The sequence below is a fragment of the Protobothrops mucrosquamatus genome, unplaced genomic scaffold, assembly GCF_001527695.2.
Source record: "Protobothrops mucrosquamatus isolate PMUCROS unplaced genomic scaffold, P.Mucros_1.0 scaffold_37, whole genome shotgun sequence".
In the NCBI taxonomy this organism is placed as follows: Eukaryota; Metazoa; Chordata; class Lepidosauria; order Squamata; family Viperidae; genus Protobothrops; species Protobothrops mucrosquamatus.
Window position 1 is genome coordinate 33792 of NW_015386113.1, and position 60894 is coordinate 94685.

General features: G+C 42.3%; 1 protein-coding gene across 1 annotated transcript; it reads right to left on the reverse strand.

Moving 5' to 3' along the window:
- Positions 1–1196: 1196 nt before the first annotated feature.
- PCF11 (PCF11 cleavage and polyadenylation factor subunit) lies at positions 1197–27218 on the reverse strand. Its single transcript, XM_015810446.1, has 16 exons — positions 27000–27218; positions 21932–22057; positions 20397–20585; positions 19960–20169; positions 16980–18046; positions 16629–16818; positions 16095–16539; positions 14223–15940; positions 13176–13278; positions 11326–11445; positions 10503–10611; positions 8901–9084; positions 5109–5264; positions 3277–3369; positions 2881–2916; positions 1197–1891 (listed from the first exon to the last, which is right to left on the reverse strand). Exons 1-16 carry the CDS (start codon positions 27216–27218, stop codon positions 1676–1678), a joined length of 5181 nt encoding a protein of 1726 aa, XP_015665932.1. The 3' UTR covers positions 1197–1675.
- Positions 27219–60894: the final 33676 nt, after the last annotated feature.

The window sequence follows — 60894 nt, forward strand, 5'->3', positions numbered from 1 at the left end:
GGGAGTTGAAGTCCACGAGTCATAAAAGAGCCATAGTTCCCCCATGCTGACCCAGGAATTCTGGGAGTTGAAGTCCACGAGTCATGAAGAGACCATAGTTCCTCCATGCTGTCTCAGGAATTCTGGGAGTCGAAGTCTACAAGTCATGAAGAGGCCATAGTTCCTCCATGCTGGCTCAGGAATTCTGGGAGTTGAAGTCCACAAGTCATGAAGGGGCCATAGTTCCCCCATGCTGGCTCAGGAATTCTGGGAGTTGAAGTCACGAGTCATAAAAGAGCCAAGATGGCCTACCTCTGGGTTAGGGGGTGACGTGATACGACCTTCCAGTACTTGAGGGACTGTCCCAGAGAAGAGAGGGTCAACTTATTCTCCATAGCATCCAAGCGCAGGTCAAGAAGCAATGGGTGGAAGCTCCTCAGAGGGAGATCCAGACTGGAAATTAGGAAGAATTTCCTGAAAATTAGAATGATTCATCATCAATGGAACAGCTTGCCTCGTGAAGTTGTGCGTGCTCCACCACTGGAGGTCTTCAAGAAAAGATTGGTCAGCCCTAAGGTCCTGAATTGAACCTTAAAACCCCTAGAAACGGGTCTTTTGTGCCATCGGTTGAAAAGGGTATAGTTTTATTTAGGGGTTGAAGTTGTGGCAGGTCTGACCCCACCTGCTTTGGGTGGGGGGTTGGTCTAAACCTCTGAGGTCCCTTCCAGCCGATTCTATGAATAACATTCAACAAACACACAAACAAATGCACCTCCATCCAATTCACTTAACTTCAAGGCCCAAGTTGTTATTCGTATGCTAGGTAGCGAGATGTCCACAAACCCACCCATGAAATAAAGACTCCAAACAGGTATATGCTTCATTCTAATTTATTACACGAAATAAATATTAACATTTCTTGGTAATCTCTTCTACTATTTAGATTCAATAAACCAACAAAAAAAGTTAACCATGTTGCAAACGAGCAATCTTACATTTGTTCCTCTAAAATGGAAGGGGGAAAAAAAGACTTAAGCTTTTTGTGTACTGAGTAGTTGAAATTATGAAAATCTAGATCTGATGTAAGGTGTAGATAAGTATCCAAAGGGAACTAGGTTAAATTTGTTATGTAAACCTACTTTTCTTTTTAAACAACTAATGTGAATGCTTAAGAAAAGCAATTCAAGATTTGAAAAAGAACTTCCTTCAGACAGTAATTTTCTCATCAAATTTTACAGCAAAAGAATCTTCCTTGTTATGTCTGAAAGAATCCTAGTTAAGCACAAGCCTTATATAGAAGCCTGAATTCTGTTGCCTTTAAAACACCCCCAAGACTAAGTGTGGTGTTGTTGTTTAATTGGATGGTGTGGATAAACATTACACTCCGTAGATAGCAAAAATATCTTTTATTTATAATTTACATTTCCACAAATGAAAAAAAATGTACAATTTTTTTCTTACATATACAGTCTATTCCTGTTAAATTTGTACACCATCTACAGAACTTCCACACGATAAGACACCTGACACGGTGCAGGCAATAAGAAATTCAAATACAAAAATGTATTTATTAACCAAGTCAGTAGCTGGGGCCCTGCCCCAGGCAAACGTTTTATTCATATAAAAATTATTTGCATTCGAGAATCAGTAGGACACAATAAGTATTTCTCTGTAATTAAAAAAAAAAACCCACAGTTTAAACCGATTCAACCTTTTCAGGCTCTGTTTTAATTTCAGCAGATTCAGGTGTATTCCCCTCAGTGCAATCACTAGCTTTCTCTTCCGGTTCTTCTTTGACTTTGGGGCTGTTACAGGAGTCCTGTCCTTCTTGTTTGACAATATTTAACATAATATTTAGTGGGTTCTCCACAGGAGTTTTGCTTGGAGATGGGGTGGAATCAAACGATGAAGTCTGCAAGTCAAAATTAACACGTCACATGTGGGATGGAGGGTGAAGGGGTTTTTTTTTCTCCTTTAATGTGAAAAGCAAAACATAATCTGGACGGATTCCTTCATTATCTCTTCATAAGCAGGGTAAAACACTTCTATTTTGTTAGAATTCTAGAGGTTTTGGCTTTCGTGCAGAAAAGGTCAACACTGGTTCACAAGATGGCAAGGATTTAAAAGCCACTTAAAATAAAATTCATTCTTACATTTTTGTGATTTTTAAGAATCACTCTAAAACAGTGGTTTTCAACCTTTTTAATGCCGCAACCCCCAACCGGTCGTAAGTCGAGGACTAAACCGGTCGTAAGTCGAGGACTAAACTGGTCGTAAGTCGAGGACTAAACCGGTCGTAAGGACTAAACCGGTCGTAAGTCGAGGACTACCCAACCGGTCGTAAGTCGAGGACTTTCCCTGCCCGGGAGCGCCGTGCATGCGTGGTTCCGCCCCCTGCGCTGGCCGAGGCGTAGCTGGCAAGCGGCAGAGACGGAGCAGGCCGACCACCAGCTGGCCCAGCCCAAGGGAGGTAAGGCACCCGCCGGAAAAGGGGGGAAAAAATGGCGAACAAAAAAAATGGCGGACAGCCTTGCTTGGCGACCCCCGTGAAATGGTTGATTGACCCCAAATGGGGTCGCGACCCATAGGTTGAGAACCGCTGCTCTAAAATCATCTTCAAAAGGTGGGTCAGAGTTTTTTGTACTTAGGATTTTCACATGAGAGTGTGCCTACGGTCAACCAGCAGTCTTTATGGTTAATTCAGCACACGTAAAATCCAGATATTATTCGGATATTCTCTAATGTCAACCAGCCCTAGATATAATCATCAACAGCAAGAAATATTTAGTCTGATATTGCTACCTCTTACTGCTATAGTCAAATAAGCCCAGTAAGGATTAGTGATTCGAATACCAGCTTTTGCAGCCTCAACACAAAAGATCAAAACAAGTTTTTGTTTACCTTTTGATAATCTTCGTAACACGATGGATGGTAGATCTACAAAAGGAAGGCAAGCTGATCTTAGTTTACAAATATACAAAAAGCCGTGCAAAGTACATTGCAAAACAAATTCTCTTTCTGCAGGGGGACATCTCTCTCTTTGAACTATTTCTATAAAAATAGGAAGTTAACGCTGTCATTCCTCCTCTGCTGATATTTCACTATATTTGATTCAATCTCCTTTGGACCTGTGGCAAATCTCACAGAAGTAGACTGATGGAAGTCAGCGTGGGTATGATTAGAAGGGAATATTTTCAGGGATACCCAATTCCTGAACTTTATAGAAATAACGATAGCATATCAAGCCAAAATAGACATTTTTAAGCATACTGCGTACACAAAGAAATGCAACGTTACCTTTTCCTCTACACGAATTGCATTTTTTAAGTGCCATTCCTCCTCTTCCTCATCCCAATATTGCTCAAACTGCTCCTGGCAGATTTCACAGCTCTAAAAGCAATTAAATATAGTTACAGTATACTTACAAAATGTCATTTGTATTTTCCGATGAGCAGCAGAACAATTTCATTTCCCCCCTAAGTGTACCTGACCCATGACAAAGGCAGAAATTTTGCAGGCTGGCATTATTATTTCTGCAACTAGACAACCCATAACCCGTTGAGTCATTGTTTCAAAGATATTTCCTTATGTAACTCATGCAGCCCCATACCCCCTTTTTGACCTTTACCACAACACCCACACTTGTGCAACCCCCCTTCCCAGCCCGGAATGGGACCATTTGCAACAGCCAACTTGCCATGGGACAATTTGCCACGGACAACTCCATGCGGGATAACTCAACAGAATAAATGCTATCTGCCACTATTTCTTCGACATTTCCATTTTTGTCAATGGAAACAATGACAAAGAAACTGTGGCGGATAATATTTATCGCATTGAGTTATCTTGTGTGGAATTGTCCACTACGAGATGGCCACAACAAAACAACCATGATGAATTCCTGAGATAGCATGGCTGGCTCAGGAATTCTGGGAGTTGAAGTCCACGAGTCATAAAAGAGCCAAGGTTACCTACCCCTGTCCTAGACTATCCCGGCCCACATACCTCCACATATCCCAAATGCACAACACCTCTTGCATATTTCTGATCTATGTGGTGCCCTTTGGCTCCCTGGGAGTGCAGTGTGGGTCAGGCACATAGGTGCGGTGTGGGTTGGGAAGAGGACTATATGGGTGGTGCTATGTGGGTCTGAAGGACACACAGATTGGGAACAGTATGCACGGGTCAGGGAGGATGTGCAGGGATGTGGCACGGGAAGTGTGATGGAGGTAGACAAGAGGGGCTGTGTGGGTCAGGAACCATTTGCGAGATGCTCCACAAGGTCAGGGACGGCACATAGGTCAAGAAGGTTGAACAGGGACAAACACAAACAAATAAAGACAGAGGGACTGGTTGCTTGAATGGGGAGGACTTATTCAAGCAGCTTGTAACCTCCTCTGCTAGCTTCTCCATCGGCGAGCGATGCTCCCTGCTAACTTCCTAGAAGCAGACTTTGCTTCAGCTTCCCACAAGGACGATTACAACTGACTGCGTCAGGAAATGTTGGACATGACAATAATGACTATAGCTGACTGTGGCAGCACTGAAGTAACAGCAGTAGCAGCACAATGGTGCCGAAGCGGCCATAACTTCCCCAAATTTCATTCCCACAGGAGTAATGCGTCCTGGTATTCAGTAAATTAGCCCATTTGAGGTACGCTGTTTCATAAATGGATGCCATATAAACCATTTCGTCCAACTGAAGGTTACAAACAGAGTTTTAATATATATATATAGATAGATAAGATATGACTTGGGAAATTATTTTAAAACCCATTGTCGTCTCCAAATGCTGATCGTGACTTTAAATTACTGCTATCACCAAGGGCTAGAATGTGAAGTCCAAAAGTAAGCAGTAAACGAAATTATTTTAAGAAGACATTTGGGAAAAAAACCCCGTATGTTCTTTTAAACCTTTCTTATTGTAAATATTGTAAACATCTATGCATGTGATTTTTCAGAGTTGGCCTTTTTTAAAAAAAATTGTACAAATGTAAAACCCACATGGCTCTATTTTTATACATTCCAAGCGCTAGTAAAATGTTAAGTGCCAAACTAAGGATTGCCGTACAATTACGCCAACTTAAAAACGTCAAGTTATGTGAAGCCAGTTGCAGAGCAATGCCTACCTCGTCTACTCCAGCTGGGCCTGCAGGGACACTCTGAAACTCCTTCTCCTTAGCAGCTTCTTGAGTTTTTAATACAACTTCTTCGTGTACTTTTTCAAAGAACTGACTCTTTGCGCGTTCCTCTAAATCAGCTATTTCTTCAAACTCTATCCAATCCTAAAGAAGAACATTGAAAGAATGTTTAGCCCGCTTTCCAAATTTTTAAGTGGCAGCATGACTTTATTTCTCTCTTGAATACATCTTTGTCTTTTTTCCCCAGTGACCAGCAGCAGTTAATGATCATTATTTCAGCAACAGGATCAAGTCTGTGGAACACATTGTGGCCAGCGATGTATAGGTAATCCTTGTTTACCGTCTGCTCTTCAGTGACCGTTCAAAGTTATGGCGACACTGAAAAATAGTTTTGAGTTGTCCTCAAAGCTATGTGATTGTGTTTCGGGCCCTTAGCAGCCAGAATGCATTTGCAACATCCACAGCATCTCACATGTTCAACAGTTTCCAACAAGCTAAGAAGCTGTAAGAAACTTGCCAGTTGTGGTCATGAATCATCACGCTTAACGACCATGAGTGATTTGCTTCATGACACAACAACAACAACAATAATAAAGTTGGAAGGGACCTTGGAGGTCATCTAGTCCAACCCCCCTGCTCAGGCAGGAAACCCTATACCATTTCAGACAAATGGCTATCCAGTCTCTTCTTAAAAACTTCCATTCTGTAAGCTGGCACAGCCATGGGATGTTTCATTTAATGATCACATTACTGACTTATCAATGGAGTTAACAGCCCTATTTTTTTTAACATTTATTATTATTAAATTTGTTTGCTGCCCATCTCGTTGCAAGGCGACCAACTGCAGTCGGTAAGTGAGGACCAGCCGTATTGATATAAAGTTTTAATCTTGTTTTTGATCCGTCTACGGAGATTCTCGGTTATCCAAGATCAAGGTTGTCCCAACTGTGGTTTTTCAAAAGGCAACTGGACTTTCTTGTTTTTCCTTGAAGACCTTTCGCTTCTCATCCAAGAAGCTTTTTCAGTTCTGACTGAATGGTGGAGGATGGAAGGATTTATATTCCTTGCAGTCATCTGGTCGTTAGCACAGTCCAGTTGCCTTTTGAAACACCACAGTGGGGACTTGGTTTTCATCCTTCCTTGAATCCTTCTGAAAAGGGGCAAGAGGCAACTGATTTCAAGCCGCTCAGCTCTCCCCTAATCGGTGCTACATGCAAGAAAACTCTATCACCAAACATCTGTAAACAAACGTAAGACCAAGGTCCACAGCACCTAGGAAAATGCTTAGATCAGGCATGCAGGAGAAAAAAAAATGCTTTGACTACCTAATGCCACTAACACCTCAGCTTTCAATTTCTCAGTTTAGAATTGTAACTGCTGCAACTGCATATTATTTTCTTCCAAACGCAGTGGCAAGGCTCTAGGGCAGTGTTTCTCAACCTTGACAATTTTAAGGCATGTGGACTTCAACTCCCAGAATTCCACAGCCAGCATTGCTGGCTGTGGAATTCTGGGAGTTGAAGTCCACATGCCTTAAAATTGTCAAGGTTGAGAAACACTGCTCTAGGGCAGTGGTGGCGAACCTATGGCACGGGTGCCAGATGTGGCACTCCTAGCCCTCTCTGTGGGCACACGTGCTGTTACCCCAGCCTTGCCTCTCTCCGCAACCCCCTCCTCTCCAGCAGTCCCCCTGAAGGAGAGTCACCTCTGAGCGTGGCCCACACGGAGCAGCGCAGCCAAGGACATGGCAGCCAAGTAGCGTAGACAAGACTCTGCCCTCACACCCCATTGTGCACAGTTGATGCTGCAGGGCGTGAGCAGAGGGCGTGACCGCCATAGCGCTGCTGGGCTGCCTGGGTGATCTGCGGCAGGCCCTGGAGGCGGTGAGTGGCCCTGCGGGCAGGCGGCGCAGGGGATGGGGGGGCGGAGCGGGGACATGGCAGGGGGTGGAGCGGGGATGGGGCCAGTTTTTGGGCACTCGGTCTCTAAAAGGTTCGCCATCACTGCTCTAGGGCCTTATTTTTAGAGACAGCGGCTGTGACCAGATGTCACCAGCAGAGAGCACTTTTATGGCAGCGATTACAGAAAGAACGTTGTGGTTCATGTGAATCAATAAGAGAACAAAGTATGTTAAGCCTACAAGCTGGATTACTATCCAAAGACCTGTTAAAACAATAGCAGCAAATGATCTTAGTTGATCCAAGAAGCCATTAAACTGTCACGGATGTAATACTATTAAAAGGCCAGTAGCAAATATTCTCTCTCTGGAGAAAGCTTAGCAGTTAGAATATTCAAGACAAATTCGAAGAATTACACAATTTATTCTAGTGTTTCCTCTTGGTTTCCAAAGTTACCACCATACTATCTATTGGAGAAAACCCAGCAGAACCTTATTATTTTAAAAATAATGCATTAATAGAAATGTCCATCTTCAAACAAAGGAATTACAAAGAGTTGCTTTGTAGAGTGAGATGGGCAGCATATAAATTAAAGAAATAAACAAACATCACATCTCCCTGAAAAACAGCAAACTAGCATTTGTCAGATTTAACAGTATTCCTCATGAATTAAACAAGGACAATTATCTGCATTTATCAACATCATGGAGGAAAGTCTATCTCACATCAATAATTTTTTGTTGCTGTTTAAGTCATTCTCAAGTAATTTTAACGTTTTTGCATGTAGTCCTCGACTTACAGAAGTTCACTTTAGTGACCAGTCAAAGTTACAACAGGACTGAAAAAACTGAGTTATGACCGTTTTTCACACTTACGACCATTGTAGCATCCCCAGGTTCACATGATCAAAATTCAAGACAACTGACTCGTATAATGACGGTTGCAGTATCCCGGGGTCATGTGATCCCCTTTTGCGATCTTCTAACAAGCCAAGTCAATGGGGAAGCCAGATTCACTTAATAACCGTGTTACTAACTTAACAACTGCAGTGATTCACTTAAGAACTGTGGCAAGAAAGGTCATAAAATGGGGCAAAATTCACTCAGCAAATGTCTCATTTAGCAACAGAAATTTTGGGTTCAATTGTGGTCGTTAAGTTGAGGACTACCTGTATTATTATCCCCTTTTCTTCCTTCCCTCTCTCTCTCTCTTGGGACCAGTTTGTGTTAACTGATGAAATGGTCTGTGATCCCCAATTACTGCTTTAAGAGGCTAGAACCGTGGTGGCGAACCTATGGCACGTGTGCCACAGGTGGCACGCAGAGCCCTCTCTGTGGGCACGCGCTCCGTCGCCCCAGTCCTAGGCCTTCAGCTGGGTTTTATAAAACCTTTTCGCTTTAGGCCTCCGCCGCCGTGTGCAAAAAAAAAAAAAAAGGTTCAATCAATCAATTTCAACTGGAAAAAAAGATCTCGCAAAGTTGGAATTGACTGAACTTTTTAATAATAATAATAATAATAATAATAATAATAATAATAATAATAATAATAACAACAACAACTTTATTGTCACTTACCTCGCCTCCTTTTCTTTTTCTGATCTTGTCTCTTCCACTTTTTCCTTAAAGAGGCACCCAGTCTGCCGTTACCACCACAGCCACGCCCACCCAATGGGCCACGCCCACCCAATGGGCCACACCCACCCAGCACCCGACGATACATAAGTGGGTTTTGGGTTGCAGTTTGGGCACTCGGTCTCTAGAAGATTCCTTGTGTTATATACTATATTTTGACGATACCGTTATGATCTCAGTCCTCTGGAAAAGATGAACCAAGAACATTGAATAAATATTCTCTGTGCCAAATAATGTAAATAGCTGCTTACTGTTAAGCTGTAGTACCATCTTCTGTGAGTGACTTTCCTGCTAACATCCTTTTCTGTACGGTTCTGGCGATAGTGCCAATCCAGATGGTCTGCATATACATCTGTCTGTGAAGTTGTGAACCTCATTCCACAAGAGTAACACTGAATGCCAGTGTAGAGCCTGTTTATAACGCTATCGTAACGTCTGAAAACAAGACAGAAATGTCAAGTTAGAAAACTTCGCGTAGAGGATCTTCCATTATAGATTTTCTAATATAGAAATATCTAGCAATATTAGCTATATTTTGGGAATTTATAACATGATACACTCATAGGTTGTATGTTTTATTCAAATTACGAGATTATGATATTATATACTGGTGTTGTTGTTATTTGATTGTTTGGTATGTACATCTTTATATTTTAGTTTTTGATACGTTCGTTCTTTTGTTAAACTAAAACAAGAGTGTATTTTATTATGTAATTGTATCAGTCCTGAAAAGGGTTGGAAGCAACCTTATTTATCTTATTTATTTAATTATTTTGCGGTTTGTTTTTTATGTCACTTTTTCAACTTCAAACTTTCCCTGGTGTTCCCCTCCCCCACCTTTGCTCTTTTGTTATACTTTTTTTTTATTTTAGCATTTTACTTTTGGAAATTTAGTTATATTCTTTTTTAAAGAAAAAGTTAGAAAACTTAGTTATCTGATTTGTGACCACTACCTGAAATGGAAAATTGGGAAGTCCAAATACATATTATAGATGGAAATACAGGTCAATTTTATTTTCAACCATCAAGAAGATGGTTAAACTACAGAGGGATTATTTGTCAAGTGTTCCTGCATAAGGGATTGGCACAATTCTAATTGAAAACATACCAAAGATGCCAATGAATTGTGCAAATCAGACATTTAATCTTCTGCAGATCGATCAGAATTATATGAAAAAATTATATGCATGTTTATTGATGTAAACAAAATCCAAAAGCTTTTAATTATGGTATGTATTTCCCAAATATGCAGTGATAAACACGTTAAGAATGACATACAATGGAAATAAAACCATGTATCACAATAAATGGAGGATTAATAAATGGTTCAGTACCAAACAAGAGGTTAAAAAACTATGTACGATATCTGCTTTGAAGATAAATGCATAAAAAGTGCTTGTAATGTTAAGAGCTGGGTTATTTGGGAATTTCAGTTTATGTATATTTTTGCATGTGCATATTTAGGTCTAATTTTCCAAAAATAGAACAGCTAGATAAATGTCTCTACTTTAGTTCTTGTATAAAAGATGTTAAAGGGGACTTGTTCACTGGCAAGAACATAAACTTCCTCTGGATTTATCACTTTTTTGAGTTCAAACTGATTTTTATAAAGACACCATGTTAAAGAAACCCACCGCAAACCTTGGAATTTCTTAATCTCGAATGATTAATGCTTAATTGAATAAATGTTACGGTATTTAAAATAAATATTGAATTTATACACAACTACCACAAATTTTTACCCTTACGAGTCACCTGATTTTTGTTTTGTTTTTTTACAATTCATTTGGAATTACTTATTTAAACTACACAATTGGATATAATCCCCTCTTCGCCCCATTAAATGCACATACTGTTTTAGTTCTTCTATCACAAAATTAGTTAGGTCTGGAATATCCTCATTCTGATCTTGATCATCCTCTTCTTCCTCTGGAGGTGGTTGAGTTGAAACTTCACTGACTTCTAAATAAATGAGATGTATTTTTAAATACTGGGATGTAACCTTTGCTTCCTCAATTGTAGTAGTGCTAAAAAAAATTAAAGTAACTTTATCTGTAAGATCAGCATTGATCTCAGATACAGTGTTCAGGGGTAGTGATTGTGATCAGTGTCTTTCAATACATCTAACTTTATCTCCTGGTTTAATTTTCTTTATATATACATACAAATATGTATCAGTTGGAAGCACAGTAGACACATTTGTGCATTCATACATATACACACTATTTCCAACTGATAGGCTTAAAAACTAAGTTTTTACAGATCCATTTTCAACTGGTCAATTTCTGCCCAGAAAAAAGAAAACCAAATTATTTCCAATGCTTTATATTGGACTGGTGGCCATAGACATTCATTGGTACAATATGTTCAAAATACCAAGAGTGAGATGGATACTACTTGAGATAGATAGATACTGATGATGGATGGATGGATGGATGGGTAGGTAGGTAGATAGATAGGATGATAGATAGGATGATAGATAGGATGATAGATAGATAGATAGATAGATAGATAGATAGATAGATAGATAGATAGATAGATAGATAGATAGATAGATAGATAGATAGATAGATAGATAGATAGATAGAAAGAAAGAAAGTTGGCAGGCAGACAGGCAGGCAGGATATTTATTAGGATACAAAGGAAATTCTACACTAATGACAAAAAGATACTTACGTGATGAAGATGAATCGGGCTGCAAAGATTTAAGGATTCCTGTAGTGAGCAGTTTTGAAAATAACTCATTCACATCAAGTTGTCCAAGATGATTATCAGGGTAGGAAAGTGGGATATTCCCTAGAAATGAGTGAAAATGTGAAAATGTATAATATATTACTCCAGAAACTCAATTTAGATTTCAAGTATCTTAAGTAGTTATTGTCAAAGGTTAAACAAAGAAATCATCATCCATTTCTCCATCTTCAATATTGGCTCCTCTTAAAAGAACTTGAGGACCATTTTAACTACCTTCCCATTTTAATTTATACAATATCCTTGTATAAATGCAGATAAAAACATTTGAGAATCTATCTCTTTGAGAATCTATCTAACAAATGTTACAGAAGACCATGATAAGGAAATGCTTATGTTTCATGTGTTCAAAAATGCTTAGGACTTATGCTTCCAAAAAGGTGGTCATCGGTACATATGGTTTTATTCTTTGAAACTTGAACTTGAAAAACTAATATTGTATTACAAAACACAATTCTAGAAATTAAAAATAAAAAAATTACAATGGGCACATAAAAAGCTTCATAGTCATAGGTATAATTATGTCTATTATTATTAAAATAGGTAAGATTATATCCCTGGTGGATGAAGCTTTGTATGTGTCCACTGTGATTATTATAAATATATAATATATTTATATTGTTTAAAATGTAGTTTTCTGAATGCCATTTTTACTCAAATTCGTCTTCTGATGTCCTGGAAACTTTAGTTTTTAAATAAATCTCCACCATAATAGATGTAATAAATTGAGACCTAATAATTAATTCCTAGAAATATGAATGTAAATTTTTGTTTATGAGAATTATAAACAAATGTGATTCTGGTCAGACAATAAAAATCTCTGAAAACTATTTTAAAATGTAAAGTTTGTGTACTAAAATCAAATGTATTAGTTATATTCTCAAGAGTGTGGGAGAAATAAGCTATAATTTTAACAAATCATTCTATAGCAGGCATTATTTTTTTTAAAAACAGACTTGGTTCTGCTTGGTAAACATTAGAACAGGCATGTCAAACCTGCGACGTTATGTGACGTCGCACGACGTATCTGGATTTTCCCCCCCATTGCTGGCAATGGGGTGGGCGCGGTTTCGGCGTGAGGCATACGGCCCGTGGGCTGGCAGTTTGACATGCCTGCATTAGAGGTTCTAGAAAATTCAAATCAGATCCTATGCAGCTATTTTTAATTCTTCTCATTTCACCATGCCAGCTCTTATACACAAATTTTGCAATCCAACTAAACTTTGAACAACTAATATCCAGCTGTTTTATATGCCATCTACTTACAAGCATTGTCTATTTATTCCTGCTATCTTCAAAAACTTCAGGAATGGTTAAATTTCCTGTTGCTATCACAGATCATAATCCAGAAAACTAGAGCAAGTTACAACTGTTATGTTCTCAGTCACTGTTGAATGTATGGGGAAGGGGGGGGGGGGGAGATAATGTTGAACAATCAAAATTCCTCAACCCAAATGGCTACAGATCATTTTGTAGGATGCAGTTTAAGAGATTATAATTTGAACTCTGAATTTCATGTTCGTCCTATCTTATGATGGAAAGTATCTGTACATAAACATCTCATCTATAAGCAGACCCTACATACCAATTTTACCTTAATGACCCTATGATACCAAATTGAATTAAATTAAAATTTCAGACAGTTGTACCAAAAGCTTTGCTGCTGAACACATCTTTCAGATTTAATATAGACAAAATATTCCCACCAAGTTTCGAATAATGCAAAATTTTATTAAAACAACCCCCCCCCCCCAAAAAAAAAGGTAAATGCTAACCTGGCTGATTTTGAACAAAACCTCCAGGGTTTTGTGCATGAACCGGCAGTAGTGGCTGCCCTTGATTGAAAGGCTGGCCAGAAGATACTGGCAGAACAGATACCTGTAAAAAAAGAACAATCCAAATGCCTTTTTTTCCTCTTAAGGACAAAAACAAATCAATCTTTATTTCAGTCACATGCAGAATATAAGACCATTTAATGAAATGAAATTAGCAATAATAGCAACAGCACTTAGACTTATATACTGCTTTACAGCACTCTCTGAGCGGTTTATGTCAGCATACTGTCCACAACGTTATAAATATCCAATATTAAACATCAGTCTTAAAATCCTTTTATACTAGCTAGCCACCAATGTGGAAATTTTGCTTTGTTTTTTTTTTCCAAATGAAGACTGATGACCTTATTTTCTTCAACTGATAAGGTCATTATTTATAATCTTCACTTAGCCAATGAAATTATCTACAGTATGAATTCAGGGGATTGTGCTGGTTTTACTGGCGTAATTTTGCAGGTGTGGAAATTAACCATGGCAAAGAAACTGTTTAGGAATACAAATATATATATATATTTTCTGACGAAATCATTTCAAACGTTCTGACATTGTGCCAGAAATTAATATTCAAGATTCAGCCCTTTTCATGGCATCAATCAACGTCAGTGAAAATTTACGATTCACTTAATTATACTATTTTAAGACTTTGTCGATGTTAAGTATTTCTTAATCCATGACCAGTTTGGTGTAAGGCATAAGGCTAGATACCAGCAAATCGTGAGTTCTAGTCCCAACTTGGGCACGAAGCTGGCTGGGTCGCTTTGGGCTGGTCACCCCCTCTCAGCCTTAGGAAGGAGGGAGGCAAAGGCAAGCCACTTCCAAAATCTTGCCAAGAAAACTGCAGGGATTTGTTCAGGCAGTTGCTAGTCAAAGGCATATGCACAAAACAAATCAATCTTAAGAAAAAAAATAATTTGCTGCAACTGAAGATACAAACAGACGAGGTTTTTGAAGAACAGTACAACAAAAGCATCGTTAAAAGACTCTTACCTGTTGTGGTGGCTGAACGTTTCCAACTGTCAGGTTGTTAAAATTTCTGTACTGAGGACCCTGAAGGTTCTTGTCGTCATAAAAAGGTCCCGGGCCCCTGTTAAGTGCATTAGGGAAGTGTTGTGCTCCAGAAACAGGTGGGCCGTTGAAGTTTGGTCCTTGGGGGTTATCAAATATTTGGTCAGGCCTCTGGAACTGCATTCCTTGGGAGGCCCCATTATAAGGTGGCTGATTGGGAGCGTCGTTATAAGGGCCAGTTTGTCCGTACGGTGCCGTCTCTAATCGTGAGCCAGGAAGGTTAGCTACATTTTCAATTCTTGGACCCTGGTGACCCAGGAGGAGGTCATAGCGCGTTGCCGGATGTGGAGGATCGTCAAATCGCTGAAGTATTGTATCAAAACGAGGCTGGACCTGCTGACCAACTGGACTATCAAATCGAGGCGGTGTTTGTTGAGCAGGACCCATTTCAAACCTCGAACCAGGCTGTACGTGTAACCCGTCCAGTCTTTGCAAAATTGATGGCTGGCCATCAAATCTTGACGGACAGCCATCAAACCTTGTCTGGTTCATAGGCCCTTCAAATCTAAGTCCACCTCCAGTCTGAACTGAAGGTGGCTCAAACCTGGGAGAAATTCCCAGCTGCCCATGGGGGCCCAGAGGCTGATTGTGGGGGCCCTCAAACCTAGAGCCAAGGGGTTGCCCATGTGGCCCTACAGGTTGACCATGAGGGCCCTCAAATCTCAGACCACTCGTAGGCTGCATGTGTGGACCAATGGGCTGTCCGTGTGGCGCATCAAATGGCATATTACTTCCGGGTTGTCCCAGGGATCCCACTGGTTGCATATGTGGGGCTTCTAATCTTAAACCAGTTCCTTGTTGGCCATGAGGCCCTACAGGCTGTCCATGTGGTCCCTCAAATCTCATTCCACTTCCTGGTGGACCATGAGGTCCCACTGGCCGGTCATGAGGTCCTTCAAATCTTATGGCATTTGAAGGTTGGCCATGAGGCCCTTCAAATCTCAATCCACCTGAAGGCTGGCCATCAAATCTTATATTATTTGAAGGCTGATCATGCATGCCTTCAAACCTCATTCCAGCAGAAGACTGGCCATGAGGACTCTCGAACCTAATACCAGCCGTTGCATGACCGTGAGGTCCCTCAAACCTCATTCCTCCTGAGGGTTGAGCATGGGTCCCTTCAAATCTCATTCCCCCTACAGATTGACCCGAAGGCCCCTCAAATCGTAAACTTCCCGCTGGTTGCCCTATTGGAGCCTCAAACCGTATAGCACTTCCCGTACTAACTTGTCCTGAGGGTCCATCAAACCTTAAGGGACCAGCTGCAACCTGTGCTGGTGGCCCATCAAACATGTGAGAACCTTTTCCTCCAGCTTGTCCTTGAGGCCCTTCGAACTGAGACGCTGGCTGACCTAGAGTTCCTTCAAACCTTAAACTAGGCTGTGCTTGTGGCCCTTCAATTCGAGGAGCTGGATTAGCTGGCCCTTCAAAATGGCCTGCTTGTCCGTCTCCACTTGCCCTTATGCCAGGATGTCGAGGAGAATCTTCAAAATGAGCTCTGTCCTCAATCAACGAACTAAATCTCTGCTTCCCTTCAGAGACCCCAAATCGTGATCCTGGAAGGTCAGTGAATTGTTTGTCTGTATCTTCGTATCTGGCCCGCTTGAAAATGTCATTGATCCTTTGCTCTTCCCGAAGACCTTTTAAGAAAAATAGATTAAAATTACAAAGTTTATTCACTAAACCCATTACATAAAGCACATCTCTATGAAAAAAAAAATTCAAACATTTCCGTTGTGTAGCCCAATCGTGTACAGTATTGATTCTGCTTTGCTAATGTAAGCATTTTTATACCTTTCGAGGCACTTGGCTCATCATGTCTTCTCCTGACATCGTGTGAAGAATTATCAGAGTATGGTCTGCTACCGCCAATGGGAGAATGTCGTCTTGATCTTTCGCCAAACTGAGCACTGCATTTGGTTTTTGTTTGGTCACACTCCATTGCAGAAAGAAATCCATCGGGTAAGTGATAGTCTAATATTTCTTCAGGATCCATTATATTGAGTCTCGGAAATGAATGTTGAACCTGCGTTCGTTTTAGCTTAGCTTTATGTTCATGATATATTAAATCCGATTCAGATAATAAGGGCTTCTTTTTGGAAATCCCCTTTTCGCCCGTTGTGTTATCCCACTCACATCTATGTTTTCCTTCCTGATACTGGAAAAGCTGGCGAATCTTATGACACAGGACCAGGAAATCGTCCTGGGTTATTTCGCCAGATGAGAGACGTTCATTTGCCTGTGAGTCAAAAGAAAAAAAAAATTAAGAGTTAATCCTCAATGCTTTTAAGAAAAAAGTAATCTGCAGGAACACGTTCATGTATTTACCTTCTTAAGGATCTCTCTCTTGTTTGCCAAGGTCAGTTCTTTGGGTATCTGCAAATTAGCATCTACACTTAATCGATGCTGCTGTTTTGGTGTGCGAGGTGAAGGAACTCCTTTCGTAGTTGCCCAAGTATCCCTGTGCCTCTGATGAGGGGATTTACCAAGTCCTTGATGCTCTTCAGTAAGTTGAGGGCTGAAAGCAATAGAAACGACATGCTATTTTACACAGTGCCTCTATCCATAGCGACTAAAAATGATCTTACTTTGTTTTTATAAAGAAAATGTATTTCAGCAGTAATTTTAGATTTGCACTTATGTGATAAATCAATTGCGGCTCATTAAACATCAACCTACTTTTTATTTTCCTCCCAGCCAGATTTCCACCTTTTGCTCGATTTGGAACTTGGCCAATTCTCCACATTTTCTTTGGGTTCGGAATTTGACTTGGAAGAATGTTGATTCATTCCTTCTTGCGGCCGGTCTTCGTGGATTTTCTTCGCCCTCCTTGAATCCCTCACTTCCTGCTTAATGTTCCTCTTGTTAGAGCTTCGGTCATCCCGTGCTCCTGACCCAAAATCCTCTAGATGCAACTGTTTGGGCCCAGATTGTCGTGGTTTCCCAATCTTAGATCCAGATGGAGAGAGACTCCTAAGCCTCCTTTTAGGTGACCTTCTTTCTCTTCGTTTTGGAGAATGTGCAGAGGGCGATCGAGATCTAGGAGAACGTGACCTTTTCCTAGTACTTGACCTTCCTGGTTTTCCACTCTGTTTTTCTGACTCTTCTGTACTGGGATCTTGTTTTTGTACAATGCCATTAATTACTTTATTTCTACCACCAATTGATCTATGTTCCTCTTTGTCTTTTCTCTCCACGCATCTTCTTTTTTCTTTGATGTCATCATCTTTGCCCTCCGGTTTCTCTAGAAGATGTTTTTTTAACCTGGGATCTCTTTTGTTGATTTCCAACACTCTGGGATTCTCGCATTCTTGATTCCTGGTTTCTTTAGGGTGAAGCAGCTTATTTTGCAAAGGAGAGGGGGATTTCAATTTTGCATCCACCTGATCGAACTCTTTCTTCTGCAGCTTCTCATTCTGTTTTAATTTTTCTGGCTTTGTGGTATTTTGCTTTTCACTTTGTGGAGATTTGCTAGTCTTCGGGTCAGGCTGACTGACTGCATTCATCAGGAAGTCTTTCCTATGACTCTGATCTTTCGAATGAGAAGAGTGCTGACTCATTCTATTGAGACGAGGATCTCTATTGGCTATTTTGGCATCATGGAGTGGAGACAAATGGTTTTTCTCAGGTGGCAGACAGGCTGGATGGGGAGCTTTAACTGGCATGTGAGGGGGCTGCGGCACATGTTGTTTTAAAGGTGCTTGGCCCAGGTTAGATCCACTTTGCTGAACACTAAGGGAAACAGCCTGAAATAAGGAAGAAGGGGGGAAATGTTATCAGACACAAGCACCATTTTATTTCTCGCAGCTGTTCAATATACACGTCTTTCCTTAATGAACTACCCTATTTAACAACACTTCAAAGTTATTGTTAGTGCTGAAAAAGGGTCCTTGCATTTATGACTGTTGGAATATCCCCATGGCCACATGGTCAAGATTTAGGTGTTTTGCAACTGGCAGGTGTCTACGGCCATCAGAGTGATCTACGGTCACACAATCCCCATTTGTATATTCCACTGCCGGCTTCTGACAAGCAGGGTCAATGGAGAAGCCGGCCGTGAAATTGCAAGTTGTAGTCACGTGACGTCTCACTTAATGACCATACTGCCCAGTAATGGAGTTGCCTGTCATAATGGTGGTCATTAAGTGAGGAGTACCTGTAAAACAATTTAAGCTGCATAAAGAAATTACTTTCATGTATCAACCAATTCCAGTATAAATATATACCACAGATCCCATGATAAGCAACTTAAGTTTTGGGTCAATTTTCTTTTCATAGCTGTTAAAATGTTTTCAATATCTAGTTGTGGTAAATGACGTGAAGTACATTCTTATAGCTAGTATTTCAGTAATGGTAATAAAAAGACCACAAATCTGAAACCAGTACAGTAGTACCTTGGTATTCAACTGCTTTGAAACTCATCTAATTTGGTACCCAAACCATTTTGATGCAAAAGTTTGTCCTGGTATTCACTGTTTGGTACTCCATGCACAAGCTAGTACTTGTTGATGTCAGCTACCAGTGTGACACACTAGATCAGTGGTGGCGAACCTATGGCACAGGTGCCAGAGGCGGCACTCAGAGCCCTCTCTGTGGGCACGCGTGCCGTCGCTCCAGTCCTAGGCCTTCAGCTGGGTTTTATAAAATCTTTCGCTTTAGGCCTCTGCCACCGTGTGCAAAAAAAAAAAAAAAAGGTTCAATCAGTCAATTTCAACTTCTCGCAGGAAAAAAAAAGATCTTGCAAAGTTGGAATTGATTGATTGAACTTTTTAGTCCCACCCAGTCTGCCGCTACTACCCCAGCCACGCCCACCCAATTGGCCATACCCACCCGGCACTCGACGATACATAAGTGGGTTTTGGGTTGCAGTTTGAGCACTCGGTCTCTAAAAGGTTCGCCATCACTGCACTAGATTATTCCGTATGGGGAAAATCTGTTTGGTACTCATCATTTTTGGTACTGATTGTGCCTCCTGGAACCAATTAACGATGAGTACCGAGGTACCACTGTATTCATATTACTTTCTTCCAATTATAAGCTCTGCAAAATTTAGAGTAAATGTAGCATATGATACAACAATATGAAAATTAGTCAAAATCTCAAAACCTAAGGCCTATCAACAGCACAGTATAAACCATGTTAGACATTTTTTATTATTATTATTTAGGAAGAGAAATATGCCAAGATTCTGCCTTGTGTGTTTCTTTTCTAATACAATTTACATTCCTCATAGTCAGTCTCTTGTCATGTTAAACCTGCATTTCAAATCTATTATTTCCATTGACAAGTTGAACAGCAGTGATCCCATCTAAAACCCTGGGCTTCACTGATCGTGGAAGATGCTGCAATAGTTCAGTGGCATTTTACATATCAAGTGTGATGTGTACAAGAACACGTTGCTTTCCCAGTATACAGACATTTTATCTACGAGTTCTAATAGTTATACATTCTGATCTTTGTCCACCTGTTGGAAAGACATTGTTATCATCTGCAGTGTAGCAATGATTAACCAATAGAAAAAAAAATACATTTTACTGGAAGTTCTACTAGTTCAAAGAAAAAGAACAGGCTGCAAGGACCACAGAGCTAAACTGACTTTATCAGGAAGCAGAAAAAAATCCCCTCCTGAAACATCAGAGCCGCCAGTCATCTTACTCACCAGCTGTGCTTTTGTCTGTTCTAGTTCAAGTTCTAATTTCTTCTGTTGAAGTTCTAACAACTGTTTTTGTTTTGCCAGCAGCTGTTGTCTTATCAGCTGCTCTTGCGTTAAGTTCTTTTGTATTTCAGGAACAATTGGAGTAGAGGACACAGCAGAACAGGACACAGGAAGAGAACAGACTGTAGAGCTAGGTGCAGCAGGCTCCTCAGGCTACCGAGAAAATGGTAAAATACATGATTCTTACTTGTGAAGAAGGAAAACTGGCCATTATTCATAGTTATGTAATTTCGTTTATTTGTACAAATAAATCAAAATGTGTTTCGGGCATATCATACAATACAAAAGGACACTGTGATAGCTTTTTTGCTTTAACTGTTCAATATCAATTTATGGTGTGCAAAAGTCAAAAACACTGAACATTAGTTTCAGAAACTTACCGATTTACTTAAAAACTTAGGATTCACGTGGATGCTGGAAGTATTCACATTAGGGGGTAACGGCTTAACAGGCCAAGCAGGGTCAACTGAATTCACCCGAACATCAAGAGCATAGAGAATCTTCAGAGGGAAAATTTCATCCCACGTGGAACGCAATTTAAATAAACTTTTCCTAGTATTTTCATCCACCTAAGAACAATAGAACAATTCTACGGCTTGTTAAGTCCATATAACATGTTATCCATCTTTCTAAAATTCAAGATCACATAAGTGTTCTAGAGTTATATCTATTCATTTGTGTAGGCAAGTTCCAGTGAAAACAGTGAAGAACTCAAGTGGGCACAACTGAAACTGCACTTTGCTGATACACTAATTTGCAGACAGTAAAACAAAGATTTGAGCAGTTAAGCGTCTTTCATCTTTCACATATGACTTATAGAGGTATAGCAGTTATATCCTATTTTTAAAATGGATCCATTATCAATCAGAACTGGACATATTTCACAAGCAAGTTCTCAGCATTAATTGATAAAATCTTATTTTTATTATTAAAGTATATTCCGGCAATATAATAAAAATCAAACACAGGCACATCCATCAATTCCTTAGGTTTTTTTTTCCAGATGTTGAGTTCCCATTATCCAGAGACAGCATGTCCGCTGCTGAGTTTGCATGAAGGAAATTGTTGTTCAACACATTTGAAGGGCGCCAGGTTGAAGAGGTTAAGTGCAAAACTTTTTTGTATGTCAATATGCAAAAAAAAAAAAAAAACCCAACTCTGAAAAGCAGTCAAAACATGAAATCTTTTCCATTGCCTAATTTTTTATACGGTCACACAGAAATGTGATTACTGTTGTTTAGAAAGTCGGCAAGGCAAAAGTAAGCTGATTTAAGATTAAACTGATTTAATGTTTGACTAACTCAAATGTTTTAGCCTCTTTCAACCAAACCCTACTGAAATGGAAAAAGGTATTTCAATTTCCTTTAACATTCACAGCAATGTACATTTGTAAAGGAAAATTCTGCCTTTGGTAGTTATCTTTAAAATTTATCAAGCAAACTAATGCTGAAAATACTGTCCATGATCAGTTGTTACAAATTAGGTCAGGTATGCAAAATTGAAATGGCTGGAGATTGGAGAGAAAAGCTGATCAAAATAAGACTTTATGGATCTTAGTACATAGGTTAAATGTTTATTTTTCCCCATGAAATAAAACCCTAAATGATTGTATAGTTAACACAAACAAGAGGATGCCTACCTACACTGTGTTACTCATTCTTCTGTAAAGCTAAAAACACACATAAAAATAATCTAATGGGCTGCATTTTACTGTCCTTTCTACTGAGTGACTCACAGAAAGCATAACACATGACAACGTGATTGCATCTAGCTTGTTCTGTAATGCAATTTTTCTTACGGAGGATACATCCTTTATGTTCCACCCTTAAAACTGGAAAAAATAAGACAATGTGCCATGTCTTTATTTATACAACAGCAATTTTTAAAGCTTTAGGGAAACACATTATATATATACCTTTTCAAACACATTAACAAATGTTGAAACTAGGTTTTTAGTAAATGCAGCAAGATATTCTCGTCCAACATTCTTGACAATGGAGTCCATTAGGTACATAACAGGAAGTTTCTCATTAGAAGGAGCCTGGAGTAATAAGAAGAAAACTGAGACATTTAGTTGTAACAAAAAAAATATGATCTTTTTAAATGAAGGAATTACCAACCCCAAACCACCATATTTTCTGGTAGGTAACAAATCAGATCAAAAAATACAATTTACTAATTTTAGACCTAGCTATTAAAAGAATCAATAGATACCAGTGCAGCTATTATTTGGTACATTGGGTTTTCTTTTTAAGGTGATTGTGAGTGGCAGAAAGTTTTGGCCCATGATGCAAAATTAACTACTGGGGTTTTTAATGAGCCACCTCACATTCTATGACTATACTTTTGAGGGAACACACAGTAGTTTCTGTTGGGATCTCTATAAAATGGGACATGGATCAATTAACTAGATCTCATAAAATAAAGGGGAGAATTCTCAGTGGACAGAAAGTTGAATACCAGTGTTGTTGGTGAGCCATGTTTCACTTGCTGTCATCCAAATGCAAGTAATACCAACTCTAGACAGTTGAAGAAACGCCAAATAGACACTCTCAAAATTATATGCAAGTCATATAGCTGGAACCAAAAAAATATAAATCCACAATGGAGTCATGTTGTTGAACAGACACTTATAAATAACTGGAACCAAAGACTGGCACAGAAGACAATCTTCAATGTCTGGTCACTCCTCAATGGCCAAGGAGTCAAGATGGATTTTTTTCCTCTGCTCGTAAGGCATGCCCCGAGTTCATGTGGTAAGAACTGTTGTTGAAAATGAATTTTCAAAGAAAGTGGAAGCCTTCCCGTTTCTGTTCAAAATGTTTAGTCTCATCCACATTAAGGGCCACAAACTTCCAAAAAGCATCAGCATGTAGAAACTTGTTGAGGGTAATTGTTTCTCTCTCACACATTGATTTTTTACACAGGAATAGTTCAATTCCCATTTAGCACCCATCAATTCTCAAAATTTTACAGGCCGTTTCATATTAAGCAGCTAACAGTGTCTGCACTTATTGCCAAAATCCACTGCTCAAATATGTTTGGCTGTCCTTGTAGCAAGTTTTTCTTGTAATTAGCGTCTTTCACTTTAACATAGTTCAAATTGTTAAGATATTTATAGAAAATGCAAACACATAAGCAGTTTTCAAATCTTGAAAAATCTAAACCACATTTTATCTTCCTTCACTTTTAAATGTGTAGGGTTTTTTTCCTCAAAACAAATAATTTAAACCCTTACATCAAACATTTGTTTGAAATCTGCTGAAGAGGGAAGGACTCTTTAACCATACACGGCTTTTATGGACAGCATTTAAGGAAAAATTAAACGTAGATAAAGGCTTGCCCAAACAGGTAAGTCATGAATATCAGCACTGGTCAATTATCAATTCCCTAATAGTTGGACTTGAAAATAATTTACTAGGTGCAAATCTGCAAACTGTTAGGATTGAATTTAGCTTGTTATAACAGGGCTTGCAAAGTATTCAGCCTCCAGAACATTTCAGTACCCTGCTCTTAAAATCCCATCTGCAGCAGCTCTTAAGACTGTAAAGGACAGCTGTCAAAAATATAGCCAGACTTTACAATCTTATTCCCAAAAAGTATGTGTGAACTTCCCTTTTGAGCCATAAAAATATTTCAAGGATTAGAAAATGTCCTATTATATTCACAAAGCTGTGAAAACTATGTGTGAAATTATGAAATGAGGCAAAGTTGTCCTAGAATCTGTTTTTAGATACTGGAAAGCAATCCCAGCTTTAAATGAGTGGAATGCCACGTTCGGAGAACCAGGATTTACAATTGCAATGGTTAGTTCATGAACAGAAATGTGAAATACTGGAGATCCACCCAAGCTGAGGCAAACCCCAAGTCAGATTTTCAAGAAGTCGTGGAAGGTGAGAAAGACAACTCAAAATCACCAAGAAAGTAGAGATAAAATTTTAAAAGCTTATTTATAGAAAAACCATGTCCAGAGTTCTCAACAGAATGCTTGGTGCACTCCTTCAAACATCAGGTGTTGAGTGTTGAATATGTGTGGGTCTGTGTTTTTCTTAGTATTTCCCTAAAAATTGAACTTCCCTCAGACTTTTTTTTCCTGTATACCACACCAGAGTAGTTAACACTTTAGTAACAGATTCTGCACTGCACCCGGTAAATAAAAAGACAAATACATATTTTATATATTTTATTTACATTTTTAATACCAGTCACACATTTCAAAATCATTTATTAAAAAGGTAGGCAAACCACTCTGCATTACACTAAGTAGAAATTGTCTCCAGACAATATTTTCTTTCAAAAGTGGTTTTCAGAGAACTCAAATCTCTCGTTTCATCCTGGTCACTAAAGACAGCTATGTAAATCCAATTAGAAATACATATTTTACGTATTTTTAAATACACGCAAGGGGATATCTATGTAACCATCCCCATTACCCCAAAGCCAAATAACAGAACTGGAATTTATGTATTATGAACTTCTGGAGAGACGGAAAACATTAAAAGTAAATAGGGAAGGTTTCTAGAGAGCTGAAACTAACTGATTTGCACTGTAAACAATTGCCCTTTATCCTGTGTTTCCATTTTATTATAACTTAATATCCCAGATTAAATTAGCAAAATAAAAACCCAACATACTGGCAGAAGCTGAGGAAAATGGGTGAGGAAGAAGAAACAGCAAGAGAACAGAAATGTTCAATTATAATGGAGATGTGCTACCCCCTTCTGCTACTTAAATGACCAAAATACTACAGGGGAAAAAGAAGATACTGCACCAAAAGCTAGAGTGACTTTTATCAGAAAATTTCTGAGCTGATACAACCCTAGACTTTCTTTTTGCATCATATGCTTCTCGGCGCCATATTGGGATTAGACAGGCTGCTGTGGTTCCTGCAGGCAGGGCTGAACATTTTATTTCCATGCCTTAATGAACGTGCTGCTCTAACAAGGAATGGATCATGCATACACATGCAGACATACATCCCTAGCCTATCATGCATCTATTATTAAAAACATTCCAGGAGCATAAAGATCCTCCTTCACCTATAGAAATTTATTCTACAGAAAATAATGAGGAAATTCCACTCCTCTTAACCAAACTCCCTTTTCAGGTCTTACGAATTAAGGCTAGTGGTCCCGGAAATGATTTTATCCTTTTAAGAATATTTACCAAGCTAATAAGCCATATGTAAGCTAGGAGACTTAAAAACTGCATGTTTCAAGCACGGTAACTGCTGCATAGTCCCTGCCAGGCGGCCATGTTGTATATCCAATTTATGCAGGTTTAAAAATCCTTCACAAAATTCGGAGAAGAATCGGTCCCTTTCCTGAACTGGGTAGAGTATCTCTTCCTTGGAATAATTTCATAGAAAAGAGTAATTCCCCAGTCAAACCTTAAAATTAATTGTAAGTGGTGTTTCTTTTCCTGCCAACTATGGCCTAGTCTCATTTTCCACCTTAACCTTTGCTCATGCTACCATTCTCCATTCCCTTTTTAAAATCTGAAAACTATCTCCCAATACAGCGTTCTCTCAAACATGGTTCCTACCTTTCTGCTTTTAACAGAATAACTTTTTAAAAAAATCCATTGTCTTTACCTCTCTTTTATCTAAATTGGATCCCTTAAAGTTATCTGAAAGGAAGCAGTTAGGACTGGTTTATCTGTTTCTGACACTGCTGGGCTGCCATGTGCCAGGGTGGATGGCAGTGGTAGATTCTTTCCCCCAGCTGTCCCCAGAGCACCTGGAACGACTTTCACAAATTGCCTGCCGCCCTCTTACCCTTGACCATCTACACTGATCATTACACTCCAGACCCCCCCCCCTTCCATCCATGTCTGTCCTCATGGTCCCAGCTGCCTGAAAAATATGCTTTTTATGACTTGGGCTTCACTCTTTCTCAATAACTTGACCTACTTTGATACAGCATTTCTTTCCCAGACATGGCTGGGAAAAGGTTTTACCTGCATTGAGGGCAATTTGGAACCACAGAGAAATCCAAGGAAGAAGATTCAGAGGCTGGCTGGCTGCCTGCCTGGGTTGTGTGTGCCTCCCCCATTTGACATTCCTAAAAAAACTATCAATTTCCCCTTTCACCTCCTTAGAACTTCCTCTTTTCTACCCTTCCTCTGCTTAATAGCAATAGCACTTAAGACTTACACACAGCTTCATTGTGCTTTAGAACCCTCTCCCAAGAATATTTGCCCCCAACAATCCGGGTCCTCTTTTACCGACCTCAGAAGGATTGGAAGGCTGAGCCAACCTTAACTCGGGGGTCCTCTCCTTCCAAAACACAGGTAGTCCTTGACTTACGGCCACAATTGAGCCCAACATTGTTGCTTTGTTTAAGGGAGCGTTGCCCCAATTCTTGGACCTTTCTTGCCACCGTTGTTAAGTGGATCACTGCAGTTGGTTAAGTTAGGAAGTAACCCGGGTTCAGTGAATCTGGCTCCCCCACCGACTTGGCTGGTCAGAAGGTTGCAAGAAAGTAAATCACATCAAGCTGGGACGCTGTTGCCAAACCTCTGGATTCTGGTCACATGACCACGGGGATGCTGCAAACGGTCGTTAAGCGTGGAAAAAATGGTCAGGAGTTGCTTTTTTTTTCCAGTTCAACCTCTGAACGGTCGGCGAACCAAGCGTCGTAAGTCGAGGACTACCTGTACCTAACTGGCTCTATCCTAGGCCTCAATTCTGCCCTTTCCCCCCCCCATGACACCCCCCTCCAGCCTATTTCTCCCCCCCCTTGACACGTGACCTTCTCTGAATTCCCCCACTCACACAACAGATACGTAGGCGGGGCCCCTGTTGTTTCTCCCCCCCCCCACTCACCCCCACTAATCCTATAGCTCAAAAATAAAACACGCGGGTCGGGGGAGGGGGAAGGAGGAGAAAGGCTGGCCCTGAGAGATGGGAAGGAGCAGGCTGGGTTCGGGGAGGGGGGGGGGGTTTATAGAGAGAGCGTATTCGGCGTAGAGTATATAAAAACCTTGGCGATTTGCGCCTCGATCAGCGAGACGATGTCCTTGGCGAAGGGCACGTTCTCCTCAGCCAGGATGGTCAGCATGTTGATGTGCGGCTTGCTGTTGAACGTCAGGTCTTCCAGCGAGGACTGGTAGTCGCGGCAGGCGTCCTCGCTGTTGCCGCCAGCGGTGTTGGCACCGCTGGCGGCCCCTTCGGACGTCGTCGCGGCGCCGCCGCCCGACATTCTCGCCCCCTCAGGCCTGACAGGCCGCGGACACGACCGATTCCCCGCCGAGGAGGCCAGGCTAGACAAAAAGCCTTTCCTCCTGCGCCGCCGCTGTGGTGGTGGTGGTCGCTGCCGCCGCTGCTGATCCCACCCGGCTTCTTCTAGTTCATCCTCCGCTTCGCCGCTGCTTGTTTTCTCCTCAGGTGGTGGTGGTAGTCGGCCACCGCCGCCGCCTCCTCCGCCGCCGTGGCCTCGATCAACCGCCTTTCTTTTTTTTTTTTTCGCCCTCACAAACGCACGCACAAAATGGCGGCGGCGGCGACGACGACGGCTCCTGCGGCTCGCGAACGCCTTCTGTCCTCCGGCTGCAACCGCTGCGTCATCTGAAATGGTTCCGAACAGGAGGGAAGGGGCGGCGCTTGGGGAAAGCGCCTTTTGTTCGCTGGCCGCGTCGCCATTGGCTCGCGCGGGAGGGAGGGCACCTCCGCCGCGCTCTGATAGGGCCGTCCAGACGTTCCTTGAGTCCCACTTGCCATTGGGGGAGGGAGGGAGGCGATCTCCGCTGGGGGAGGGGGGGTTTATTGAACGGCGCCGCTCCTCGCGGCGATTGGTGGACTCGCCTATAGAACCCGCCTTTCTTTATTTCTTCAGCTTGCGGTTGGCTCTTCCGAATATAACCCCGGACTCCTTGTTGTCGCGTGACGTGAGCGGGGGTGGCGGTTGGCTTCCCCCCCCCCCGCTTCTTCGCAACGTCTTTTAAAGTGTTCAAGACTGTCCGCGAGGCCTCGTTTCCCATTGGCCCCGTTCGTTGGCTCAACTGTTGCTATGGGAATACGGGTCTTTCGAGGCCTACCTAAAAGTCACACGGCCAGCCACCGTGTGACTTACATACGTTCTTCTTTTCCACACTATCGATAGCCAAGGGGCAGTAAAATCGCCAATAATACTAATTATAATCCATCATGCCCTACTGTACTGCAAAAGGCTGGCATCTGTTGAGATTTTGCTGGTGCAGCTTGCAAAAAAAAAAAAGCACATGTAAAATCCCTTTGATTTGGACTGTCTCCATTAGAGAGCAACTGGGGAGTGGCTTCCTTTAAAAGTAATTGTGTTGTCCACCGGCAGATATTTCAATTTCTATACTGCAAATAGGCCTAAAATGGGTTTTCCAGAACCGACGAGTCTTTCAGCTCCTTACTGACAGCTTAATTGAAAGAAAAAAGTAATTATGCCACTGATTTATGGCATGGATACTCTGCTCTAAGAGCCTACATCCTAGCACTCTTGAGAAATCTCTTGAAAATACAGAAAAAAGCTTTTTTCCCCCAGGGATAACTTCTCCCCTCTCGCTGGGGCATCTATATAATGAAACCTCTAGGATTATTGGCTGCTAGATACCTATTTAAAATTAAGTCAAAACAAGCTCTAATAACCTTTCAGAAGCCCAGAAGGAATTCTGTTGGAAATAGTCCATGTGACCATTTATTTAGCTGAGGTCTAAATAATGAGATGAATTCCTTTCAGCCCAAGGTTTAAAATAGAAATTTATTTATTAAATTTCTATGCCACACATCTCACAGTTGGAGCAACCCTGGGTGGCTTAAAAATGATTTTAAAAAGTTAAAAACAGTTAAAATTAAGAATTAAATAGTGCAAACCAAGGGGGTGGATGGCATGATTCTTTTGCTATTGTTTTGATTTTCTAACTTGCAAAGTTTTTCAGAAGGCAACTGGACTTTGTTTTTCCTTGAAGGCGTTTCGCTTCTCATACAAGAAGCTTCTTCGGTCAGAACTGAAGAAGCGAAATGTTTTCAAGGAAAAACAAAAGTCCAGTTGCCTTTTGAAAAAGGGTTGACTCAAGTTGGCTAACATTGACGGGAAACTCCCTTGAACCTCAAAACCATAAGAGCAAGCTCATTTTTACACCCAAGCTTCTTTCCTGGAAGGAAAAATTGCATTTCTAAGCCACAATGTTCTATGCATCTGAAAAGAATGAGATTCTTGAACATAGAACATAGAACATTGTGGCTTAGTGGATACTTCCATGTTGTTTTGGTATTGATAAGGAAAGTCATTTGCAACAGCCTCCTTCAAAGCTGCTATTTCAACACCTCTGTCTAGCCTACATTATCGGATTTTAAGCTTCATTATTAGCATTTCAATAAAGGTGATATTCGCATTTTAGCATGGCATCCAGACCTCCTTCTGAACTTTAGGAAACCATGGTTTTCCTTTGAGGCCCGAAACCATTTCCTTTGATGTGCAAAAACTAGCCTATTCAAGGACCATTAATCAAATAACAGGGCTGCATTCTAAAGTCTTTGTGTTTTGTAAGAGTTAAAAGAAACAAACTTGGACAAGAAAAGAGGAGGTGGTATTTTTGAAGGTATTTTTTCTCACAACTTTTATTGTTTGTTGCTTTCCCACGCATCATATATATCAAATGTATGTACCTTTTGTTTCTATACCTTATATAAAGACTTCACCACCACCTGCCTTGATAAAATGCTCTTTGCTTTGCCTAAAAGTACTTGTGATTCATATTGTTGGGGTATCTTTGAATGGTCATTAAACAAATGGTTGTATACTGCTGTTGAAGGAAAAGTCTTCATCATGGTTCAGTCCAAGCAGGGAATAAACCAAATGGCGACTGCTTTAGAAAGAAGGTTGCAGCTTATTGAAGAGGAGAGCCAGACAGAAAGATGGCTCTGGAAGAAAACAGAGAGAGCACATGTAGAGAGTGGGTTTTTATACCCTCCGGAGCCTTTTGTTTGGAGTTGTTCCTGTGGCATGAACTTTGACCTGAGTCTGAGTGTGCCCTTTGGCATTTGTGGTTAATCCTATTATGTCTTGTCTTAAGAGGTTGGGTGGGGTATGTAGATTTTAGGTGTCTTTGTCTTCCTAAACTAGCTGGGGGCCTCCAACCTTCCTGGATTATTTACACCTGCATTTCTACAGAGCTGGTTTCTGCTTGGGGGAGGGCGACTTGGGGTTATTAAGAAAACTGGACATGCTTTTCCGCCTCTTTAAGATCCTTTGAGAAAATATATTTTTCTGCCCTTTTAATATTTCCTTCTCTGGGGGGGCTGACTTCCCACACTACCAACAGCTGGACTCCAATAACTTACAACTTGGTAATTAAACTTGGTTCTCCTTGGGCTGATGCAGCGCATAAGTCCATCCATAAATTCAACAGATGGTTAGAACTGCAGAAAAAACAATTGCAACTAGCCTGCCTTCCATTGAGGACCTGTATACTGCACAAGCCAGAAAGAGGACTGAGAGGTATAGTATAGGGGGTACCTTGCTCAATAGTAGTAACTGTGAGAGGGATCTCGGAGTCCTAGTGAACAATCACTTAGATATGAGCCAGCAGTGTGCTGCAGCTGCCAAAAAAGCCAACACAGTGCTGGGCTGCATTAACAGAGGGATAGAATCAAGATCACGTGAAGTATTAATACCACTTTACAATGCCTTGGTAAGGCCACACTTGGAATACTGCATCCAGTTTTGGTCACCACGATGTAAAAAAGATGCTGAGACTCTAAAAAGAGTGCAGAGAAGAGCAACAAAGATGATTAGGGGACTGGAGGCTAAAACATATAATGAACGGTTGCTGGAATTGGGTATGTCTAGTTTAACGAACAGAAGGACGAGGGGGGACATGATAGCAGTCTTCCAATCTCTCAGGGGCTGCCCCAAAGAAGAGGGAGTCAAGCTATTCTCCAAGGCGCCTGAAGGCAGGACGAGAAGCAACGGGTGGAAACTGATCAAGGAGAGAAGCAACTTAGAACTAAGGAGAAACTTCCTGACAGTTAGAACAATTAACCAATGGAACAACCTGCCTCCAGAAGTGGTGAATGCTCCAACACTGGAAGTTTTTAAGAAGAGACTGGACAGCCGTTTGTCTGAAATGGTGTAGGGTTCCTGCCTGGGCAGGGGGTTGGACTCGATGACCTCCAAGGTCCCTTCCAACTTTTTTATTATTATTATTATTATTATTATTATTATTATTATTATTATTATTATTATTATTATTATTATTATTATTTACAGACTTTCACATCCTGGACATAAACTGTTTCAACTCCTCCCCTAAGGATGCCGCTATAGGGCATTGCATGCCAAAACAATTAAACATGAGGACAGTGTGTCTTTTTTTCCTCATGCCATCACTCTGCTAAACACCTAATTCCCACAGCACTGTCTTCTGCCTAAGGATTTTTACCATTTGTAGGGCTGCTGTATTACTACTATCCTTCTCATCTTTCCTATTACCTTCTTTTATTAGTATCTTATATAATTTTGTTGTCTGTATGTACACCGAGAACTTATGCACTGGAAACAAATTTCTTGTGTGTTCAATCACACTTGGCCAATAAGGACTATTCTGTTCTGTTCTATTCTATTCTATTCTATTCTATTCTATTCTATTCTATTCTATTCTATTCTATTCTATTCTATTCTATTCCATTCCATATTTTCTATTCTATTCTATTCTATTCTATTTGCACCTGAGACAAATTCCTTGTGTGTCCCATCACACACTCCTCTCCTCCCCTCCCTTCTCTTCCTTGCGTTCCTTTCATACATTCAGGACTTTAGAGGAAGGGCTAATATGCACACTTCTGCACCCATGCACTCTGTTTGCTCATTTGATTATAAAGCAATGCCATCATAGATTTGCACGTTCCCTCCGCAGGTAGTTTCTCAAACCCTGAAGTAGCTAATTACTTCTGAGTTCTTTGGGACACAAATCGAAAAGCATAATTTTAATGAAGACGCTGCCTGATCTGACTCTGTATCTTTCTGTACCTCAAATATCTTTGGCACACGTGATCACCCTGTGCAGCTTTTCAGTGAATTCTTTATGCCCGTCCTTTAATTCGATGTGACATTTACCTTAGCTGTGACTGCTCTGCCTTTCTCTGAGGCAAAGATTTGAGGCTGTTAACAAACTTCCTTAATAATAACTCCAGTTTTCCTGACTTCACCCAGATTTCAGAATTGGCCTTCAGTGATGGCGAACCTTTTAGAGACCGAGTGCCCAAACTGCAACTCAAAACCCACTTATGTATTGTTGGGTGCTGGGTGGGTGTGGCCATTGGGTGGGTGTGGCCCATTGGGTGGGCGTAGATTCAATGGTAATGGCAGACTGGATGGGACTAAAAAGTTCAATCAATCAATTCCAACTTTGCAAGATCTTTTTTTTCCCCGCAAGAAGTTGAAATTGACTGATTGATTGAACCTTTTTTTTTTTTTTTTGCACACGGCGGCGGAGGCCTAAAGCGAAAAGGTTTTATAAAACCCAGCTGAAGGCCTAGGACTGGGGCAAGGGCACGCGTGCCCACAGAGAGGGCTCTGCGTGCCACCTGTGGCACGCGTGCCATAGGTTCGCCACCACGGGCCTAGCTGTAAATAATCAACTCCTTCTCAAGTTATCCATTTCNTTTTTTTTTTTTTTTGCACACGGCGGCGGAGGCCTAAAGCGAAAAGGTTTTATAAAACCCAGCTGAAGGCCTAGGACTGGGGCAAGGGCACGCGTGCCCACAGAGAGGGCTCTGCGTGCCACCTGTGGCACGCGTGCCATAGGTTCGCCACCACGGGCCTAGCTGTAAATAATCAACTCCTTCTCAAGTTATCCATTTCTGTGATTTAGGATAAAAGCAGAAAGAAGTTACGTCTGTCATTAAATAAACTCTCCTTCTCTTCACAATGAACACAAACATGATAGCCCATGTTGTCAAGTCCAGGTTTAACAGCTGAGTAGGTCTTTTTGACAAATCCTTTGAGATTGAGAGATTGCAATGCTTTTTAGGATGAGAATCTTTTTTATATATTTACTCATTTGTTTTTGTCCTAATATTACCTTCCAGGCAACTGGTATGTTCAAAGTAGTTCACCCATCAGTTGAAACAAAGCATTGGCTTTTACATCTGTAAGGATGCCTGCAGACAGAAGGCAGAAATTTGTGGGTGTGGTGCAACAGCATAGAAATGTATACTTAATTTCAGCTGAGACTTTTTCCCTTGATGGCGATTCTTGCTTGGACAATAAAAACAATGGAGGAAATGGAGAAAACCAGAAATTGCTGAGTTTTGCTTTTTGTCACAATGTTTTTTCTTAAATGAGTTCAGAAGTTGCTGCTTTTCAGCTCTCCAGACACAGAGCTGTAATGATAGCTTTTGTTTGTTCGTGTGTGCACAATGCGTATATAGAGTTAAATGCTCCATTAAAGACCGTTTTTTAAAAGACAGATCCATTTGGAGCTCTTTCTAATTGCCAATGTAAGCTGTTCCTCCAGCTGTACGCACAAAAAAGGGTAAATGCCATGTATTCTGAAATGTTTGCGTTTCGCAGTTATCGTTTCAAACCGGTGACCATTTCTTTTATGTATTCATTTTCTTTGCAAAATGTAGAGACTGCTTTAGTCTGAAGACATGTCGAACACTATATATTCAAGTAATAATAATGTTACAAAATTATTATTCAATTTTACCCCACCTTTATTACTTTATAAGTAACTCAAAGTGGTGAATATACATAACACTCCTTCCTCCTGTTTTGCCACAACAACCCTGTGAGGTGGGTTTGACTGCGAGGGTGATTGGCCTAAAGTTTCATGCCTAAGGCGGGACTAGAACTCACAGTCTCCTGGTGATTGGCTCAAAGTCACCCAGCCAGCTTTCATTCAATAGGGCGGGACTAGAACTCACGGATGTTCTGCGTTGACAACAGATGGAAATGTAGCCATCTTTTTCCCTTTCACTTTTAGAGTTAGATGATGCTGGGGGGGGATGTGAATGAGAGTCTAGCTAGACATAACAACACTAAACCTAGCGTGAGAATCAAGGTTATTGATCCCAGAGCCGATAAAGAATTGGGCTGGAGAACTGGAGAGGAAGCCTGGGCTTCAAGCTAATTGGGGAATGTGATTTATGACAGTTAATTGGAGGAGGGAATTGTGCTTTGATACTATGTGCCCAGGGGAGGGGAATTCAGTTTTTGGCTTCGATTATGCAGTGCCGAAGTTATGCTACTCGAATAAAAGATTCTTTAAGGTAAACAATGCCTCGAAGTTTTTTGAAGAGTTTCATCTGTCGGAACCATGACAACTGTCCTCATTTTTAGGCCAGCATCCTAACCACTATTAGTACTCCTGAATATATGATGGAGTCTGCCCATTATGGTCGTATGTGGTGACAGTTCTAATTCAGCTCAGTCACACGACTGACTCAATATTAAGATAGTTATCTGCCAGTCTTAAGCAAATCCATTGCTTGCTATTGCACAGTTTTGCTGACTGGAAACAACTTCTGATTTTTGGCAAAAGTATCGTAAAACCCAGTCACATGATTGTGGGCATGCCTACCAGACATTGCAAATAGCTGTAAATACAGCCCATGTTGCTGAATGCCTGAAGCAGTGGTGGGATTCAAATAGGTGAACCACCAGTTTTCTGTGTGGATGCCGCTTCCGGAAGACCATTCTGGGCCTGGGCAACAAAAAATTAGCTACCGGTTCTGCCGAAGTGCTGCAAACTGGCTGAATCCCACCACTGGCCTGAAGTACATGACAGTGGGGGGGGAAGCAGGCTGTTGACCTGGGTGGCTTTGGGCCAGTCCTTTTTTCTCAGCCCAACCATCTCATGGAATTATTGCTCTGGGGAAAAACAGGAGGAACACGGTGTGTTGGATATAGGCATTGTCTTCAGTTATTTGAAAAAATAATAAAGGTGGGATGCTAATTTAAAAATGGTTGAAAATCAAGGACTACCGGTATTCTTCCAGTACACATTTTTTGGCGCCACGTTCCAAAATGGATGGCCAGAAGAGCTCGGAACTGAGGCTTGGTGCCTGTCTGCCCCATTTGCTGAAGTAGGCGGAAAGCTGTGACTTACGGAAGCGTCAGTGATTGATAGATAAGGCAAGAAATACCTGAGTCTTCACGTAGCCATTGACAGGTTGACTGCAGCCCTCAGGAAGAAAAAGGTTACTCACCCTTGATCCAGTCTGAGATGTCAAAGAGGTGAGAATCAAGATTGCTTCTCCCTGGAGTCACTTTGCTGCTACTCATTCTGGGAAAGAGTCTGAGTAGTTGTCGAAATCAAAATCTGTTTTGATCTACTGTTTTTAAGCCAGCAGGCTGGAAACCAGGAGACTGCGAGTTCTATTCCTGCCTTAGGTTTGAAAACTGACTGGGTGATTTTGGGCCAATCTCTAGGAGGCTGTGAGTTCCAGTTCCACCTTGGGCATGAAAACTGGCTGGGTGACGTGGGCCAATGACCTAGAAAAGGTCAGTTATAGTTGTGCCTTAGGCATAAAAGCCAGATAAGTGATTTTGGGCCAATCTCTAGGAGACTGTGAATTCTAGTTCTACCTTGGGCATGAAAACTGGCTGGGTGACTTTGGGACAATGATCTAAAGATGGTGAGTTCTAGTTGTGCCTTAGCATAAAAGCCAGGTAGGTGATTTTGGACCAAGCTCTAGGAGACTGTGAATTCTAGTTCCACCCTGGGCATAAAAACTGGCTGGGTGACTTGGGCCAATGACCTAGAGATGGTGAGTTCTAGTTGTGCCTTAGGTATAAAAGCTGGGTGACTTTGAACCAGTCACCAGGAGATGGCGAGTTCTAGCCCCCCCCCCCTTAACCATGAAAGCTGGCTGTTGACTTTGGGCCAGTCACTCTCTCTCAGCCAGCCCATCTCACAGGGTTCTTCTTGTGAGGAAAATAGGGGGAGGAAGGAATATTAGGTGTTTGCCCCCCTTGAATTACTTATAAAAACAATAAAAGCGGAATATAAATAAATAAAACTGGGTTCTGGTTCCGGTTCACAAAATTCTGTAGAAAAGCTCATTCTGAGAATCCTGTAAATCAGGGGTCTTCAAACCTGGCCCTTTTATGACTTGTGGACTTCAACTCGCAGAATTCCTCAGCCAGGCAGCCCTGCTGTAGATTGAACCTCGGGAACAACAAGAATAAGCAAATAGGGAGCAGGGATAAGAAACTACCTGTCGAGAGCATCTTTTCCAAGGTGAAAATCTGGATCCTTGGTTGACTTGTCCAACCACCTGCCTTCTAATGGCTCATATCCTCCTGCTGACAGCAAGCAGATCACCTCCCTTGGCTCAACCTATAATTTTTCCAAACAGGTTTTGCCTGTCAGCCAGGATTTAGACATTCTTTGCAAATTCTGTCTCATCCACTTTACTCACGGCTGAGAGGCAATCTCTTCTGCTGACATACTTCCTCAATTTTCATTTAATATCCAGCAAAATATTAGAAGTGCTAAAGTTTCCAAGCTTCCGGAGACTCTTTTCCCACACACACACACACACACACACACACACACCAGCTGTTCTGATGTGAAGTCAAGGGCATTCTGGCAAGCCTTTGATCTGCATGGCCACAGCAAGAAGGCAGAAGTAGGAACATTTCGCTTTAAAAGGTTCACCTTTCTGCTTTTGTCATTCACTGCCTCCTATCTTCCGGGGCAGAATAAAGTCCAGTGGTGGTTTCCAGCTTTAAACTCGCTCTGGCAGAAAGGGCATGCCGTGGACGATGTCAGTTAAGGCATTTTGGCTGGTGGGCTCCACAAGAAGAGACTTTTCTGCCATGGCTCCTGGTCTTTGGAACTTTGTGCCCCTCAAGGTGAGATCTGTCCCCACCTTCTCGGCCTTCCGGAAAGGCCTGGAAACCTGGCTCTACCAACTGGCCCCGATGGAGGCGTCCCATCCTGGAAGTAGTTAGTAGGTTGGGAAAGGGGTCTCCAAACTTGGTAACTTTAAGATTTGTGGACTTCAACTCCCAGAATTCCTCAGCCAGCCATGCTTGGAATTCTGGGAGTTGAAGTCCCCAAGTTTTAAAGTTGCCAAAGTTTGGAGAGCCTTGGATTAGGAGAAGATCCCACCTCCCTTGTTTTCACATCAGTCCCTTTTATCTAGTTCTTCGTTAGTTTTCGTGTTTTAACGCTGAAGGTTTTTAATGTCCTCATCATTTTACGTTGCATTTTTGTACCGTTGTAAGGTGCCCCGAAATCGTTGGAAAGCAAGGTGAGTGGCATATAAACTTAATAAATAAAAATAGAGAAAAAATTTATGAGTGACTGTATGTGTGTGTGGTGGGCGGTCTCCTAATACTTGGGAAAGTATGTTGCCCGAAGCTTCTAATACCTGAAAGAAAAAATAAACTTTTCATAAAAATACAAAACAGAACATTTGCAGGAGATAAAAAAACAGAATGGCATGAGAAAAATCTAAGCACTCCACACCCATTTAATCCTGCCTCCAAGTTCTTTTACATCTCCATGTTGGATTTTCGGGTCCCACTGTCCTTGTGCTGATAGGAAATCTGTTAATAAAAGAACAACCAGCCTATTACAATTCTTTATATTAGGTCTCCAAACTTGGCAACTTTAAGACTTGTGGACTTCAACTCCCAGAATGCCTCAGCCAACCATGCTTTTTTCAGGATGCTTGGGGTGAGAAAAGCAGGACAGCAAGCTGGCCTGATATAATCTTGCATTTTACAAAATAGAATAACAGAGTTGGAAGGGACCATGGAGGCCTTCTAGTCCAGCCCCCTGCTCAGGCAGGAAACCCTATACCATTTCACACAAATAGTTGTCCAGTCTCTTCTTAAAAGCCTCCAGTGTTGGAGCATTCACAACTTCTAGAGGCACGTTGTTCCACTGATTAACTGTTCTAATAGTCAGGAAATTTCTCCTTAGTTCTAGGTTGGTCCTCTTCTTGATTAATTTCCATCCATTGCTTCTTGTCCTGCCTTCAACACTTTGGAGAATACGTTGACACCCGCCCCCTTCTTTGTGGTAACCCCTCAAATATTGGAACACTGCTATCATGTCACCCCTAGTCCTTCTTTTCATTAAACCAGTGGTTCCCAACCTTTTCTATACCCCACGCCCCTAGAACATTTCTGATATATTCTTGCACCCCTTACAAAAGTTCGAAATAACAGCAACAAATTATGCATATACACTGTAATTTTGAAAACCCAAGTTTTTGCACCCCCTGGAATATCGTCTCGCACCCCTGGTTGGGAACCCCTGCATTAAACATACCCAATTCCTGCAACCGTTCTTCATCTGTTTTGGCCTCCAGTCCCCTGATCATCTTTGTTGCTCTTCTCTGCACTGTTTCCAGAGTCTCAACATCTTTTTTACATCGTGGCGACCAAAACTGGATGCCGTATTCCAAGTGTGGCCTTACCAAGGCATCGTAAAGTGGTATTAACACTTCATGTGATCTTGTTTCTCTCCCTCTTTAGAAACACCACAAAGCCATTTGTTTCGTATCACCAATATTCCCTAACTGAAGCCACCAGCCAAATATTACTCTTAATTGCACTTTATTTCTATGCCATCATCAACTGCTGGGAACCCTGCTTTCTTTCTCCAGTTCTCTGGGGAGCTCATTAAAGCAGGCACAGGGGCATGCGAGCGTTCCCACCTCAAAGCTTAGGATTCGTTTCTTTGAGAAAGACCTGGAGGAACGCTGGAAAAAATAATGCAGGTAGCCTTTGGCGTACGACCACAATGGAGCCCAAATTTTTTGTTGCTAAGAGAGACAGTTGTTCAGTGAGTTTTGTCCCATTTTAACAATCTTTCTTGCCACGAATCACTGCAGTTGTTTAGTTAGCAACATGGTGAGTTACATGAATCTGGCTTCCCTCATTGACTTTGTTTGTCAGAAGGTCTCAAAAGGGGATCGCGTGACCCCCGGGACACAGCAACCGTCATAAATATGAGTCAGTTGCCAAGCATCCGAATTTTGATCACATGACCATGGGGATGCTGCAATAGTCATAAGTGTGAAAAACGGCCATAACTCACTTCTCAGCACCAGTGTAACTTTGAATGGTCATGTTGTGATTCTCTGCCAGCCTGTGATCCCGGTAGTTGAGTCTGGGGAATCAGAGGAGGAGGAGGGGTCTGAAGAGCCATCAGAGTCGGAGGGAGGCTCTGATGAGCTGCAGGATTTACAAACTAATGAAGAGGCTGGTCCTTCCACTCGTGATCAAGCTGAGAGCCAGCTGTGCTGGGAAGCTGAGTCGGACTCGGAGGAAGCACAGCTGGAAGACTTCAGAGACGCTAGTAGGCGTAGGCAATTCACACGAGTAGGAGAGAGGGAGGCAATGGGGCAACTCCAGGGGAAGATGAGAAAGCAGTGAGAAGTCATGCCTTGGGGGCTGTAACAAAAAGGGAATGTGTGGGCAGGGCTGGTTGCTGGAGGCAACTGTTTGCAAAGAACTTCAGAGTCAAGAGATCATGGTCTATTTATTTTGCCTGTGAGTTATTTCCTGTTTGACTTGTGCTCCGTTTTGCTTTTGGACACAGTCTCCATTGGAAAAGTATTTTGTTGCTTTTGTTTTTCTGGGACAATTATCAGGTCTGTAACTCAAATAAAAATTTTCCAGTCTACTGTTAAAAGAGGGGTTGTCTTTGTGAAGTAAAAAGGACATACATAGGCTGGGACAGAACAAGTCACTAAACAAACTATTGTTAAGTCGACGACTACCTGTATGCCAAAAGCATATTGCTTGTGAAGTTTTGGGTGCACCTGTTATCTCCCCCAGAAAAAAAAAGTTGCAGGTGATTATTACCTTTACATACACTCCTGCAAAACATTTCTATCAAGCTGTTCTCTTAAGGGCAGGCAGAGTTTCATATACCATCATTTTTGCTTCTTTTGACAAATGTTCATTCTTACAACAAAATGCACACTCACCTGTGAGCTTTTTTTGCAGGAGCTGCACATCTTAGTAGTAGAGTAATAAACCTATAAATATTTTTAAAAATAAGAAGGTTAGTATTGTCCTTCTCACAATGTCATATGATCTAACCTTCATGAAAAGCCATTCAGATTTTCAGCACAGCCCCCTCTGCAAACTTAAAAGTAAAACATTCATGTTTGCAGCAAGCATATATCTGCTATCGTCACGTCTCGCCAATTACCATATCTTATGCATTTATCTATAAATATATTCAACCACCAAGGGAGCATCACCCCATCTTATCTTACCCCAGGCTTAATATTAAATAAACCATTTATTCAACATTCAGCTTATTCTCTCAAATGGTTTACTTGGAATTACATTGAACAACTAACCTTCAACTAACCTATGCAAAACACCCCATAATTTAAGCCTCTTCCCTTTAGTTTGATGCTTTCTTTAAGTCAAGAAATGTATAATAAAGTTTGCTTCTCATATTCATATGTTTTTCAGTGATCTGCAGAGGAGCAAAAAGGAACACCTTCCCCAAAATGAACAAACAAATCCCCCCCTCTAGTTTTTCCACTCACATTTACTACTTTTCCTTTTGGATACCACAATAATAGCATTCTTCCTATCTTAGACAGAGATGCAGGTTTCAGACATGCATTAAATACATTGGACAGGACTTCCGGTTTTGCGCAGTAGCGCGGCAGCCAAGGGATCGCGGGGTTCCGCTCCCTACGGCTGATTTCTGCCTGCCAGGGGACCGTAAATGGGCCTGAAGTTGCCCCGTAGAGCAGCGGTTCTCAACCTATGGGTCGCGACCCCATTTGGGGTCGATCAACCATTTCACGGGGGTCGCCAAGCAAGGCTGTCCGCCATTTTTTTCCCCTTTTCCGGCAGGTGCCTTACCTCCCTTGGGCTAGGCCAGCTGGTGGTCGGCCTGCTCCGTCTCTGCCGCTTGCCAGCTACGCCTCGGCCGGCGCAGGGGGCAGAACCACACATGCGCGGTGCTCCCGGGCAGGGAAAGTCCTCAACTTACGACCGGTTGGAGATCACGGCATTAAAAAGGTTGAGAACCACTGCCGTAGAGGCAACACAGAAGGGGGGAAGTCCCGCCAATTGCAGAGAGATGGTGGTCGATCCGATCGGTTTGGGAAAAGCCCTCCAGAAACCAGCAGGAGGCTAGCTCAACTTCTGAGTCTGGCCCAAGCAACAAGCAACCAAAGTCCAAAAGTATTACTTCAGCTGACTGTAAACAACGTGTTTGGAATTGGGTAAGAACAGCAATTTTTTTCTCTTTTATTTGGAAACTGATTTCCTGGGGGGGGGGGAATGCCAAGAAGCAAAAAGCCTCCAAAAGTGAGAAGGCGGCGGACTTTTGCCCAACCCTCCTGCAGATGGAAGCGGTGAATTAAACCTTTCAGGGGGAATAGAAATATATTGAAATAAAAAGAATATAAAACTGAATTTGGATAAGTTTGAAATCGGTGGAATCTGTTAAGATTTTTCTTTTATATCATCAAAACAGAAGTAAATAAGTGTTTATTACTGAAAGAACTAGTGCTGACATCTAGTGGTGGATGAAAATATTACAACAGCTGCTTACTACAGAGGCTGGCAAGGCCCAGGAAAAGATAAATTTGATCTTGGTGACCTTCAATGTCTTAATAACAAAGAACAGATATGACAAAAAAAAAAAAAAGAAAGAAGGAAACATCTTGGGCTTTCTATAAAGTGAGAATTATAAACTCTAAAAAAAAAAAGAATCGACCTTTCTGGATTCCAAATACTAACTCAACTGTGACTCTAAAGCCATCTGCAGAGAAAGGAAAACCCTGATTTTTGGCTATCATGGAAAACCAGAGACTTAACATGAGAAATACAAAAATGTTGGGATGGCTTATATAAAAGAAATGTTTTCTCTGTTTTGTCTCTCCCCCCCCCCTTTTGCTCTTATTTTCTTTTGAGATATGAGAAATGTAAAAATGTGATGGCTTGTACGAGAAAAAAGATTTAAATATTTAAGTGTAATTAATTTTGAGAAAATCTTAACCAGTAAGAATGTTTTGAATACTGGGGGAAAAACAAATTTAAATAAGAATGTAAACAGGATTTATGATGAGGCAATCAAGACAATCAATGAAAAGAAGCTTTATACTGATGTGGTTATTATTTGCAGAACATGAGAAAAATGTTTATATTTAATTGTCATTTATTTAAATAAGAACTGTATTAGTTTAAGGTTGGCTAAAGAGAATATTATTGGAAGAGGAAATCAAGTAAAGTTATTATATGGACCATAGAATTATAGAAATTAATTATTATTATTTAAATATTAACCCAGACAACATGATTACCAAATATTAAGGTGTATGTTAAAAATCAATAAAACATATATATATGTCCCAAAAGAGACAGGGGAAGAGAATGAGTGCTTTTTGAACACCCTGTCAGCCTAAATAGCTAACAAAGTGAGAAAGTGAGAAAGAGCCTGTGGCATAATGGACTAATGCTTCTGCTTAACATGCAGACAGCCCAGGTTCGAATCTCGGAAGGGTATGTCTGACTGATGAAAACCAAACAAGGTTAGAAATAGCTATCTCAGTACTCCCTTAATTCTTTGTTAGCATTCCAAATTTTGAAAAACATATATGATGTCGCAGTTAAGCGACTGCNTCTCTCTCCCATATTTAGGCTGACAGGGTGTTCAAAAAGCACTCATTCTCTTCCCCTGTCTCTTGTAGCTAACAAAGTGAGAAAGAGCCTGTGGCATAATGGACTAATGCTTCTGCTTAACATGCAGACAGCCCAGGTTCGAATCTCGGAAGGGTATGTCTGACTGATGAAAACCAAACAAGGTTAGAAATAGCTATCTTAGTATATATATATATACTAAACATATATATATATGTTTATATATATATATAAACACATTGGACAGCCAATCTGCAAATTGGTGTTCATATATGAGGCCAAAATAAAGTGAACTCATTATGGTTTTAGGGCAATGTGTGAAAACCCAACCAGCTAGACTTGCTTCATACTGTCAGTTTTGAAAATGAGCGTGGCTGCAGCCATTTTCCCTACTCATTTTCAGTTGACAAATAGCATGGAGGGGGGGGGGGTTACCAGGTGCTTCACCAGACTAAACAGATTTTCTTCCGTGGGAACCAATGTCATCAGCTGCTCTCGGGACTGCAGGCTGGGCATTTTGTGGAAAGCCCGCCAAGAAGATGTATTGGGGAACGTAGTAGCTTGCATAGTTTTAGGGGTGGGATTTCTTAACTTTGTACTGGGGATTGATATGTGTCTATTCAGACTTGGTTTCACTTTTGACGTGCCGATATTTTGTATCAATAAACATGTTCTTTGACAAACTTGCAAGCCTCCGAGTTCTGCTTTATTTGTCTCTGTCTGTCTGAACCATGACGTATACCTTATAATTTACTTAAACACAAGTTGCTGAATCAACCACAGCTGGCTTAGTTTGCCATTAAGCTATAAACTATGATCTACGAATCACAGTACATGGGCTTGACCTAGCTTACTGCAACCAAACAAGTTTCACTATGGATTAACCCAGTATTTGAAGCCCACCACTGACAAACTTGGATTACTCTCTCTGTAATCCATGAAATGGACTGACATTAATAGAAGAGATGTAACACTGCAGCTTGCACACAATTCTATCCATTCCATGCATTGATCTAAGAATGGGAGGTGCCACCTAACTGTACTGTTTAATAATGTATGCTAGCACAGCCTACTCCACAAAGTTGTTGTGCAGGAGGTGGAAGAACCCTGCACACCACAATAAGCTCTTGGAAGAGAGTTGTTGAATGAGTCACATGTAATTTTGCCACTTTTTTTTTTTTGCAACAGTTGTTAATTGAATGACTGCAGCTCTTAAGTGAATCATGCTGTTGTTAAGACTTTGCTTGTCGGAAGCTGGCTAGGAAGATTGCAGACGGTGACCACATGATCCTGGGGCACCGCAAGCCTCTTAAATTCATGCCAGTTTTCAAGTGCCCACATTTTGGTCATGTGATTGCAAGGATGCAGCGATGGTTGTTAAGTGTGAGGCTCCATTAAGATTGTAAGTTGAGGACTACCTGTCTACTGTTGCAACCACTGATGGATGCAGCCAAGTCATGGATGGATTTGAAGCCACAAACTAGCCACCCACATTTAAGCTCAGGGTATTGGGAAAACATGCATAGAGGCAGTCCTCAACTTACGACCACAATCGAGCCCCAAATTTCTAATGCCAAACAAGGAAGTTAAGTGAGTTTTGCCCCATTTTACAACCTTTCCTGCCATAGTTGTTATGTTAGTAACACGGTTAAGTGAATCTGGCTTCACCATCAACTTTGCTGATCAGAAGATCACAAAAGGGGATCATGTGACGCCGGGACACTGCAACTTTCACCAATCTGAGTCGGTTTGCCCAAGAGTCTGAATTTTGATCATGTAACCAAGGAGATGCTGCAATGTTAGTGTGAAAAGCAATCTGGTTCACTTTTTTTTCATTGCCGTTGTAGCAGTGTTCCAATATCTCAAGGGCTGCCCCAAAGAAGAGGGAGTCAAGCTATTCTCCAAAGCGCCAGAAGGCAGGACAAGGAGCAACAGATGGAAACTAACCAAAGAGAGAAGCAACCTAAAACTAAGGAGAAACTTCCTGACAGTGAGAACAATTAACCAGTGGAACAACCTGCCTCCAGAAGTGGTGAATGCTCCAACAGTGGAAGTCTTTAAGAAGAGACTGGACAGCCACTTGTCTGAAATGATATAGGACAGTGATGGCGAACCTTTTAGAGACCGAGTGCCCAAACTGTAACCCAAAACCCACTTATGCATCGCCGGGTGCCGGCTGGGTGTGGCCCATTGGCTGGGTGTGGCCCATTGGGTGGGCGTGGTTGCGGTGGTAACAGCAGACTGGGTGGGACTAAAAAGTTCAATCAATCTATTCCAACTTTGCAAGATCTTTTTTTTTCCCCACGAGAAGTTGAAATTGACTGATTGATTGAACCTTTTTTTTTTTTTGCACACGGCGGCGGAGGCCTAAAGCGAAAAGGTTTTATAAAACCCAGCTGAAGGCCTAGGACTGGGGCGATGGCGCGCGTGCCCACAGAGAGCGCTCTGAGTGCCGCCTCTGGCACCCGTGCCATAGGTTCGCCACCACTGGTATAGGGTTTCCTGCCTGAGCAGGGGGTTGGACTAGATGACCTCCAAGGTCCCTTCCAACTTTATTATTATTATTATTATTATTAACTTCAAATGGTCATCAAATGAACTGTTGCTAAGGACTATTTCTAGTTACATTTTTTTCCAAGGTGTTACAGCAACTCAGGAAACAGTACTCCATAAACTGTGCTTGAGTGAGTTAGGCAGTCGTTGTGACTCACCGGAGCAGGAAAGCAATATGCGCCCAAATTAATTCTAAACCGCTAACCCCACCCTGGAAGTTGCAGACAACCATATAATAAGCTTCACGAGACAAACAGTACTTAAGAGCACCTTCCCTCAGGAGCTGCAACCTCTGGATATACGGAAATGCAATCGCAGTGAAAATTGGGGCGGTTTGTGGATCCCAATCCTAAACAAAATCCTCTTCTAAGTTAGGGTTTTTCCCCACTAACCGGCATGCCCACGATAGCGCATGTGGCGAATTCATATGAAAACCATGGGAAAAAAAGTCAAAAGTCCCAATCCTTAATGAAATCCCACGGGAGATTTTGGCCCTTTCGATCCAAAACATCTAAAAGCCCGTCGAGCTCTGTAGGGCAGGTTTCATAGCCATCTGGTCCCACGCTGAAATTTCCAAATTTCCTCCTGCACACAAGCAACCGGTTATCAGAAACAAACAAAAAAAAACAACGTTGTCAATGTGAGGCTTTTGAAGCAGTCCTTCAGCTGTTCCCTGTGAAGAAACTTGGATAAATCACTTCTTCTGAATGATAAAAGCTGGCCATGCCCCCAACCCCAAGGGCCATTCGAACTTTCCCACCTAAATAGAGAATCTCCTATATCTTAATCAAGCTGAATCCAAGAGTCTGGCAATTAAAAGATCTTCCAGCCTGGCTTTGAAAAAAGAAAAAGGGAAGAGGAGGAGGAGGAGAGAGGGAGGAGAGAAGGAGGAAGAGGAGAGGGAGAGATGGACGGGGGGGGGGGGGTTAAAAGAAACCATCTTTTGACGCCACCAGGAACAACCTGCAAAGGAGGGCCCTTATGTTTTTATTGGAAGGACTCCCTGGAGAAGGGCCTAATGCTGGGAAAGACGGAGGGCAAGAGAAGAAGGGGACAACAAAGAATGACGTGGCTGGATGGAGTCACTGAAGCAGTAGGCATGAGCTTAAATGGACTCCAGAAGATGGTAGAGGACAGGAAGGCCTGGAGGAACGTTGTCCATGGGGTCGCGATGGGTCGGACACGACTTCGCAACTAACAACAACAACAACAACCACTTCTAAACAATGAGCCAATTCTTTTCTTGTGGTTTTTTTTCCAGAAGTATGAAATTAAACTTTCTGGATTCAGCCAAAAAAGAAACGTTCTCAATTTTTAATTTCTCACCAGGGTGTCAAAGGTTAAAAAGTCTCACTTCAGGTCTAGTTTGACTCTCAAGAGAGATTTGACGGATGCACCCATGTGGGGTTTTCCAGCAACGGGGCAGAAACGGTTTTCCCCATGCACGCTTCCCAGTCAAATTGACAGTCCTGGGATTTAAACTATTGGGAGGGGGGGGGGGAAAGCACAAAGGATTCCTTTGAGTACACTTTGGGTTTTTGCTCCAGGAAAGAACACCAACTACGCATTTTCTAAATTATTTTAAAGCCCTGCCTAAGCATTCCCAATCTCTTGTTGGAGAATTGCAACCAAGATTTTAAATGCAAAAGCAGTTTCTCTCACAAAAAAATCTCATCTTTACCGCGCCCCCCCCCCCCCATGTAATTTTGAGTCTGTTTGATTAATTTAAATTTTGCAACCTTCCAGGTCTGTATTAGTCCAGCTTCCAGAGGTTGTTGAGTTTGTTGCAAAAAAGGAGAACTGTGTGACACCACAAAGGTGAACCACTTAATCGACTTCTGCTACTGTTGTAGCATGCTACTAGCTTTATCAGATCTCATGCAAATCACCCAAGCTTGTATAAACAGACCACAATACCTTTGTTTTTTTTTCTTCTGCAGTCCAATTTTAAGAATTACTTTAGTCTTGCCAACAGGGATTATATGGAAGTTTTGCTAAGAAGCTTCAAGAGGGAGGGACCTCTTTCTCAGAGATGGAAAGGTCTCCTGAGCTGTGCCGGTCTGGATCTTAAACGGATTGTTTACGGAATGAAAAGTGAGTCACGTTGGCTAATAACTCTTGACATGTTTACTTCTATTTATGAGTCAAGCCACCAGCGAATGAGTCAGATAGGAATTCAATCTTAACTATGATCAGCTCTGATCCGTAATCTGCCCTTTAGGACAGACCTAATGAGAAAGACACAAGGGGGAAAGTCCCTTAGTTGTTAAGATTGTTGTAAAGCAAGAGCAAGGGGGGAAGGCAAGCGTGCCTTTGAATATTTGACAGAACAAATGATTGCTTTCCATTTGGAAAATATCTTGGAAGTAGCTGCAAGAAAGGAGGCAAAAAGCTCTGTTAATACAAAATGCAAAAATGAATATATATATATGCACGCCAATATAAGTGGACAGCACTTTTAAATGGTTCAAATCCTGCAAATGAAGCAACCATGTTAGTATACTTACACACACCAGCTTTCCTGCTTCCGTTCCCAAGGCGAGTCTAATAATAATAATAATAATAATAATAATAATAATAATAAAGTTGGAAGGGACCTTGGAGGTCATCGAGTCCAACCCTCTGCTCAGACAGGAAACCCTATACCATTTCAGACAAATGGCTGTCCAGTCTCTTCTTAAAAACTTCCAGTGTTGGAGCATTCACCACTTCTGGAGGCAGGTTGTTCCATTGGTTAATTGTTCTAACAGTCAGGAAGTTTCTCCTTAGTTCTAAGTTGCTTCTCTCCTTGATCAGTTTCCACCCATTGAAAGCAGCTTGAGTTTTTTATGGGGTTACTCAAACCACTTGCCTGAAACCGCACAACACAACCATCACGCAAAAACGACAAGGGCTGAATTCGCACCTAATCAGAAACCACTCCACGTTTCAGCCTGGCCATTTGCCTTGCTTTCAATATCAAGATTGAACAGCACAGCACTAATTGTGCTTGTCCTTGGGACTGTGAATTGCAGGGATATAAAACCCCGTTTAAGTAAATGTCAGCTAAGCAACACTGGTACTTTTGAGAAAAACGGTTCAAAAGTAAAGTTTACTTTAAGCTGAATTCTGTTCCATGGGCGACCAAGATGGACTTATCTGCAAACCCCCAGCTTAGCTTAACACTCCTGCCCTTTTTAGAGAAAATTACAAACACCACCACTCCCACTAACACTGATAGGGCAAATCAGTAGTATACAGAGAGCAAAGCCAACTGCCTTCCAATGCCGAGAGAAAGCATCTAAGACAGTGTTTCTCAACCTTGACAATTTTAAGGCAGGTGGACTTCAACTCCCAGAATTCCACAGCCAGCATTGCTGGCTGTGGAATTCTGGGAGTTGAAGTCCACCTGCCTTAAAATTGTCAAGGTTGAGACACACTGATCTAAGACTTCACAAAACACCTTTTGAGCGAGCCTGTTTCAAGAACTCCTCTTGATTTTTTTTTTCCTATGACTGAAAGGATCAGGTTTCTGTGGAGCAAAAGGCAGGATTTGGATATTTGCATGCAACCCACGTTGCCTGCAATTTTGTTTTTGTTTTTGAAAAAAAATAGCATTGAAGGAAGTTGCTGGGACAGTTTAGCTGCCCCATCAAAGCCCCTGAATGCCCATTATTGAGCTGAGTCACAGCAGGTGATTCCAGAATAAGTTGTGAGAATTCCAACACTGGAAGTTTTCAAGAGATCGGACAACCATTTGTCTGAAATGGTATAGGGTTTCCTGCCTGAGCAGGGGGTTGGGACTAGTAACAGGGGTCCCAACCTCTGGTACGCAACATGCCAGCAACCGGGCCTTGCAAATAAGCAAAGCCCCATCCGTGGGATACAGGCAGCACGTGAAACCACACCCACTCTGGTCCACGGAAAAGCCTCTCCTCTCTCCGTGGAAGTGGTCCCTGGTGCCCCAAAGGTTGGGGTCTGCAGGACTAGACCTTCAAGGTCCCTTCCAACTCATTTTTCAGGTTTGGCTAGTGCAGGGGTTGGCAACTTTGGCTCTTTTATGACTTGTGGACTTCAACTCCCAGAATTCCTGAGCCAGCCATGCTGAGGGGAAAGGGAGAGGTTTCCAAGCTGAGCCATGCTGGCTCAGGAATTCTGGGAGTTGAAGTCGAGTCATAAAAGAGCCAAGGTTGCCTACCCCTGGGCTAGTGTGATGTGCCTGTGACGCCTAGGCTCTGCTAACAGTAGGTAATCCTAGAGATACGAATTGCCAACACTGAATTGGATGGAGAGTACCTGTGAACTAAAAAATAAATAAATCCTGGTATCTAGTCTCACATGGTTATATATTTACTGAATGGGGAGTTGCTCTGCATGCAGGTCACCATTTGCAAGACCAGGGTTGTTAGCAACAACCCAAGGACGGCCCTGTCCCCTCACTTTGTCTCTCTCCCCCCCCTTGCCTTCCTGGATGACCAGGTAGAGCTACTGTACTTAATAATAATGATAAAGTTGGAAGGGACCTTGGAGGTCATCTAGTCCAACCCCCTGCTCAGGCAGGAAACCCTATACCATTTCGGACAAATGGCTGTCCAGTTTCTTCTTAAAAACTTCCAGTGTTGGAGCATTCACCGCTTCTGGAGGCAGGTTGTTCCACTGGTTAATTGTTCTGTCAGGAAGTTTCTCCTTAGTTCTAGGTTGCTTCTCTCTGTGGTTAGTTTCCACCCGTTGCTTCTTGTCCTGCCTTCAGGCGCTTTGGAGAATAGCTTGACTCCCTCTTCTTTGTGTCAGCCCCTGAGATATTGGAACACTGCTATCATGTCCCCCCTCGTCCTTCTCTTCGTTAAACTAGACATACCCAATTCCAGCAGCCTTTCCTTATATGCTTTAGCCTCCAGTCCCCTAATCATCTTTGTTGCTCTTCTCTGTACTCTTTGTAGAGTTTCAGCATCTTTTTTACATCGTGGTGACCAAAACTGGATGCAGTATTCCAAGTGTGGCCTTACCAAGGCCTTGTAAAGTGGTATAAATACTTCACCTGATCTTGATTCTATCCCTGTTAATGCTGCCCAACACTGTGTACACAGTATTTGTGCACTTGGAAACCTGCAAAAACTTCCGTTCAGCTGGACTCTGAAAACATTGGATGGAGGCCTCTCCTTGGCTTTTATGTTCTTTCTTGGCGTGTTTAAGAAAGGGGACAGGAATTGTTATAGCATGCAAAACCCTCCAGGCTTGTAATGTTTACGGCCACATCTGCACAGCCACAGCTCCTTTGCTCACCTCGTCCAGCTGCAAGAACTCAAGATGGAAATCTAGAATCTAGGGCCATTGTCCACATGAACCCCGTCAGCGGTGAAACACACCAGCCCTGTTTACACAGCCTCTGCTCAGAAACCGATTGCGTGCTTGACGTTCTCTGGATTGTCGGTGGCTTATGTTTGCTTCACCGGGCCTTGTGATTTCAGTTGCCTTTCAGATATCATGTTTAGGACATCCCCCCCCCCCCCCGGACAGAGAGAGCAGACTTGCCCTTTTCCAATTGGGAAAAGCAATTTGTCCCACGCTCCACATTTTTGCACCAGGGAAAGCTTTGAAAGACTCATTATCTTGCTGCTTGTCTTGTATGGCACATGTGCACCGTACCGAAAGTTATTTGGGTGGGTGTGTTTTACTGGTGTGATTTTGATTGAAAAAGCCCGAGATTTGCAACTTCCGCTGCCTCCAAACCTGTTGGGAGAAATGAAAATGAGAGCGTTTTTCTTTTTCTTTCTTTCCAGCAGCTTCCCGCACAAATAAATGCCCCCTATTCAAAAGTATAAGACATTCTGAATTCATGAATAAGACATGAAAATATGACATTCTGATTGAATGCAGAAGAGGCTTGACATTATGTTAGTTCTTCCCTCTCCCTTCAAAAGGGAACTAGTTCCTTCATCAGCCCCCCTTTTTCGCCCTCCAGAATAATCTTAAAAATCATAAAACTCACATGAAAGCATGACTTACCTCCACTTGCATTTGGAGAAATAGCAAAGAACACTGGCCAGCACAGAAATCTGCTCTGGGCAGAAATTTAAGCCAGCCAGCAATTGGCATGTTACACCCAATAATTGTTGGGCTTGTATCAACGCTGGTCTCGGCTTTTTACATCTGCAGTTTGTCTACAACACACTCAGAACGCTATTTACCATATGTATCTCCCAAGCTGACACTTTAATTACTTCAGCAGCATTATTACTCCAAAAGAAAAGACCATGTTAAGCCTTCAAGTCTAACACTGGATGGCTTCATGGATATTCCTACTTTTCCCAAGCTAGCTCAAGATTTCTTCGTGGTCTCCCATCCAAAGGTTAAACGTGTTTTCCTGGCATTATCCACCTTTGCCTTTTGTTGTTAGTAGATGCGGTCCAAAGGTAATCTCATTAAAAGGATGTTATGGCCTTTGGTGAAGGATGTGCTTATTTGTGGCACAGGTAACAGATTGAGTGGCAGGGAAACAATCTGGCAAATGGGGGCAGCCAACTTCCAATTCAAGCTCCTTAGGGACACTGAACAAAGTTCAGTTCTTCAGACCTGACTCACACCCATCTAGTGAGATGAACCAGATCCTACAAGCCTGACATTAGCTTTCCATTCACGCTATGGAGTAGTGCAAATGTACTTTCACGTAACGGTTCCATATTGCATCATAAACACACTTTTATAAAGAACGCAGTCTTCAACTTATCACCATTAGTTTAGCGGCCAGTTCATAGGACAGTGGTGGGAGAAAAAGTGTTCTAGGACTGGTCCTCGCATTTATGACACCATCCCTATGGCCACGTGTTCGCAATTTGGGCAGTTGGTAACTGGCATCCTGGGGCCACATTATCGGCACTTGTGAACTTCCGAAGACTTCCGAGAAGCAAAATCTACCAATCTTTGGCCAGTCCCTCTTTCTTAGCCCAAATGACCTCACAGGGTGGTGGTGGTGGGCAAAATAGGAGAAGGAAGGAGTATTAGATATGCTCGCAGACTTATTTGTAAAAACAATAAAGGCGTGATGCAAATAAATTAAACGTTGCAGCTGACAAAAGCTGCACGGATCAAGACATGCTGCAATTGAAGGAAGCTCACTAGAAATCCAGTGTCTTGGCATACAGTTTGGTGACGTAGAACATGCCCGATAACGATCAGTTCTTAAGTCAATTTTCAATCTTAAAAATCGGCAGGTAAGAGGATTTTGGAACGATCTCACATTACAGATGTGCGTTGTACTGGTTTGCCTCAAGCAGCATTCGCACGGCAAGGCACTTTCATACATACATACACACACACATACAAAACCATGTGTTCAAATTGGATTGTGATTTATGTTTGTGTGTGTATATATACAGCATATATGTACGTGTGCGTGTGCATGTAGGTGTTATTTTCTTTTGAGAGCAGGCATCAGAATTTCATTTGTAATGTGCACCTGTGTATTCAGAGAAAAAAGTGACAACAAAGTTTATCTTATCTCAATGGATGTTTGGTGACCCATTAAAGCCTGGTTTAGATTTCTCCATCATTGCACATCAGAGAACATATGTATGTGTTGTTTGGAGATGGCTGTATAGTTATTGCATTTATACATCTGCGAATGTGTAACATTCTCACTAGGGGGAGCACTCAAACAGCAACACACAGGACAGGAAGTCAGAGCAACCAATCAGCACATCTCCACACAACACCCAGTTGGGAATTGGCAGGGGGTGCAACCTTACCCATCCATCAATCCCTTTGCAGTGTAGGTATGAAATGGTGGCTATGCAAATGCGGGGGAAACACTAAATAAAGCTTAAGATGTAACGTATACAATACCCCCTGGTGGCGCAGTGGTTAGAATGCAGCATTGCAAGCTAATTCTGCCGACCGCCAGCAGTTCGATTCTCACTGACTCAAGGTCGACTCAGCCTTCCATCCTTCTGAGGTCAGTAAAATGAGGACCCAGATTGTTGGGGGCAGTAAGCTGATTCTGCAAACTGCTTAGAGAGGGCTGTAAAAGCACTATGAAGTGGTATATAAGTCTAAGTGCTACTGCTATGTGGGGGAATCACAGCTTTATCTACCACTGCAGACAACAAACTGATTGAGCTCCTTCTTCACAGAAGCAAATCCAACCATCGCTTTGCTTTTTCAAATACTTACCATGCTCACCTAGCAAGGGAATGGCAGAGGCCCAAAGTAAGATTTAATTAGCAGAGAAACACAATGTTCTTTTCACCTAGAAAGGAACATGATAGTCCAGTCAGACACCTAAGCCCTAAATAAATCAATTGTTTTGGTCAAGAGCCAACAAAGCCCGACACTATTTACAAAAGCATGTGGAATAAACATACCCCACATGCATCTGTAGAAAGAAGAGGTCCCAAAATATGATTTACTCCCTCTGATCATGCTAATTTTACATTGTGGTCTCAAATCTACTGGATCCAAGGTTGAGTAGTGTGATTTCATCCCTTCTGGGTTGATCATTCAGGAATGGCAGATTAATTCCGGCTCATACAAACTATGGAGCATCACTGTCCTGGAGACAAGGTGCTATGGAAATCACATTTCATGTCCGCTGCTCCCGTAGCGCCTGAAAGAGAATGCAAATCTAAACATTTAGTAGGGTGTGTTTACACTCGCGTCTTATTCCTGCAGAAATGTGTGAAAGTTTCCCCTCTAAAACGTCCCAAATTCCATTCTTCGCTTTCCTGCCCCAATACTTCAAACCAGCCACATAGTTTGTGACTAGCAATTCTGGTTACTTTTGCAAGCTTGCTTTTGGGGTAAAAGGGCTAATGGAAGCAATCGTGGTGGCGCAGTGGTTAGAATGCAGCATTGCAGGCTAACTCTGCCCACTGCCAGGAGTTCGATCCTGACGGGGCTCAAGGCTGACTCAGCCTTCCATCCTTCTGAGGTCGGTAAAATGAGGACCCAGATTGTTGGGGGCCAATATGCTGTCTCTGTAAACCGCTTAGAGAGGGCTGTAAAGCACTGTGAAGCGGTATGTAAGTCTAGGTGTTTCTGCTAATCAAAAAAATATGCATGGGATAAACCTTTTTAAGATGTGCGGACTTCAACTCCCAGAATTCTCCAACCAGCCATGGTGGCTGGGGAATCCTGGGGGTTGAAGTCCACACGTCTTAAAATTTGCTCAGGTTGGAAAACACTGGTATAAAACACGGAGCACGTCCCATCTTGTTTCTCTTCAGTATGAATCTACTTTTTTACCTTCTCGAATTGACCGGAACACACAAAAAGTGCCTATGGAAGAATTTCACAGATAATATAAGAATCACTCTGCCTCACATAGCAAGCCAGAGCAAGTTCTCCGATCTTGGCCTCGCTTGAAGCAAAAAAAAACCATAAAAAACAAAAACAAAATGAAACAACCCCATTTTTAAAATACTTGCATAAGGTGTGAAGTGGCTTTTCCTAATCTGGCATTCTTCCAGATACACTAAGAATTGCCACTCCCGAATTTGAAGCCACTGCAGCATTGGATTACAGCGTTGAAAAACGGATTAAGAAAAGTTTTGGAAAGGTGCCAATATTCAGTCAATTTTCCAGGGGGAGGGGAAGCTATTTTATCCAGATAGGAGCTTTCTGAGATATAGCAGTTCTTTAATTCTGAGATTATTTGGGGTTTTATTTTATCGCCCTGGGTAGGATTCTGTTTGGAATGTTATTTTAGGATAAAGAGGCACGAGATTGCAAAAGCGTTTATCCGTTCATTGGCTCAGCCCATAAAATGAGAAGATTCGGGCAGTCGAGTTACGACTGAAATGGAGCCTGCCCGTTACAATTTGCAAAACGGATCAGTTGCACGGCCAACCAGATTTTTACCACCTCTTTTGCGGCAGTTCAGTGGACCAATTGTTTGGAACGGCAGTGGTTTTGTTAAAAACCAGCAAGGTCCATTTTCAGTTTCAAAAACTGTCATAAAATGTCCTAAACGTGGCCGAGCATCAAAGCATCAAATCACGTGGCTGCACAGGCTAGGGGAGGAACCATTGCAACTTCGTATCTGGGTTGTAACTCCCCTTTTTCAGGAAGGTCGTAACTTTGAATGGTTGCTAAGTGACTGCTTGTAAGTTGAGGACGCCCTGCAAAAGGAATCTTGCCCCATTACATTCGACATGCTGGAATTGGGTATGTCTAGTTTGACGAAGAGAAGGACGAGGGGTGACATGATAGCAGTCTTCCAATATCTCAGGGGCTGCCCCAAAGAAGAGGGAGTCAAGCTATTCTCCAAAGCGCCTGAAGGCAGGACAAGAAGCAACAGATGGAAACTAACCAAAGAGAGAAGCAACCTAGAACTAAGGAGAAACTTCCTGACAGTTAGAACAATTAACCAGTGGAACAACCTGCCTCCAGAAGCGGTGAATGCTCCAACACTGGAAGTTTTTAAGAAGAGACTGGACAGCCATTTGTCTGAAATGGTATATAGGGTTTCCTGCCTGAGCAGGGGGTTGGACTAGAAGACCTCCAAGATCCCTTCCAACTTTATTATAATTATTATTATTCAGTGTCGCAAAGAAGCAGAGTGGATGTATTCAGAAAGCTTGGCCCCAAAACAGGAAGATGACTGGTGTGCTACAGCTGCATTGTTACTGCCTGTGATTCAGTCAAAATATCAGGAAAAGCCACAGGGGATAGAATCGGTCACCATATTCTAGGTCAGGGGTAGGCAACCTTGGTTCTTTTATGACTCGTGGACTTCAACTCCCAGAATTCCTGAGCCAGCCATGCTGAGGGGAAAGGGAGAGGTTTCCAAGCTGAGCCACGCTGGCTCAGGAATTCTGGGAGTTGAAGTCCACGAGTCATAAAAGAGCCAAGGTTGCCTACCCCTGTTCAAGGTGATTAAAATTGAAGCTTATACTTAACAATTTTAGGCATGTAAAATTTTCCTTTTACCAATCAAGCAGAAGAGCAATTTTCCATAGAAGCCGGAGAGTTACCTATCTTGTTTAGTAGAAGGATTTCAGACCAGCTTAACTACTCAAAAAAAAAAAAAAAAGTCTTTGGTAATCTCCAAAATGGTGAACAACCTGCAGGGGAAAAATGTAAAAAAAAAAAAATACAGATTAAAATTATATAATTTTTACTTCATCAGATTTTTTTAAAAAATAGACTATTATGTTAAAAACATTCCAGGTAATCAAAAAGGATTTACAGTCTGAATAATAATGCAATGAACCTTACTATGGTATTTTGAGAGTTTGCACTTACCTTTTTGCATTAGAAGTCCTTGTCATTTGGGACTTCCAGGTAAAGCTTTAAATATTTGTTAAATGTATCAAACGGTTTCTCAATATTTAGTAAACTTTCTTGGAATAAGCTCCTGTCTAGGCTTTACGAAGACATTTGTTCAGGACTAGGAAAAAGACTAACAGCCTTCTCATATATTCTTTTTCAAATTCCCAGCCAAACCCCAAGCTTCCAGGATCCTTCTTCTCCTTGATCTCCTGCTTAGATCCCTCTCCCGATCAAGTGACATAATGATCACCAAAAGCTGCAATTGGGCCCCAAGTACACTTAGTCCTCGACTTATGACCGTAATGGATCCCGCCCCATCACATTCATAAATCATGAGGCTCACGAAAGGGGTCAACCCACCCACCCACCGATCCCATTTTACCACCTTTTTGTGTGTGTGACGGTCGTAAAGCAAACGCTGTGGTCATTGAGTGAACCAATGGTCCGCTGTGGGCTGGTTTTGTTGAGAGCTGGAAATAAATGCTGGTTTTTGGCAAAACTATCATGGCGTGAAACACGGTGTCACAAACTGACTCGGCTTCGTCGTTGCTTGCACCCGGATTTCAGCTGGCAGTTTGCCAAACAGAAAAGGGAGGGGGTAAATTCTTAAGGAGGGGGGGAGGGCTAAGGAATGCACTGGGTGTACAGGTGGTCCTCGACTTACAACAGTTCATTGAGTGACCGTCCAAAGTTACAACGGCCCTGAAAATGGTGACTTATGACCGTTTTTCACAAGTTACAATCTTTGCAGCGTCCCCGTGATCATGCGATCAAAATTCAGAGGCTTGGGAACCGGTTCGTTTTTATGACCGTTGCTGTGTCCCGTGTGTGTATGTGTATGTGTGTGTGTGTGTGTGTCACATGATCCCCTTTTGCGAACTTCTGATGAGCAAAGTCAACGGGGAAACCGGATTCACTTAGCGACCGGGTTTACAAACTGCAGTGATTCACTTCACAAATGCAGCAAGAAAAGTCGTAAAATGGGGGCAAAACTCGCTTAACAAATGTCTCGCTTAGCAATAGAAATTTTGGGCTCCATTGTGGTCGTAGGTCGAGGACTAGCTGTAATTGGCGAACAATGAACTGTGGGGTGGCCCTGGGAAGAAAAGGGAATTTTGCCTATGCCGTTTTTTTGCGGGAAAACCTCAGAACTGACACCTAGATGGGATCTTTCAGTAAAGTCTTATTTTTAGTGAACTCTTTTGGACAATGAGTTCCTTTTCAGAATGGGCCAACTGGGATGGTTGACACACAATCATATGGTCACAAAAAAACCACAACCCTTTAAATGGCCATAAATACAAGCAGACTGCCAAATGCCCAACATCTGTTCACAGGACCGCAGGTGGAGGTCTGACTTTCAGAACCGGGTCGTAAGTACCTCTGAGGAGATCCACTGTAACTTTGAACGGTCAGTAAGCAACCGGTCGTAAGTCGAGGACTACCTGTATATCTCACCAAGTGCCATAATAAAACTATAATCTTGTATGCAGATAAAAACCTTACGAAGTTTGATAAGAATTTAATCCAGGAAACATAAGATGAGTTCTGGATATTTCCCCACTCACTGCTGTCTTGGAGAGACAATTAAAAATCCATTTTTATTTCTTTTAATCCTCGCCAAATCCCGAGCTGTCTTGGCAGCCTTTTTTCACTAGTCTTGCTGGCTTTTCTTATTTATTCCAAGCTTGGCCTGAGCGGGGGATTGGACTAGATGACCTCCAAGATCCCTTCCAACATCATCATCATCATCATTATTATTATTATCATCATCGCACAGTCAGCCAGATGTTCAGACTGGATTTGGCATTTTGTTGTTGTTGTTGTTGTTGTTATTATTATTATTATTAAGTGCAATGCTTTTTTTTGGGACATTCTCATAACAGTTAATTTAAACAGTTATTGAGGACAATTTGGGTCTTGGCCTTGCTGGCAGTTCCTAAGTCTGGTTGAGATAAGTGGCGGTCTAAATTGATCAATTTATTTATAAATTGATTATACATAAAATAAATACAAAACAAAGTACCTGGATGTTTCCACAGGAGCCCATGAATGATTTTTTTTTCCTCTTATGACCATGATAACTCTGGCTTAGATTGCTCCTAAGTGCTATTAATATTGCTATTATTGTTGGGGTTTTTTTTACTGGTGGTCCTCAACATACGACCACAACGGAGCCCAACATTTCTGTCAAGTAAGACAGTGGTTAAGTAGGTTTTGCCTCATTTTTACGACTTTTCTTGCCCCATTTGTGAAGTGAATCGCTGCAGTTAAGTTTGTAAACCCGGTCGCTAAGTGAATCCAGTTTCCCTCTTAACGTTGCTTGTCAGAAGGTCACAAAAGGGGATCAGGTGATCCCGGGACACTGCAACTGTCATAAGTACATGCCAGTTGCCAAGCGTCCAAAGTTTGAACATGTGACCATGGAGGGGGGGAAATGCTGCAACGGTCATAAGTGTGAACAAAGGGATAAGTCCCCCTTTTTTTTGCACGCAGTTGTAACTTTGAATGGTCACTAAACGAACGGTTGTAAGTTGAGGACCACCTGCCTCCTAGGCTTACCCACCCAGAATTGCAACTGCAAGACGGGGCTGGTATATAATCAATGGCCATAATAAATAAATATTTTTTAAAACTTGTTCTTTGAACCCCTCAGGTTTTTCGCAGCAAGTTCTGATCACAACCCACCCGCAAGGTAGGCACAGAAATCGAAAGGGGGGGGGGTATTTACTCCACTAGACCTCCCTCCCCCTTTACCGTCAGAGAAGCGCTGCTGCAGATCCCATCATCCACAGCTCCCTCCTTCGAGAGAAAGCCTCGCGAGGGAGGAAGGAGGGCGCGCCGGGGAATCGAACGCGCCACCTTTCGATCCGCGAAGGCTTCGGCAAAACTCGCGACCGACGCCACCGCCTTGAACTCCTCAGAAGAAGGAGGGGGAGGGAAGCGCCGCATCCGGGTCCCGCCACAGGCTGCCATGGCAACTCGCCAGACCTTCCCAACCCCGCGCGCGCCTCTTTTTGCAAAGGGGAGGGGGGGTGGAGGAGAGGAGCTATTACGAAACGCGACTGAGGAGTTTTGGCCCTCAGACCCGCCGCCGCTGCTGCTGCCGCCGCCGCCGGCCAGGCGCGCTTTATTCTCCCGGAGGGAGCCAGTTAGCACACCCACCCCTTTGCCTTCTTACACCGACCTACGAAGCGCGGCTCCCCACGGCCTCTTCTCCGCTCTTCAGGGACTTTCCACCGCCAAGCTTACTAACCGTTCCGCCGCCCGCCGCCGCCACGACTCGGGCTTAATATGGCCGCTCGCTTTTTCAGAGCGGAAAGCCTCTCCTTCCGTCGCCGTCTCTGTGGTCGGTTCTCCCTCTTTTGAGGCTCCGCGGCGCGGCGCGGCGCTTAATAGGAGCTGTAGTTCTCAGCGTGCTCGGGAACGCTAAGGAGGCTCGGCTGGCGGATCCCGCCTGGGAACTCGCCTTCCCACAAACCCGCGCGGCAGGGGAACGCCCTTCTCCAAGGCAGCCAATGAGAAGCCCCGCTTTCCCTCCCCTCCCCCCCCTCCGCGGGCCAGTTTCCCTCTTCCCCCCGCCCTCGAACCTTCAGAAGGATGATGTAATGGCAAAGCGGGCAGAGGGGGCGGAGCGTTCCTTCCCAGCCCTGCAATTCATTGTGCCGCCTTCTTCCCGGCTCCTGCTGCTTGCAGCACGCAGGGCAGGGACAGCCGGCTGGAACTCCCCAAAGCAAAAAAGGGGGCGGGAGTGGGTGGGTTGGTGGGGGAGGGGAAAAAAAGAGAGGAGGGGGGGCGCAGAGGGGGAAAAAATAAAATAAAACCCAAACCCCCCCCCCCCAATCCAGAGTTTGCATCCTTAAGGAAGCTGCTTGCAAAGGTTTTGGCCCCCTGTGTCCGAGTGACTTTGCTTTCAAACCTGGCTCCTCCGTCTCGATTTCTTTTGCAAAAAAAGGGGGCAGGGAGCGGCAGTCCCCAACCAGGTGAGTCGCCTCGCTTGCTTTCTTTAGATAGATAGATAGATAGAGATAAATAGATATATTTATTGGGGCTGCTCGGTCTTTTCTGGATGTCCTTTCTGGGTTTATTATTTTCTTTTCTTAAATCAACTTGGGCTGTCTTGAGCTGCGAAGCCTCCCTTTGGCTGGAGTGGCAAAACTGGGGACGCTTTTTCTCCTCTGGCTTTTTTTTGGGGGGTGGGGAGTGGGGGGTGGGGGGTGGGGAAGGAGACGCAGCATCGCCCCAAAGCCGGAAAAATTGGTAAAGGATATTCAGGCTTGGCCTTCGCCTTTTTTTTGGATTTGAGAGCAGTGCTCCTTTCTCAGCTGCTCGGCCCGAGAGTTGATCCAAGGCTCGATCTTCCTTCCTTCCCTTCTTCCCTCCCTCCTACTATCCTTCCTTCCTTCCTTCTTCCTACTATCCTTCCTTCCTTCTGTCTTCCTACTTTCCTTCCTTTCTTCCT

Excerpts from the sequence above, each read along its gene's own strand:
- PCF11 (XM_015810446.1), bottom strand. The coding sequence starts at position 27,218 with ATGTCGGGCGGCGGCGCCGCGACGACGTCCGAAGGGGCCGCCAGCGGT. Across the intron at positions 22,058-26,999 it reads TCGAGGCGCAAATCGCCAAG|GCTCCTTCTAATGAGAAACT; the intron begins GTTTTTATATAC and ends TTATTACTCCAG. Across the intron at positions 13,279-14,222 it reads ACGTTCAGCCACCACAACAG|GTATCTGTTCTGCCAGTATC; the intron begins GTAAGAGTCTTT and ends CTTTTTTTACAG.